Genomic DNA, 71,225 nt, shown 5'->3' with positions numbered 1-71,225 from the left:
TGTGGACGTCCAACTGGAACATCAAAGATTTCTCGCCATCTGGTTTGACGTGGAAGTCCAACCGGAACATGTGCGCCTGCAACAACACCGGCTCAGCAATTCTCCTTTCGGTTTCCATGCAGCCTTGATTTCCGTGGCTGGACAGGTGCCAATGGATGCTTCATCTGGCCAGCTTTTCCCTTGCTGGAGACATCCGTACTGTCTCCATTATAGAAAAATCCCCCAAATATCTGCCAGTCAAAAATTCTATCAAACTCGGTAAAAGGTCAAGTTTAACCAAGAATCGGTAAAATCGGTGAATACCTATTTTTTTGTTTTTCTTTTTCTGAGTCACTTTTTATTTTTTTTGCTGACTTTCTATTTTTGACATTTTTGTTTTCCTCAATTCTATTGAAGAAAAATACAATAAAAATCAAGCTTAATTCATCTACCAAATAGATTTACTACATATATAACATCAAAATTCAAAAATTAAAAGGAAAAAAGTAAGAAAGAGAGACAGAGGATGGAAAGGAAATGTTAATTTAAGCTTTGAATAAAAAAAAACTTGAAATGCATTAAAGGAAACGAATGTAAATAATAAGATGATATGATTTTTTATTTTTGTGAAGGAAGAAAACAAGACAAAGATTAAAAATTAAAGAAAGAGGGGGAAAAAGAAAAAGAAGATTCAGAAAAGGAATAATACAGAAGACGAAAAAATGCAAGAAAAGAAAAAGAGAGAAACAGAAAAGAAAAAAAGAGAGAGAGAAACGGAAGGTCAAATACGAGAGCAACTCTCTCAAATGAAGTGAATGTTTAATAAACTTTTCTATTATTTTGTTTGATCCCTAAATGTTTTAGGGTTAAGTGCAGAAAACCCCCATGAACTTTCATAACTGTTGCACAATACACCCCTAATTATGTTTATAGGCACTTTGCACACTAAAAAAACAACCGTTCACACATTTGACGGTCAAACAAAGCGTGTAGGTTGCACTTTTTATCTGTTGAAATTTGTTTACAGAATTGCCTTCTTTCCAAATGAATATAAATGTCTCCACGTACTATCACCTCTCCTCATAATTTTTCCCCTTTTATTTCCTCTTTTTCACAGATGCACAATTCTTCTACACACATGAAACACAGTTCAAATAGTTGCAACTCAAGCAATGCATATGAAGCAACAAACTTCAACTCAAGATGCAGGTGTGTATGAATAGCACCTCTAAGGACTTCATGGACCGTTCACAATCCAAGAAGAAAATTCTTAGGATGTTCTAAATATTCGGTAAGTCCAAATCTCATACAATTTCAGTGAACCAAAGGTAATAACAGTCACCAATTTTGGATTTTTTTTAAAAATAGAATACTAATGCATGCAAGTATTTTAAATGGGGTAGAACCTGAAACATGCAAAAAGGGAATGGAAATCATATATATATATATATATATATATATATATATATATACATATAATAAAGTCTTATTCTCATTCTTATCCTTTTAGTTTATCTCTTTCCCATGTGGCTTATCGATATAGCAAGTAGATGCAACATACTCTATGAGTTAACCCCCTAATAACTTACGCTATTCTATCTCTCTTTTTTCTCTTGACTTTACAATTCTAGATAATTCTTTCATAATTATCTCTTCCATTCTCTCACATTTTTTCCCTTAACCCTAATCATCAAGCCTAAATTTCCAGGGGATTAGTATAAATAATTTTGAATTATGTTTTTAACTCTCTCTCATCTTCAACTCAAAAGTTCGAAATATCAACTCAAATATTAGATTATCTTTATCAGATTATCACTATCGAAAATACTCTACATTTTTACTCATATATATGGTTATCGATCTATTACTTATCACTTTATCAAGCAGTGCAGATGTTTACACTTTTCTACAATGTTTTTGGAATTTTTTTTTTCAATGCAAGGACCGGATTTGGAACTTCGTTTTTTTTCCTTCAATGCAAGGACCGCATTTGGACTTTGTTTATGCTCCTTGTATGTGGTCTGTAATTTCCTACATTTTTTTCATAGCTAGATCATTGAATTTGAATTTTCTAACTCTTCAAAAGTTACAGTTTGATTTTTATTTCTGGCAAGGTTTTTGTAATTAATTTGTTATTTCGATTTATGGATTCACTCTTCAATTTAAGTAGAACAATATTTTTTTTTTGTTAGTGATTTAGAAGTGGCCTTTTAAACTGTGTTTTCACACGATTTTTTAATTGCCTTTGACAATTTATTAATTGTCTTCAACAACGTATTAAATTTTTTTTTTTCTGGGTTTCTGGGGTTAAAAAAATTTTGTATAGTTTTCAATGTTTTTTTTTAGATTTTGATAGAAAGCTTCTAAAAAACAAGAAGGTGTCATTGATTATATAAATGGCAAGGCATCAAGTTCATTGTCATACAGCAGTTCACGTCATACAATATACATCAAACAATTTATATTTTTTATGTTTTTGACTTAATAGCAAAATACATCTTATGTTTTTGTTTTGGTTTCTATTAGCCATGAACAGATTTAGAAGGTTTCTATGTTCCTATGACTTGATTGATTCTGAATTATTATCTTTTATTAATATTTCATTCGGCTTCTTTTCTTTTCACATTAACCTTTAAGCCATTTATATTAAGTACCAAAATTGATGTTTTGGTAACGGGTTGGCCATTCTTTTGTTTACAAAAGATCAGCCAAGATTTGATCTTCCCTATTTTCAAGTTTTTGAATGTCATCATATTGTCGATTTTTTTTTTGTGCATTTCGAATTATTAATCATTGAATTAGATGTTTAAATTTACATTAGAAGACTATTTTTTAATAACAATGTATTTAAGAAAGGTTATAATAGATTATACAATAAGTTTTGTATTTTATGAAAATATTTTTATGAACTACACTAAATAATTTATTATTTTTAGACAATTTTCATTCAACGAATGGGTATAAAACTAGTTGGAGAATATTTTCATGGCTAAATGGAAGAAATGCAGGCAAGGATTAACCATTTATAGCAACAAAATGAGCAGCTACAAAGAGCACATGAAAAAATGAACACTGCAAGAGCTGCCATTATGCTTCAAAATAACCAACTGGTGACCAAATATGAAGAATTCAAAACTATAGTCCAGTCATTGCAAGAAACAGTGGCCAAGTATAAAGTGGCTCTTAAAAAAAGAAGAAGAACTGACTCCAAAGGGAGAACGTTGATATCTCTAATTGTAGTGGTGCTTATTGTAATTGTAATTGCAGTAATGAAAGAAAAGAAAAATGAACGAATGTATTTCCTACCATGTAGGCCTGTCAATCGAGCCTAATGAGCCGGGCTTTCATAAGTTTAAACTCAACTCATTTAATTTGGAACATTTTCGGGTTTCAGGCTATGAGTTTCGGGTTCATAAATGTAAAGCTCATACTCAACTCACATAATATTCGGGTTGTGAGCTTTAATTGCATTTAGTCCAAGCTCACTTATTACTCTTTAATTTTTTTAATACAATTACTATAACTATTAAGTTGTAAAACTAATTTAACATTTATAAGACTATAATATTAAAAATAAATATGAACAAATAATAGTTCTTAAAAAGTATATAAATCAAAAAATTTTCAACAATATTTATATTTAATTAGTTCAAAATGCATGAAAAATAGTAATAAAACATGCGATCATAAGCCAATACATATTTAAAAGTTGAAACTTTTTATAATCTTGTGATTTGAATTCAAACATGCTTGATGATTTGTATTTGTAGACCAAAAAGAAATCCTATTGGGTTTGTTTGGATACACTATTATTTCAAATAATATTTTACTTACATCATAAACATATTTTCCAATCAACCTTTTATATTTCCAACCACATTTTTATCTCACATACATCCATCACAAAAAGTGCTATAGTAATTATTCTAAATAATACTCTATCCAAACAAGCCAACACAAAAATTTACTCAACTAATAAGAAAAGTTAGAGATTCAGTTATGCATTACTAATATTGGCTCTTAAGAAAGCTCATGGAAAAGTCTTTAGATGTATTTTTGTATTTTATAATTTATATAATTTAGTATTTAATAATAATATATTTGGATATATAATTATACGTAATATCAAAATATAAATATTATATATATAGGTAATTAAAGGACCGAACCTATATCGGGTTTGAGCCTAATAAGGCCCAAACTCGGTTCATATTTAATTCTAACCTAATTTTTAGGTTCAAACTCAGACCGATTCACTAAAAGGTCGGGCTCATCGGGCTTTTGTCGGGCCAAACGAGCCGAGCTCAGGCTAGTCCAGCCCTATTGACGGTCCTATTGCTATGAATACCAAGTAATATGAATCTTTTAAATTAGTATAAAATTATGGTTTGTTGTAAAAAGCACCACAGTGTTGGTTTCATGTTAGGGAAAAAAAGAAAGCACTATAGAAAAAATAAGCAGCATAACAATAGAAAGAGCAAAGGTAGTAACTTCATAAACCAATCCATAGTTCATTGATGAAATACTATAAAGCATACTGCATAAACTAACAGGAAGAGTATCTTTCACCTTACTAATACAAAATACCAAAATATCATATTCTAGTGTTCAACCAAACAAAAAAGACCATATCTGTTGTCTAAATTCTTCAAAAGTATGTATCCATTATAAAGAGGAATATATCCTTTACGGGCTATATTATCATCCTAATAGTTAGATGAACCTTTATTAGGTGGTACCTGAGAGTTTTGGTGTACACATGTTCTAGTGCTGGAAGATTAACTGGAGAACAAAATATCACCAAATCTTGTTGAATGCCTTTGGATCTGGTACAAATAAAAACAAGATATTGGTCATGTATATATACTTTATCTTGCCTGTGAATTGTATATGAACTGCAATAACAATATATACTTGAGTAATGGGTATACTACTATCATTAGCATTGGTATTAGTGCTCAATTTTGAGCCTCCAGTCAGGGGATCATTTGTCCACTAGTTACATATAACATTAGTTAGTTAAAATGTAGCTGAAATTAAGCAAAAGTGTACAAAAATACAGCTTAAATACCTACCATTTGAACTGTCCGGGCTTCAAAAATGTTATGAGGTTGCATGGCCACCCTTGCCACTTGCCATTAATGAGAAAGACATTAGTACAAGTTAAAAATGACAAAGTCTAAAAATATACATAATGCCTAAGATAATATTAGATTACCACATCAGTTGGGATGAAGTTTCTGTCATCGGACATGTCAATACCATTCTAATTTCCAAATCCAGAAAGCGGTGGAGGACATCCTGAAAATGCACCTCTCCCTCTTTTCCCTCTTCCCCCACCTCTAGCTGATGATTCCACTCCCCTACCATTACTTTTTCCCTACCATTACCTATTCCCCTTCCATTACCTCTTCCATTACTACTGGTTACATTGACATTAGTACTCTGTGTGTCCACATTAACTGTTCTCAGTCTTCCACCAACATTTTTTTGTGGGGCTGTACCTCTTGCCCTTCTTGTTTGAGTGACACCTTCATCCTACAAAAGTAACCAAATTAGTAAATAAACTAGTAAAGAAATTATTAAACACAATTTAAGGCATCATACACAACCTGTCTTGGTTGTTTGCATGTCTTCTTATTACGACCAGGCGTATTACAGTTGCTACAGTGGGCTATAGTACCCTTTCTGGATACCACATCACCATTCACTAGCTCATCTACACTTTTTCTTTATAGCTTTCTTGGTCTGTTAGGTCTTCTCCTTAGTTTTGGTGGTTGAATGGGAATCCACCTATTTGAACCCATAGGCTGTCTTCTGGAATAGGAACCATCATACTCTTATAAGCTCCACAATAGTACTCTACACTATAGTATGGATGGACAAGGTCTCCTGGTTCTTGATCAAAATCTAAAATTGCTACACATGCATGTACACAAGGAACACCAGTTATATCCCATTCTCTACAAGTATAAATTCTTACATTCAGGTTAATAATTTTGTGTCTTGCATAGCCTGTGATCTCCCATATGCCTTGACCTATTTGAACAGCTTCATATTCCACTGCTCGTGCTTTAATTTCCTCCACCTTGTCATGGATTCTTGGACAAATTTTTCCCTTGACCTTAGATATGAATTCTCTATTTTCTAGGTATCTACACATAATAAACTTTCTAATCAAACATAGATAAAATTGGCTCCTCCCTTGCTTCCTTAATATATTGGTTTAAGGATTTACAAATGTTGTTGCTCAAAAGATCGTACTTTGATCTTGGATTGAACATACACCTTGACCAAAGATTAGCTGGAATTGCACTTAACCAGTCATAAGCTTCCCTACGAGCAACCTGGAGTTCTGTCTTCTTTTGTGTCCAACCATCTGTCTCATATGCCCTCGCAGCAGCCCACATGATATCTCTAAGTGCTTTGTCCTTAAACCTAAGTTTGAAATTGGCATACATATGTTTAACACAGAACCTATGTTCCCACCCTAGAAAACAACATATCAAATGTCTCTACCAGATCCTACAAAACAGCAACACTATCAATCAGATTGGGTTTAATTTTATAGTAGTAATAAACTAATATATGAATGTTGGAAAAAATAAATGGCAAGTTTACCTTTTGTCTGTAAAAAATGAACACCCAATTCATGTTAGCTGTTGATTCAATATGAGTAGCCAGAAGTTCTAGAAACCAATGCTAGTTTTGCTTACATTCAGATTCCACATATGCCATTACTATAGGATACATCTAATTAGTTTCATCCCTCTCAACAACATGTATTAGATGTCTCCCAAATCTTCCTTTGAGATGGCAAGCATCTAAACCTATAACTGGTCTGCAGCCACTGATAAATCCATCCTTTTGTGCCCAAACATAACAAACATTTCCTGAAATATAGGATTGACAGAGGTTGGAACAATTTCTATCATTACATAGGCTGCAGAACTAGGATTTTTCAGCATAATGGTTGCACAATAATTTCTAAGTCTGGAATACTGTTTCTTATGATCCCTCAACATTTTAAAAAGTGCATGTTTCTTGGTCCTATACACCTTCCACCTAAAAACTCTTAATTTGAACTTTTTTTTTAGTTGTCTTTTGAAATCCCTTAAGTCCCCAGTCAGGATCATCAGCCAATTCCTTTTTGCAGTATTCAGCCAACCATCTAGAATTGACACTAACATTCTTATAAGACCAATGATATCTATGAGGGGGCCCTTTATACTCTTGACCTACAATGTTTTAGTTTTCCTATAATAACTTGCATATATCCTCCAACCACATTCTCTTTTACATATTGCAATGATTTTGTTACTATCATTTTTTTGGAACTTCAACTCCAAACCTCTAAGGATGGAATATATCTGAATTGCCTTCTTGAACACGTGTGGTTGTGAAAAAGGAGGCCTACCACAAATTTAGGATCAGCCATGTCTCTTTCCTTATTAAACTCAAGAAATTGTTCTCTATTTTCATCATCAGAGGATTGAATGACAGTTTCTAGTACTTTAGCATCAACAATATTTTCAGGCTCAACGAACTTACTCTCTTTCCTAATCTCATCAAAAGCTCTATACTGATAACTAATTAACTCAGCATATTATTGGTATTGTCCTAAATTAATATTGTTATCCAACCCACTAGTTACCTCATTAGGATCATCATCAATATCATAGCCATCACTTAATGTGTCCCCATCTAAGAAATAATCAAAGTTTGAGTCATATTCAGAAGATTGCTCACTTTTAGGTGCGTATGATTCATCAGATTCTGTTTCTGATTCATTCACATCATAATCTCTGGTTCAAGATTTTAATTAACCCATCAGCCCCTAAACTACCATTGTCATTCCCAACTCCCTAATTAGCATTCATATTGCCATTACCTATAGTTTCATTACCATCTTACTCATCCTCATTATTTTTTTTTCTACATCCCCATTATCATTTAACTCTCCGACATAGATATGAATGTATGGTTTATCCCTAAACATCCCAAACATTTTCATGACTGCTGCTTCACTTTTAGTAAGGCAAATTCATCATTTGGCATTTTATATCAAACTTAGGTATTTATGGGCAGTTGTAGTCCTTTTAGCATCCCCCAAATCTCAAATCTTGACATATAATTTGGGTCAATATCATTGAAATATTTTATATTCCAAACCACATATGTTAGTCCTGGATTATATACAAAATGGCCCCCATAATAGACTTCGAATAAGAACATATTTTGCAATTGCGATGACCACACTGGTATGCGACGAAAAAATAATAATACGTGTGAGGGACCACAAAAGTACCTTTATTGAACTTAGTTAACATACTATAATTCGTAATAATAAGCTTAAAACACACTACCAGACACCGACCCATGTTCAACACAATAGAATCTTGTAAAGAAAGCTACAAACAATCCAATTATAGCATGAAAAGGACAAATAACAAAATTTGGTCGCAATCAATCCAACAGTAAACCAACATAAGGACCACATGCAATGTATTCCATCACAGCTATAGAAATACACATTTAAGAACCCAAACTACAAGTTCGGACATCCAAATTCACACAAAAAGGCTAAAAAGTCTATTAAAGAAAGAAAAAAGTAGGGCTTTTGCATATTACCTGATTTGCTGAGTTTCTATAAAGATTCCACCTTGTTTTAGATTCTTCAAGCCGTTATTTTCCCACTTCTAGTCACCCTCTGTAGTGATTCCTCTTTGCTTCTTCCTCGATTATAAGAAAAAAGCAAAAAATTTTGGCAAACTCAAGAATTTTGACAGTGAAAAGGAGTTCAGACTTTTCTTTTGCCTTGAACAGCCGTCCACGCGATATAATGGCAAACTGGGATGAAGGGTGCTTTAGTCTATTTAGTTATTAGCTGAGGATAAAATTGTCATTTCACTGATAAAGTAAACGGTGTCTAAAGATCCGTTACTTTTCAATGGAGTTTAGGTGCAAAGTGCCTATAAAACATATTTCGGGGTGTATTGTGCAGCAGTTATGAAAGTTCATGGAGGTTTTCTGCATTTAACCCAATATTTTAAATAACTAGAATTGGTCCTATAAGCTTTTCTAGATTTTCAATTGTAGCTGTAATTTCTTTACTTCTTCAAATAGGTGTTACAAATTTAGTTCTAAGCTTATCAATTTGTATTTACAGCTTAAATTTGAGTTAAGTTTAAAGGGCATTGAATTATAGAATGTTTTGAAACAAAAAGTTTGAGAGATAAAGATTTACATTTTTATTCAGGTTAACAATATATTTATGTGTATTATAGCATATAAAATTATAAAATTTTAATTAATATATTTATAATATCATGCTACGTTGTTTGATTCTCTGTTCATATGGTTCGATTCTCTAGCACCAATCAAATCTATTGACCCGAATCATAATCTTGATTGAGTCACTATTCAGTCCGATTTTGAAAATACTGATGACTTATAAACCTGACCCTTAATCTTGGCGGAGTTATTATCTGATCCGAATTTGAAAACACCGGTGGTAATGAAGTCCATGTAACGATTTACAAGTATTTAAGATTAATCTTGTTGGACACTAAGCTGGCGGGAAGCCGTTCAGAAACAGAGCACCAACGGCTTTACAAATGCATCAGGACCTTCTACTTCTTCAGTGCACATCCTCCAACTTTAAATCCAATGATCTAAATAAGCCAAAATAATCTTAAAAATGTGCCCATCCAATTCTCTGCTTCAAAGATAATGGCATGGCAAGAAATGTGTTCTTCAAACAAGTCATTGCAGACCTCTCCCTGCCCAACTCATCACCGTTTGCTAAACTCTTGGACTCCTGCATCAAATCAAAGTCAGCTCGTGATGTGGTCCGTGTACATGCCCGAATCCTCAAATCCCAGTTCAGCCATGAAGTTTTCATTAACAACAGGCTCATTGATGCTTATGGGAAGTGTGGTTCTCTGGACAATGCCCGGAAGATGTTTGATGGAATGCCTCGAAGGAATACCTTCACTTGGAATTCAATGATAAGTGCATTGACGGTGTCTGGATTTGTTTGCGAGGCTGAGAAATATTTCTCTCTAATGCCTGAGCCAGACCAGTGCTCGTGGAACCTGATGGTATCTGGGTTTGCACGTCATGAGTTTTTTATTGATTCGATTGAGTATTTCGTGAAAATGCATAGGGAGGATTTTGTGGTGAATGATTATTCTTATGGTAGTGTGCTTAGCGCTTGTGCAGGGTTGAGGAACTTGAAAATGGGTACTCAAATCCATGCTTCAGTGGCTAAGTCTTTGCACTCAGCTGATGTTTATATTGGGTCTGCGCTTGTTGATATGTACTCCAAGTGTGGGAGGGTGGGTTGTGCTCAGAAGGTATTTGATGGAATGGGAGAACGAAATGTGGTATCTTGGAACAGTCTGATTACTTGTTATGAACAAAATGGGCCTGCAATTGAAGCGCTAAGGGTCTTTGTGAAGATGATGAACTGTGGGATTAAACCAGATGAGATGAGTTTGGCTAGTGTGGTGAGTGCTTGTGCAAGTTCATATGCAATTAAAGAAGGTAAAGAAATTCACGCACGAATTATGAAGTTTGATGGATTTAGAAATGATATTGTTATATGCAATGCGTTGGTTGATATGTATGCAAAATGTGGCAGAATTTCTGCGGCAAGGTGTATATTTGATAGCCTGCAAATGAGAACTGTGGTGTCAGAGACTTCTATGGTTACTGGATATGCTAGGGTAGCAAGTGTTAAGTCTGCAAGAGCACTTTTTAGTAGAATGACTGAAAGGAATGTAGTATCTTGGAACGCACTTATTGCAGGCTATACACAAAATGGGGAGAATGAAGAGGCATTAGGACTCTTTCTTCAATTAAAACGGGAATCTGTTTTGCCGACACATTACACCTTTGGGAATCTTCTAAATGCTTGTGCAAACCTAGCTGATTTAAAGCTGGGGAAGCAAGCTCATGCCCATGTTCTTAAGCATGGATTTCGGTTTCAGTATGGCCCCGAACCTGATGTTTTTGTTGGGAATTCTCTCATTGATATGTATATGAAATGTGGGTCAGTTTTAGATGGTAGTTCAGTTTTCCGAAGTATGGTTGAGAGAGATTATGTTTCATGGAATGCCACCATAGTAGGGTATGCTCAAAATGGGCATGGAATTGAAGCCCTTGATTTTTTCAGGCAAATGTTGAGAGCTGGAGAGAAGCCAGATCATGTAACGATGATTGGAGTCCTTTGTGCTTGTAGCCATGCAGGACTGATTGAAGAGGGGCGCCTATATTTTTATTCTATGGAGGAGTATGGTATAGATCCCTTGAAGGACCACTATACTTGTATGGTTGATTTACTTGGTCGAGCTGGACTTCTTAATGAAGCAAAAAGTTTGATTGAGTCAATGCCTATGCCTCCTGATGGTGTGGTATGGGGTTCTTTGCTTGCTGCTTGTAAAGTTCATGGAGACATTGATTTAGGTAGGTTTGTTGCTGAGAAGCTTCTTGAGCTTGATCCTAATAATTCTGGCCCCTATGTTCTTCTTTCAAACATGTATGCTCAACTTGGGCTGTGGACAGATGTTAAAAGAATCCGAAAACTTATGAGACAGCAAGGTGTTGTTAAGCAGCCTGGTTGTAGCTGGATTGAGATAGAGAGCAATATGCATGTATTTTTGGTGAAAGATAAGAGGCATCCTCAGAAGAGGGAAATATATTTGCTACTGAAGACACTAACTAAATTGATGAGGCTAGCTGGATATGTACCTGATGTAGGTGCTTTTGATGCTGATGAGGAGTACAGACCAGAGTACACCTCCGTAGATGAATTGAGCTCCCCTTTGCTTGCTTCGGCTGCACTATGAAGAAGCTATTACTTGTGCCCTAATCTTGGGTATTGCCCCTTATGACTTCCTTTTTCAGATGAGATGATGCAACAAATATATGAGGGCAGAAGGTGTTGCAAGCAGCCAGCTTCCTTCTTCTTATTCATGATCAAACAAATATAATAAGGACATAAAGTGTTCCAAGCAGCCTTCCTCTTGATGAAAAATATGCAATATACCTACAGTTAGTGCATTCTTTTAATGGTTTATTGTTTAAATATACCTGCTATCACTGTTAGGAGACATATATGTGACCTACTAGTTTTTCCACTTTGCATATAAATTCTTCTTAGTGAATTTTCTGGTGATACGAGATTTCATACTATTCTTTGGTTAATCCACAAGCAGTTATTGCCTTGGGATTGGGGAGGGGGGGAGGTTGGGGGAGGGGAGAGGAGAACCAGCAGGCAAACGAGACCTTATACCAGAATGACTACAGTGAGATTGTATGAGGAAGTGTTTAAACCAAGAATATGATTGGTGTCATCTGCCCTTCACCCACTGTTCTTTGGCTTTATCAATAATAACAGTGTGTAAAGGTCATCTGTTACAGTTGCTGCTAAGAATATCTAGGACATAATTAGAATTCAGGTTGTCATGGTCCTTTACACATCTAAAGAATTAGGAGTATTATTCTTGTCCAGTTAGCAAGCGAACCAGCTGCTTCCACAACTTCGTTTTTGCAACAAGATGAGCTGTAGAGTGATATGCTGTTACCTCACTCATTTCAGACAGATTGTACTGCAAGATACTCTTTGATGTTGGAGGATTTGGTTCTCTAACTTCAAGACAATTCCATGAAACCTTTGATAGGTAACTAAAAGACTCAGTGCTTCACAGCATTTACCAGCTAATCTCTTATTATTTAGCTTCTATGCTCTTATTTGCTTCCCCATTGTGTACTTTCTCACTCTCTAGAAAGATTGTTCTGTACTTTTAAAGCTAAAGTTTGACTTCAAAAAGAAATTGTACTTTCGGTCTTGTTCTTTTGGAAATACTGCATCTTGTCTTCTTATGAATTCAATATATTAGGTTTTGATTATGCATGAACCACCAAAAAAAAATTTTTTTTTGCTCGTTACTTGGTACAACTCAGTTGTAGAAAGATCCCATAAAATTTGACGGTGGAGTATAATATGCTTTGTTTAATATTCAGGAAACAAATTGCAAGTTCTTAATGTTTTTGGAATTTCACATTCAAATCATTCATTTTTTTTGCTTGTTGATTAAGTATTGGAAGCCCAGGTCCCTTTCTATGAATTTTAACTCTTTGTCTTGAAGACCGATTATCAAGAAAGAATATGATAAAACTTGTTAGGAGGCCTGAAAAAGATCTTATTCTGAATATTACCTTGATTTCTACTCTTTGATCAAGATGCACAATTGACTTCCTCAAGGGCCTGATGGTTGAGAAGTTATGTGAAATTTGCATGTAGTATGCTCACCTAGAATAAGACCTTGTATTCAGTAGGAGTTAGCAGAGAAAGCTTTTACATCCAGTTGGGATATTGACAATATGTTTTCTTATCATTGAGATGAATATTCAAGCTTTATATGATGAGTAATATCCTGGAAGACTGGCCTTCATGACATTGTTTTTTCGATCTCCTCAAATTCTTGCTTGCTCAGGTATTATTTATTATTTTGGTTACTATGCTGATTAAATAGTAAGCAATTCTTCACTTTTTCAGCTCTTAAGGATGGCTACTTAACCTCTATATGTGTGTATCTTTGTTGTTATGTATCACTTCATTTTCACTTCCACAGGCCAGCTCCCTCATTTAGGTCATTGATGTCAGAATATTTAATGTGTTCAATCAGGCATTAATTTTACGTGGAGTTATAGTTCCAGCCATGTCTCTACAGTTATATTTAAGCCAAAGTATGTCTAAAAATACACAAGTTGGTTCTGATATTAAAATTCTGTGGCACCTTTAAAATATTTCTTGTTAAGTAGCAAATCACTTAGTGAGATGCTTTCCTGTTCAAGTTGCTGGTGAATCACAGTACCCATCTAGAATGTAATTTACCTTTGTTGTGGTACAACTTCATGCTTTTTGCCATGCATATGTAGCTTTCCCGTGCCATGCTCATAATGTATGTGGAAGTAGATGAAGGCCCATGGTTGTATTGCTTCTAGTAGTAGTTTAGGTACCACATTTGCTGCATGTAGTCACCTAAGCATAAGCACTTACATGGATGGTTAGAGGACACCAAAGGAGTGTTGCTGTAAACACTGTGCTCTGCAGCATTAGGTTTTTCACTTGCTGCATCAGTTTCTATTTTTACCTGGCATCTTTTTGACATATAAGCATGTTTTTAGCACAGACATTAACTTTAGCATGACATGTCAACAAAATGGGCAATAAATAGTTTACCCAATTTATGCTTCTGGAGAGTAGAGCTCTGGATTCTCTTTTGTTGGATAATATCATCGTTCCAAAGGATTAGAATTAATAGTCTGATACCCAAGTCGGAAGGGAGAGCTTAGTGTTTCAATTGGATGCATATTCACAATATATCCACTGTTTCAGTTATTTACCTTCTCTGCATGACCAGAACTCAGTTTTGTTTCTTACATATGCTTTAAGCGTTCTTATACACATTTATAGTTTCTTTGAATCTTAGGTGGGGATGCACAATCTGATTTTTGGTGCTGTAGACATCAGCATCATTCTTCTAATGTGGATTTGATTGAATGGAGAAACAGACACATATTGACAACTGGTGCCTCTTCTCAGTTATTTCATCTGGTTGATGTGCTAATTCTGCTAAGGTACATATACTTGTGAGATTTCCAGAGTGGTAACATATATCAATTTGAATTTTAAACACAGCGAGTAGACAGAATTGAAATCATATTCCTCAGATATGATGCATTTTGGTTATTCGTTTTTGTGAGAATCGTTCTTCCCCTTTGCTAGCCACCATTTGTTAATGTGTAGAGCTAGCTCTCCCATATGCCTAGCTCCTCTTTCAAGCAATTTCTGCTGCAAAAAGTCCAATGTCATCCACAATCCCAGAACTTTATAAGATTGAGGCCTAGTAGTTCAAGCCAATAATTTCGTATTATTGTATAGATGTAGCTGCACATCCAGAAAGTCTTCTACATGCGCAAGATAAAGTAAAGTTAATGCCGCTGAATCTGATACCCAATTTTTTTTTTTTTTTGGGTTTGGGGGGGGGGGGGGGGGGGGGTTGGAGTTTTGGCTTCTTACAATGGGAGATATGACTGCAGAATCACCACTAACCTTCCTCCAGAACAAGTGGAGCCTCAATGAACTTGATCTTTCCTGTTACAGCAAGCCTAACAATGTGTCAAGCCCTCCTAGGATACTTGATTGTGTCAAGGCTTGCCTGCGGAGATTTCTTAGATAATGGCAATTATGATTCTATGCTAAACCCGGAAATATGATCTCAATATTTGGAAAACCTAGGTCCATAGGGGTTACCAATCCCAAATGTCTTAAAGGCTGGAGGCTAAATTTCTATGTTTGGCTTTATAGTGGAATTGGAACCAGAAGGAAATACAATACTTTGATAGAATTTACAAATTTTAGGATCAAGCTATGCAGAATATCGATTTTTATTCTAACTCATTTCAATAATCATAGAGAACCATATATTACCTGAGGGAATTTCATATCTCAGTTCCTTTTTTATGGAACCAAAAACAAGTCTTATAGATATATTTATATCATGTCAAATTTCAAGGTAAAAGGCAATGAAGGTGGTAAATTGTGCATAATAACATGTAACTTTTTCAAATTTATAACTTTCAGATCTGCATATCATTGCATCCAAATAAAGTATGAACAAACTTTCACCATCTTAAAACATAAACTAGCTGATGTGACCGTACAAGTCAATCCTTGCTATTTAGGAGAGTAAAGTGTAAATCTTTATGGATTATTTCCCACCACATATTTAATCTAGTAAATCACCTCCATTATTATCCATTCTCAATGTTTTCTTGTACCAAACCACCTGTCCCTTAGACCCCTATACTTCCAATTCAACCCGAGCTTCATATTTCTTCCCGTAGGCCCCCTACCACATTGTTTTCTTCTTCTTTTTTGTTTGACCATCTTGTGGCTCACTTTTGCTTGAGTCCCATCTAGTTGACAAAAGTATTGAGCTCGTAATTCAATACCTGTCATATTCTTACTTGATGAATTGCTAAAATATGTGTTAGTTAGTATTCATATTGGTAATAATCTGCATGTTTGGCCATGTATATTTGACTCTATGTACATGATCTGAGCTCCCTCCTGTATTTAAAATGTGAAGCCATGCATGTGTCGTTTTGTTGTTGCACTAAAGATGAGAGATGGTCAGTTATCAACTTGGGGCAGATATGTCGTGTTTTGATACAATCGTGCCTTCTTATTGTTCGGAGTGTATGTGAGAGGTTCCGGATTCGAATTCTTCCACTTACACCAAAAAAAGAAAAATTTGTATTTTCTTGTTGGATTTCTTACAAGATTTGATGTATATTCGTTCACACTTTTCCCATTAGATAAATAATACATAATCTGAATTTGAATTTATAACCCAAATTTTGCATATGTGTAGGTGCATCTAATCGTGATAGTGTATACGTTATCAATGTATATAAGATTTACTCTTTAAAATAATATAATATAAGTATACGCCAAATAATGTAAAAATAGAACACCACACTACACAATCGCCCGTAGCTTATTCCCGTTAATTGTCCATTTGGTGGCATACATAAGTAATCCTGAGCAAGGAATAGTGATCAATTACACCGTAATGCTCCATTTTTCATCAATGCTTTCTTTAGGCATTTGCAGAGTGAAACAAAAAAAAAAAAAAAAAAAAGGCATCCCTACTACAACAAAATACTATGAAATAACAGCTTATTAAGTTAATTCTCATTTGTATAAGGTATAAGATATTGTACAAATAATTTGTACGGAATGCAGAAGATGACAAACAAATGGTGGGATGCCTGTACCAAGAGTCCGTGATGGAAGTTTGTCAGCACTCAAAAATTGAATAATTTATGCGCTCTTGAATTTGAGACCCCTGCACCACAGGTCTTTAACAGCACAAAAATTAACAAGAAAGAAAAAGAGATGCAAGTTCTCATCACATCAAGCTCTTTTTTTTCTTTTTTTTTTTTTGAATTATAAAGCAGTAACAATATATATAATATCTTCATGAAATCCAGAATACCACAATGGATAAAAACAAATTAATGTAACAAGCTTTCAATTACAATAATGCCCATGATTCTCTTTTCTTGATCCTGCATTGTGATTGATGAGAGCCATGCAGCTTTTGAATTTCATTTACAGAATATATCAAACTGTTTATTGCAGATGATTTGGTCCATCTGGCATCCTTGCAGCAGGCAGTATTCACCCCCCAAGTCACCCATTTGTGGCTGAGTTTCTGATGCTTGTATGATATTTGTTGCTGTCACGAGTGGGAATCTTGGGACAACAAGATAAGGGTTAAGACCACCTTTAGCACAGGAACATAATAAAATGTTACTAAAGCAGTTGCTTGGCCTTGTCCAATCCAGAATTTTGTTATAGTGACTGCTGCAACTCTCATTATCTGCAATTTTTGACAATATCAAGCAAACAGTCACATGCATGTACAGGTAGTTGTTTTGTACACATTTTAAGTCAGATGGTCTGTTAATCTGAATTGTGTTTCTCAAGGAAAAATAGATGAGAAATAAAATTAAAAATCAAAATTTGTAGATTTAAAACAAAGTCTAACATGCATGTTCATGTATGAGCAACAAATGAAGTAGAAATAGTGTTGGGATTTGGAAGCACCAGAGCATATTCTAGCATTTTGGTAAAATAAGAACCAAAATCATTCCATCCATCTTCAGAAGCCAATTAGTCCTTGTTCTTCATCTTGCAAGTTACAAGCTAATTATATGAGCCCTAGGGGATCAATTTCACTAAATGATATCAATCCATGCCAGCCAAATAATCTGTACAGCCATTTCTCTGTCATGAGTTCCTGTGATCTTCACATGGGATGCTTGAATATAAAACATGATTAAGTACTGCTGCATCTCATGCACAAGGAAACTTCTAGCATGTGAAAATATATTTTCAATCGGCCAAAAAGTGTTCTTTAACCTAATCAAAGAATTTGAACAAATTTGTAATAACTGTGACAAAATTAAATCCAGAAAACAACAAAACCAGAGGACGATAAACAATGATGAGGCAGTGGAATTCTTATATCTGTGGGTTGGTGGCTCAAGATTTGGCCATGCAACATCAAAGACATCAACCACATATAGAACTTCTACACCTTCAAGAAATAAAATAGCCAATGTAAAACTATTCAAACTATGTGCATGATTGGTCAAATTTTGATCAATATCTACTAGCCATATGAGGTCCTAAGTCCTCAAAAAAGTAAACACAAACACACACAGAGAGTGTAGTTACAGAGAGAATGAGGGAAAACCTGAATTATCTTCAAATGAGAATCCCTTTGAGTCCTCTCTGGGAGCATCTGCACCTAAGAATGACATAGGAAATGAACCTGTAAATTATGATAAAGCAGATCATTATGGTAATATTCCTCCACCTGCTTTCCTCACCATAACCTACTTCCTTGAGCACATCATCACCACTCACTACACAAGCTCCAAACATGACATCCAAGCATCCAGAGCCGGAGAACTCATTGATCAAGAACCCTTCAAATGGATACTTAAACAAGGATATATAATGCATGAAAATCCAATAATTTGGTATCTCATGCTTGGATATGAAGTATCCTGAGAAAAGGAAGAATGATCCCATCACCCCAGAAATCACTGAATTTCCCACAATGAAATTTGGCACCAAGGCACTGAAACAAACCACCACTGAGTTTGCTGTATACAGAATCAGCAAAATCAACAGTAAAAATTGCATGAAAGCCAAGAAACTCCGATGTAATCCGACCAGCCAATATAGAGGAATGCTGAAAAGCAGTGCTAAAATCAGCAAAAATGGCAAGTAAACTAGAGCATTTGCTATAGCATATGAAGAAACTCTGTAGCTTCCACAAGAGGTTTCCTTCATCAGAATCTCCCTTTCTTGCAAGAATATAGGCAGAGCTTCTGTTGTGCTTGACAGGAGAAATGTTAAGATGAATGCAAAGAGACCAACTCTTTCCTCAGCACCAATTAAATTGTACTTGAGATCATAAAAGATTGAGCCTAATATTAGGCCAGAGATCAACATCTGTAGGCTACGACAAGTGAAAAGCTCCTTAGTCCTACAAATGTTTTTCCAAAATCTGTGGCTAAGAATTAGGGTCTCCTTCAATCTAGAATTTGCAAAATGATTAGCAAAATCTATCCCAGAATCCAAATTTTCCCCATCAATCACCTTTGACTGTTGAAATAATTGTTGTAAGGTGAACTTACCACTTCTACTCTGCCCTTCATCTCCTCCTTTCTTTTTCTGAGAAATTTGACGAGACTGCATTTCTTGCTGCAATGCCTGATGCTCCTGAATAACTTCAATGGAGTCAATGGCAAATTCGACAACGTTAACATGAAGAGGAAGCTCTAGTCCCATTACCCTCAGACGCAGAGAAAGCTTATCTACGGTGCCATGGTGCAGGACCGTGCCATTTGCCAAAAGAAGAATGGAATTGAACAACTTCACAATTCTAAAACCTGGCTGATGAATACTAAGAATTATGGTTCTTCCTCGTGTTTCTGCCATTTTCTTAAGCATATCAATGATCTGCAGAGCTGAAGTGCTATCAAGCCCTGAAGTTGGTTCATCGAGAAGTAAAACACTAGGGTCATGAATAACTTCAACTCCAATTGAAACTCTCCGCTTTTCTCCTCCAGATATCCCTCTAACTCTATCATCTCCAACTCGAGCATCAGCAACATGACTTAACCCCAACTCCTCCATCAGTGACTTCACCCTGGATTTCAGCTCTGCTTCAGGAAGCCTTAACCGAAGTTTTGCGGTGAACATCAACGTTTCTTGGACAGTGAGGAGAGGGAACAATGTATCCTTCTGTGTCACATAGCCAGAGATTTTCTTGAACCTGGACTTATCAAATGGCTTTTGGTTCACAAAAATGGACGCATCTTGTGGTGTAAGTTTCCCTGCAAGAATCTCCAACAGTGAGGATTTTCCAGCACCACTAGGACCAACAATGGCTAGAATTTCCCATGGTTTTGCTTCGCAATTTATGTCCTTCAAAACATGGCGAACTTCAGGGGGATTTCCGACCTTTGGCAGCTCATCTAACTCTTCAGCAGCAGTTTGATGCCTCTGCTTTGGCTCTCTGCTGAAGATTTTAAAAGGGTTCTCTACTTTAGGCTTGGCGATTGTGTAGTTGATACCTAATGCTTGAATCTCACAACCTTGTTTCTTCATTGAAGACATCATCATCTCCCCCTTGCTTTCAGTTTTTCTGCCCTCTTTGTTTTTTAACCAAATTAAAGAACAAGTTGGTGAGCTCCTTTTATCACTCTTTGGCTGCTTCTGTTCTCCGTGCTAGCTCATTTTTGGTCATTAGTATTTCCATGGCAACAGTTTTGGTTACAATTTAATATATACAAGACACTTGTGACTTGCTAAGATGTGATCATATGCACCATCTGGTTGGCAGGTGGTTTTCTTTGGTTGATTACTTCCTACATTGTTTGTTTTACTTGGAGAACCAATACTAATTATATTTTCAGAATTGATAATATATTGATATGATTATCATTTATCATGGGTTCAAGAGTTTATTTACCTCTTGATATCTTTTTACCAATTTATAGTTTTGAGTTGAGAGCAAAGATTGGTCTAAGTCACTATATGCTCAACTCATTCTATTATCACAAGGTGTTACGTTCAAAAGAATTTCTATATGTTATCTTGAGTTCTTGTGTGATACTTCATTTACCAAAAGAAAAGAATTTCCTTAATTTTTCATCTATAAATTCGTTTGCAGGCTTGATTTTGTTTGGTAGTTCACGTGCACATCTTCTTGCATGTATTCTTGTGTCATGGAAAATAGCATAGTTCACGTGTTACCATTCTAGTACTACCAGCTAAACATCTGGAACAAGCTACACTGCATTTGCTCTCAAGTAATCAGTAACTTGAAACCGCTTCAACAAATGAATTATATTTCAGAAAGAAAAAAAATTTACCAAGGAAAGAATATTTAGACATCTTTAGTTATCATTTTCCAGCATATATTCATATAAATTCCAAGGTTATAATGGCATATTTACATGTAAATCTAAAAGTGATTATTGGAGAATTGGTTCTTCCATCAAATTAATGGAATTTATTATTAAAATTTATTCTACTTCCCACCCTTATACAGCTAGCAGCACACATCACCGCTCAAATATCATTGTTTATAAAATTATTTTTTTAAATCTTTTTTAAACACGTTTTTTTATCACATTTTTATTTCGATATAATCACATTCAAGAATTGTTATACTGAATAGGGATAATTTCAGAAGCCTACCCTAAGGTTTCTGATAATTTCATTTGGTTCTATTGAGGTTTCAAAAATTACACCTACTTCCCTTGATTTGACACTCTGGTAACCAAACCTTAAAATAGGCTCAAAATTTTAATGAATAGCCTAAAATGTCCTTATCTTATCAAGTTTAATTTGTTCTTCTTAACAATTGTAAAGTAATTTGGCACAATTATATATATAAAAAAAAAGAGTCTCAAGTATTTCATGCCAATATTTGTTATTTGATAATCAATTATAACAATAAATCTTTGGCTATAATAAGTTATTTTTTACAGTGCTTTACTGGGGATATAATTTTTTTTTAAAATAGAGAAGAAAGTGTTATCTTATTTTTTTAAAGTTTATGGAATATTTTTTTTAATAAAAGTTTATGAACTAGTTCAGCGATGGAAGTACCATAGTTTGGTAGTCATTTTGGGCCATCTACTTTTAATTATTGTTGATTTATTCTTGATTTTGATCTAGATAGATATTATGGACAACATTGATAGTTTTTCTATACTCCTAATGAAATATAAGAGAAATGAATAAGGAGCAAAAAGGGAAAAATTATAAAATCCATCCTTTGTATATATGTAGCAACAAGGGAGTTTTATTAAAATATTAATGTTAGTATTGTCATTGTAAATGGGCAAGGAAGGTAGGTATAATTTTTGAAATCTTAAGGGAGCCAAGTAAAATTATTAAAAATCTCAGGGGAGATTTCTGGAATTATCCCTACTAAATAACATAAAAAACTTTCCCAAATGATTTTCATTTCAAAGGACCATGTATGTATCACATCAAAAAGTTAATACTATGCATTGATGTTTCTTCTCTGAAATGTTCCAATGTTCTCTCAAAAATGGGGAAGTGTGATATACTTTGCAGTTTGCACACACATTGAGGATGTTGAATGGCGACAGACATCACCGCTGAAAACATATCACAAATGACAAATACCCTTCATTCATATATGATAGCTCTATGAGATTTGTAGCTTTGTGACCTAAAAAATCTAATGCCAAAAACATTGGAAGAAACTGGACCATCTCTTGTACATATTGCTACGAGTTTGAATTGCTATTTTCTGAAATTTTTGTAATAAAATGTGTTATATCGATTTGATATATGTAAGGTAAAAAGGTGATTAAAAAATGTATTTACACAAAACGTAAAAGTTTTTTGAGGAAAAATGGCTTGGAAAGAAAAATGGAAGAACAAAAAGTAAAAAAAAAAAAATCAGTTTTATCTCTTTGTTAATTGATATTTTTCTTTAATCATTTTTCTTTATCTGGTGAGACGAGATGACTACATACTACACAGCCAGACTTGGACTATGAAGAACTAGACAAATATAGTTATGTCCTAGTGGTCCACCAAGATACAAATACAATATCTTGTGGTTGAGAACTTGAAGTGCAAAATGTGAAAATCAAAAGTTCCAACATGGAGTGAGTTCTATGCTTTTTGTATATTTATTTATTTGGTTAAGAACATGAAGTGAGCTCAAGCAAAGTATCAGGTACCACCTACACAAAGGTTAGCTCATTATCATGTAGATTTTGCAAGACAATTTTTCGTATCAAAACATAAACTGTTAAGTTACATTATTGAATCCTAAGTGTGAATCATAATAAAACAATTAGGAAAAAACTTGAGAATTTGAAAGGTGCAAAATCATGAAAACAGAAGATATTCTAAAATTGGATTTAATGGACTTTAAAAGCCTTTGGTCTCATTATTCTGACACCCTTTGACAAGGCACCATCATTTAGAAACCTTGTGCAGGGTAAAATGTTGCACACATGCCCTTGGTTGGTAGAATAAGATAGATTTTACATTGGTCAAATGAGGTTATCATAGAGAAAATTTAAGATATATTAAGCTAATATTTCGTCAAAAAAAAAAGAATTATAATTCTAACAGAAAATTTTGACAATATATATATATATTGTATAACGGGAAAAAGTGGTTAATATGAAACATATAGAGTTAATATTATAGGCCATTTTGAAAGAAGAACTTGACAATATAAGTGTACTATTTGATATTGTAAGTGTACTTAGACTAAGACACTGATAATATTGATATATATATATATATATATATATTTTTTTTTAGTATAAGTAGGAGGACTCGAATCCGAGACCTCTCACTTACACTCCCTCTCCCCGTACCATCCAACCCAACCCTCCCCTGATAATATTGATATTGACTAACGATTAAACAAAATGAAAATTCTAGCACCATAAGTAGATAATAGATTTACAAAAACAAATAAAGTAGGTTATAGCCCTCAAAATTTCAAAGACCATGTCTGCTAATTTGTTGGATAAAGATGATGACCACATGAAGAGATGAATGTAATTTGTGGATCAGAATTAAAGAGAAGATCTTCTTGTTCTGGCTTGTTTTGTAAGGATTTAACCACAGCCATAAACAAAGTGATCTACTCATTTCTTTTTGTGTTTCTTGTCATTGTCATTGAATTTGGAGAGGGTTTGATTTGTTGGCTTTTGATTTGTAGAATGCTTTCGTCTCTACTTGGCCTATTTCGCCCGTGAACTTTCCTCCCCCTGTTGTCCATTCAAGTAGTACAGGCCCCATGGCTAAAATTCCACAAAAGTAAGGTTGTTATCGCATCAAGTCAAGCCTGAATTATGTACTATTTGAGTTCTGTTTGGGTAAAAATATTTGAATTTGAGTTTGAGTTCGTCAAGTTTTTAATAATTAATTTCGAGCTCGAGTTACCATATTCAAGTAAGTTTGAGTTTGAACTCGATCAAATAGAACTTATATAAGAGTTTCCAATGACAAATAGAAAAGGAAGAAAGAAAAAGCAAACGCAAGGTATCTTAATTACAAAATTCACTTTTACCGTGGCTTGTTGAAGCTTCTCTTGTTTATGAAAATACATAGGCTCCATATGAATTGGTTATTTTTGGGAGGTGTTTTTGAAATAAAAAACTACAAGAAGTCCTATAACAAAATAATATATTGAAAAAAGAAATGAGAGGCAACTTCTAGGATTGACTTTCTGTGTGGCTGGTTGAGCCTAATCAAAGCACATACACATTTTATTTCCAATTTGGATATAAAAGAAAAATAAGGCCTTGTTTGGATTGCTATTTTTAGGAGTTTTTGTTAAAAAAAAAAAAAAAAAATTTACTGTAACAATTTGATGTATGTGAGGTAAAAAGGTGATTGAAAAATGTGTTCATGGAAAATATAAAAATTTTCCATCGAAAAATCACATTCTACAAGTTCTTTGAATTCTGGTTGTAATGTAAATTTAAAATGAAGAAATCAAAATAAGAAACATGTAATTAAGATCAAACAACTTCACCCTATGCCTAATAGAGAAAATAATACTTGGTTATGCGACCAAATTTTAAGCACATAATCAACTTTATTTAGTCGATCCACCTATCTATTTTTCTTAAACTGCTTTTACTAAATAGCCTATACTTCCCTTGCCATCTATATTCTTGTAACACTTTATTTACTAAATCACATGTTTATGTGGAATTGGAAGTTTGGATCCTACTATGAATGCGAAAATGTTTCATTTTGTTTTAAAATATGGCCATGAATTAAAATCTTCTTTGTTTCGTTGACGCTGCTTGGAATTGATTGTGGTGGCTAATTCAAATGCAAGTGCTAATCTACCAAGTGATTCTTTGCTTAATAGAATTCTGATATAACATGTTTGAAGAATGAAAAGAATTAGAGAAGTTAAGTTTTGAAAACTTTGTTGATTATAGAAGAAAGGGGGGGGGGGGGGGAACTAATTCCATCGAATTGGGCTATTAACAGAGTTTAAAAAGAGCCTAATTCATGGGCTCATCAGAGTTCAATGAAGCATAGTGCATGGACACTCAATGGGTACAGTTAGAAAAATTTACAAGTTGGGTGGCTATATGGACACAAGATGTAGTCTGAAAAGACAATATAGGATTATCCATAAATCAAGCCCCAACGAGTCGGGAGAGGGTTGGATCGGATAAAAAGGTGAGATAAACTGTAAGTAGAAAGTTTTGGATTCAAAAGCTTCCGCTTTTTTTTTTTTTTTTAAAAAAAAAGAAGCTGGCTCAAGGAGCCATACTTTATACTAGTCTTTTTTCCCCCGTTTTTTTGTGTTTTTGAATGAGATCAACTTAGGTTTGAAAGATGAATTAAATTATTCGATACTCGATAAGTTCAACTCGTTTGAGTTCGGCTTGCAAATTAATCAAATCAAACTTGAATAGCCTTTTGTATTTGACAAAATTTTAAATTCGACTTGAATTTGGCTTGATTAGCATAAAATTGGAGTTTATATGTAAGAACTTCAAGCTACTTGAGCTCTACTTGAGTTCGCGTCAGTAAAAACTCGTTTTAGTTTGACTCGATAAATAAACAAGCCAAATTTGAACACAATTTCAAACTTGTTAATATAATCAGACAAACTTGATTACTAAGACGTTTGGTTTGATTAGATTCATTTATATCCCTAAACGTACTAGTTTAAGTTTGTACATACATTGTGCTACATAAATCCTGCACATATGCTTTAATATCAGTACTCTTTTTTTCTTTTTTTTTTGCGCTTAATTTGAGTACTTTGTACAGGTAAGATACTAATTAAGCATACATGTGAGTGCCTTGCTATGGAAATTGAATTTCATAAACTATTAAGTATACTTTTAGGGAGGTAATTAACATATGCAGACCCTTGTTACTCTAAAGCATCCTTACACTTCATTTACACTTTCTCATGCCAATATTTCGTACATATGATTCCTAATCTAACCCGGTGAAAAAGTTAAATCATTCTGTTTTGGAAACCAATTATGTATAATATAATGTATAAAAGAAACATTTTGGGTTGTAAACAATTTTTATTTTATATAACAATTGCCACATCATTTTTCTATAATTGAATACCACATCATTAGTACGTAGAAAGTAATACATTAGTGATGAGAAAAAAGTACTCATTATTCGTGTTTTTTTTTTTTTCACCAACAAGGTGCTACTGGATCTAAATTACACCAAAGCAAATTGATGCCAAAAAAAAAAAACAAAAAGATTTCCATAGAACTTATATCATATGGATTTTTTCAATTTGATTGAGTTTTTGTGTTTAAAACACAAGGGATTCAAATTGATTGTTTAACCAAAAATGAAAATACTTGAGAAAAAAAACTCTAAAGCATTCAAGTTTAGTAATTCCATATACATCAATCCTTCATTAGAGCAAAAATATCCTTGCTATGCATTATGCAACATCCATAGGCATGAATTAATCCCATTAATTTCTACTTTCTTTGCAAAATTACGTCATTTGAAGTTATTAATGGTGTCTATTAAAAATGGTGGAAGAATATGGAGTGGTAGAAAGGTTTGAGTGTATAGGCGAAGAAAGAAACATAAAACTTGGATTAGAAATCTTTCTTTACAATTAGTTTCCTCATGTGAATTAGGATACTTAATGAAACCATTATTATAATTTCCTAAATTCAAAATTTTAAAAATTAAAAAGATTCATTTTCTAAATTTAGAAATGAAGCTATTATGACGTAGCATTTCCTATTTAGACATCCACATAGGAGGCGACTCAGTGACGATGAAAGGGAATTGATATTCGCACTCCTCATTTAGCCTTTGGCACTCCAATTCATTCACTAAAAATATAGCTTTCAAGAAGTGCTAGAAGCTAATTGAGGAGTGCAAGTATCACTTTCCATAACGAAAACACCGATTATACGTGCCATTATTTAAAAAGTAGCGGGTCATCAGCGTCGTCGTCTTCTACTCTCATCGGGCTTTGATTGTTAGCATTACATTTTCCATGGAGTTGTTAGTAAAGTATTTTGAAGATTATGTTTAAGTTTGTACTCTAGGGTGTCAAAATTAGATAGGAAAAACTGAAAAGATTATTTTGTGGGGTTAAGGAATAAACTAGTGGAGTAACTTAACTAATAATTAGTACAAGGCCGGATCCATTTTTTGATTAGAATGCGTCATGGGGCCCAAATTAGTTTGAGGTTAAAGGTTTTAAGGTTAATTTTACGGATTTCAGAAAATATTATGGCATATTAGGTTGTTTATAATTTATTGTTGACTACGAAAGTTGCTAATTTTATCTCGAAAAAAGACTTAATGAAATACTAAAATGTAAGGAAATGTTGACTATATAAAAGTGAATTCATCGTAGCCTACTTTCTTAAAGAACTATATATATACAAATATTTTTCATCAATAATATTCTTTTGACATAAAGTATATTGGTTTTAAGTATTATAACTATAATTACATTATTATAAGTCTCTTACTGAGTTAATATATTTAAATAGATTTTTAGATTATTAATGAAAAGTATCAAACCTGAAAAAAAAAAAGAATAAAACAATAGTAAAAAAGAAAGGGGAAGAAAAAATCTGGTGTGGTACGCTACATGGTACATGCCTATATAAGGGTTAGATTTGAAAAAACCTGGTTAGGCATGTGTGGCACCAAATGGAGCTCCAGCCTATCTTCTCTCCTCCTTCATCAGGTGCCCCTTTCTCCCTTCCTATCTCATGTACTTTCAGTAGTTAATCAGTAATATTTACTTGTTCAATTTTCTGGGTTCGTCTCATCTTTGTCTATTTGTACATGATTTGATGTTATTCTGTAGAATCCCCTGAAATAGGAAAGTTTTGATTGCTTCTGCTGATTAGTGGAAAGAAGGCTTAATCCTGATTTTATCTGGTCATTAAGTGGTTCAGATTATGTGCTGTTTACAATTGCTTATTTCATTTTTGTCAATGTACCAAAAGTTGCCATTGACCACATGAATTATGCTTTTAGGTTTCAACTGAAGTTGTTGGAATCTTGTACGGTAGTTATGGATAGTATGATTATGCAGTTTATTCTTTCTATTTTATTTTATTTTTTGAAATTCAGATTACGATATGAATCAGTGTTTTAATCCTGTTTATTTTGGCCTCGGAGAGACGGTTGGAGCTGTGGGATAGGGTGAGGCTGGGAAACAGAATGGAAATAGAAGCGATACAATAAGGCGATCTTTATCCTAGATTAATCAATGATTAGGGATTAATTTGTTTAATATTGTGTTTTTGGTTTGGTCATTACCTTTCAAAACTCGCTGTTGATCCCTTTTGTGCCGAATATAGGATGTTTGAATATATTTCTTTTTTGAGTTAGGTGATTGAAAATGTTTTTCGCGTTTGTTAGTGGAGTTGAAAAAAAGATTGCAAAATTATCTTTTTCCTTCTTTTTCTTCATCACAAGTTTGCAGTCCCCCCACCGACAACACGCCTTCCCTCCAAATTGCAAATCCTGGTTTTATTAGTGTCACCTCCGCACTCTGTGTGTGTTGTATCCTGAAATTTGAGGAGCGTGAAAATTTTTAGACTTCCTAAGATGGGAAAGGAAAAACTGATACATGTGCATCAGTATAATATTATGGCAAGGTTCTACATTTTTGCTAGGCTTGAATGTTGCTGTAGGACTCTAGTTTCACCTAATGAATTGTGGATGCTAATGGCCAGTCTCCCTCTGTAATCAGTCTTAGTTAACTGGCCAACCTTTCAATAAGGCTGGAAAGTACAAACAGGGATTGATTTATGGATATGTTTGCCTGACTAAGCCTATAAAGATGTAGAAGGAGAATAATCTGATCTTGGTCTTTTGGACATGTTGAGTCGTTCTCTAGATGATTCTTTAGCTTCAATTTAGTGAAATGTATCTGCTTCAGCTTGCAGAATTATTAGAATATGTTCTGAACATTGTTATCTTCTTATTCCATAGTTTACTATTTCACCCTGGTTGCATGTCTTGAATTCATACTTTTGCTAAACAATGTATTGTATCCCTTCAGTTGGGAATGCTTGCTTCCGGATGAGGCGCCAGATATGCACGTCAATGAACCATCACATGTGCAAATATGATGCGAGGAACAGAGTTTTCCTGAGGCTGCAAAGTGAAGATTCCTTCAAGATTAGTAGAGGTTCTATTTATTGTTCAAAATTCTCAGAGAACAATCCTACCACACCTTCCATTAGTGAGACAACGGATGCCAAAGTCATTTATTCTGTTGCTCCTGCCATGGGACATAACAAGGTACAGCTACCTGGTCTTCTGCTGTTATGTGGAGATTGTGCTAGTTATTGAAAAGCTACAGACAAGTTTCTTATGGTACATTTTTTGGCTGTTTCCTTTCCTTATTATTGCACGAGTTTGAGTTTCATAAGTGTCAATAAAGAAATATCAATCGATCTGTGTGAAATTAGAGTTGCCACAGGCTAAATCATTATGCTGCCTCTAGAGGCACTGAGTTATTTGCGGTTAATAATTCAGTTGCTATTCCATTTAGTTACGTAGCAATGAATGGCAGCTTGAATTTGCAGCAAAAATTTCAAAGAGTATAGTTTGGAGCAGATTTGAGCTATTTATTTAAGAGTAAAATCAATATAATTTTTCTTTGAAGTTTATTATGTGGAAATGTAAATATTAGTCCTAATTGTTTTGTTCCCTGGTGATGGACAGAATTTTCCAACTTGATTAGTACATCTAAACCAAGAGTTACTATCTAGAGCTCTTTCACTGTACCAGAAGTGCCGTTGATGGGCTTGAAATGAAATATTGGATGAATTATATACTTGGAGCTATAATTCATCTGTTTGAAATCTTTGAATCCGGCTGCTCAGTGACCTTAAAAACAAAAATTGGTAGTGATAGCCAAAAGCAAATGTCTTTATTAGAAATTCTTAAAGTTAAAGGCTTGTGGCCGAAAAGAATGCAATCATCTAATCATCTTTTCACCAGGCATTTTTTTTTGCTGTTTTAAGGATTCTCAACCTCATATAGGATATCCGTCACCAAAAATAAGAGGAAATAATTGAGTGCTCTGATATAATCGCTACCAATAAAGTTTGCAATAGTAGTAGAGATGCGGGGCATACTTTTAGTTGTTATTAGCCGTACCCTAATTCAAAATCTTTGGATTTACTAAGAGGCTAATATGATAGGGTAACTGAATCATTTTTAAGATCTACAAATTTTTTTATCATGTTAGTGCTCTTCACTATTATGATTCTCTCTGTGTTTTTTCATGAAGCCTAAAAAATCACATAAGACATTGGCTTTTTCCTCCAAAAAAAGTAAGGGAAACCATGAAAAAGACAACTCTCTTTGGTTTGTACATCAAACAAAAGAGGGGTAGAAGGCAGAATTATCTTAAGCAAATCCAAAGAATGGTGCACTTGTTTTCTAAGATTTTCTTCAGTTATCATTACATAACCATGTAATTAACACCTTAACTTCATCTTACACAGTCCTGCAGACTTCTGTTCATTATTCATTTTCTATTTATATTTTGATTTCATGTGCTGGATATATTTAAATTTCTTCTTTATCTCTAAAATTTGTTTATTAAGTTCTAAGCAATGCTTACATTTTTTCCGAATCGCCGATTGCATTAATATGTAGTTTTTTAACAAGAATTGACCATATATGCCTTGCAGTCTACCACTTTTTTTCAAAAATGGAATCTCCGTGTTTCAAGGTTCTCTTGCTTCTCTTTTTTGCTTGTGGAATGTAAATGCATATTATCAAAGTGTTAGGATTTGAGATCTAGTTATTCCTTCAACTATTGTGAAATCATTGTCTAGACTCTGCATTTTAATAGCATGATAAATGATGACAGAGATTGGATGATAGTCTCCAGACTTTGCATGTTAACAGCATGATAAATCAGGATGAACTGAGTTTGTCCTTCTCAACATTTTCACATGCTATGCTGTGGATCGAGTGTCTTGCTGATTATCTAGTTCCTTGGAACACCTGAAGCCATTTTCAGCAATGTAATATTTGGGGTATCATGTCCTTGCTGAAACTTTGAGTTGATTTCTTTTTTAGGAATCACATCCTGAATGCAATTCTAGAGTACCTGCCATCATGGATGCGCTTGAGAAGATGGAGTTGACTTCAAAGGTGTGGAAACATGTGCCTTTCTTTTCCTTATAATACTTCTTTTACTTGTAATTAATTTCGTCTCATTTTCTTCTTTTGTTGTATAACGATACACTCGCAATAGACGAGGCAAAAGCAATTCTGTTGAACAAAGCCTAGTTGATAGCTTGTGATTGATACCTTAAGTTGAAGATGTCCCTATGTGGGTGATGTTGGATAGTAGGTGTAGAAACAGACATGCATATTAGTGCCTAGAGATATATATGAGAATCACCTATCTTCAAGTTTTCTCATTCTTGGTCTAAAATCTCCTGGCAAAATAACTGCATTTTAAGGAGGCGTCTATATACTTCTATGTATTTTGCTGTAAGAAAAGCATAATCTCAAGAAATTTTTGTTAAAGAAAAGACACACTAGAAATGTGTTTATTTTCCACCCTGTTTCACCTCTTGGTACTGCATCTCATTTCCTGGATGAAACATAAGATGTGAACTTTTGATGGTACACCTACTGGCTAACCTCTCAATTTCCTGAAACTGAATTGACATGTTGGTATCGATTTACCCTATGGATTTCCACATGAACAATTTTTAGTAGCCACAACCCCTGCCTTGTATTTTTGTCATCACTATCTCTCTCTCTCTCTCTCTCAGAAACATTTAGCAGCCAAAATATTTATTAAACAAAGAACTAACATATTTGACATAAAATAAATGGATTGTGGAACTTTTACTCTCAAATCTCTAATAGAGTTTCAATCAGTGTTTTGGGAGTTGGTGACGTATTAAATATGACCTCTTCTCATGATTGGAGGGAATTTGGGCTGGATGCTCTAACCCTCTGGATGGTGATAGTCATGTTTTTCTTCTCTTAATCATGTTGGTGCAAGCAACTTGCCGAAGATCGAGAGTTTTGATGATTTCCTGCAGGCTGTGATGTTGCTTGTTGTCACCACTGTGTGATTATCCTGGACTGGGATATTTATAAGCAAGTTGTAGGATAGTGTTCCTCAATATTGGGTGATAGTTTCTTATATATAAGGTAATCCTTTCTGTTTTGTGTTGGAAATTGAGCAATCTGTTAGGTGTATAAGTGATTATTGATCAACACCATCTGTCATTTGCTTAATGACGTATGCCATGCTATGTAGGTGTAATAAGTAAATACACACACACACACACACACACACACACATATATATGTATACATATACATACATACATACAAATATATATGTGTGTGTGTGTATGTATGTGTTTGTGTGTGTGTATATATATATATATATATATATATATATATATATAAATTGCTTTCTATAAGCAGCTATCCCTGTACTAAGTGCATTTTAGTGTGCACCAGAAGTTGCATATCACTTTCTCAGTTTGTGCATATGTTTACAGAGAGAGGCAAGGTTGTAAGCTTGAATAGTATAACTTCTTTATAGGTTCAGATATTTTTTGAACTTTTCATGCTATGTCACTTGCATGGTGCATATTTAACACATCAAACTGTCTATGTTACAGTTTCGTGGCTCGGAAGTCATTGAACTTCAAAGCTTAAGACCTGCTTCAGTAGATGACATAGCAAGTGTTCATGCAAAAGCATATGTCTCTGGGCTTGAGAAGGTAGCTATTATTACCAACACTGTTTATATGAATTGTATTTGATTAGGCATATTGCTTTAAGAACTTAGGAATAATTAACTTTAATTTTTGTCCACTAAAAGATATTGTGTCTTTCATATCTCGTGTGTAATTTGTTATGTTAGTGAATTTCTCCCTCTCTCTCTCATGCTTAAATATAAATGTTAATGAGTTCTTTCCTCTCTTTTCTCTCAATTTTTGTCAGGGGTTAAAATACTGCAAACATTGAATAATCCCTATTTTTTAAGCTTGTGGTAGGTCTGATTCTTTGTTCTTTTCTTTTGTTAGGCAACAGGCCATATTTAGCCTATTGTCAATTGTTTAAATACTCTATCTAGTTTACTGTGGAATCTGTTTCTGTTTATTTATTTATTTATTATTTTATTTATTTATTTTTTTGCCCTTGAGTTTATGGTGATAAAGATGCGCATCTGCATTTTAATTTGACATAGGAATTTCCTTGGGTCAAACATGAAACAATTTTGGATGATTTCTTAAGCAATGCTTTATCCTTTGAGAAATAGTTATACTGCTTTGAATTTTTATCCTCATATGTGCCTTAAATTATGTCCAAAGAGAAAGTTTTAATTGATCTCTGATGGTATAAAAAAGATATTACAGTCTGAACTTATAACCTTTAGTTTCTGCTTCTTTCAAGATGGACAGATGCACACAAATTTATGGAAATTTTTTAAGTTGCAGCTCGAGTAAAACTGTCATACATTTCTATTTACCGTACCTTGCTTATCATGTGAGGAAAGAAGTTGTCCAATTCACCTTTACTATGCATCATTCTCATGAAAATATACCACCAGAAAGCTTGATTACCCGAATGGATTTGGATTCATAGATCCTGAACATGTGGAAGGGTTGATATCTATCTGCCGTTACTGTGGACCAAGGTGTCAATATTAATTTTCTTTGTAGTGAAGCAGTAACAAATTATAATTTGCTTGCCACCAAGTAAACGATGACATGATTTAGAAATGCACACTGCTAACCCTACCCAGTTATTAGTCAAAGGTGGACAAGTGATGAACTTTTGCTTCGCGGTAGTATAAGAAAATTTTGCATCTTTCCTTTTTATGTGGGCTGTGTTGCATCTTTCCTTGACCTTTCTGAATGTTAACAATGACATACTCCCTTCTAGAGTAACTTTAAACTAAATGGGTCTTCATCTTTTGCTAATTTCTTTCAAATTGTCTTGATGTGTGAGTGGAAACATGCACTCCATTCAGGGAAGAATTTCTCTGATCTTGTTGAATGCTTTGTTGCTTCTAAGTTTCACCCATGGGGATCAGTTTCCTTACATTCTCATTTTCTGACCATTTTACCATCACGTTTCTAGTGATGACACCATGATGTAAATTCATATGATCTTGTGTTAAATACATTATTGTCCCACCTATCACTACTTAAAGAGTGTTGATGCTAGGTTCATGGCTACTGGTAATTAGTTATCTGCTTAATGTTAGTCTAAGGCTTTAGCCAACAAAGAAGTGGCAAATGATATTGTTTGTCTAACAGATACCAGTTCAGAAGATCCATGTCATTCAAAAGGATTTTCCAGTAATAGTTGCATAAAACTTTTCTATCCAATTAATAAGAATTGTTGGACAAATTTTTATAATGAAATTGATAATCTGATGGGCTGGGCCAACAATTTAAACTAATAATACATAAGCATGGCATTATATCCTATTGAAAGCTCATAGTGAGATGGACTTCACTTAGATTTTGATAGACTTTTGTGCTTTTGATATTTTGTTGAATTCCCTCTCTAACCCAAAAAGAAAAAATAATTGCTATATGATATCATCTATTATTGCTATTTATTTAAAATATTACTATCTACTCATCTCTTCTTACTTTTATGCTTTTAAGGTTATGGATCAGGCTTCAGAAAAGGGTTTAATCTTCATTGATGGCTCAGGACCAACTTATGCCACGCCCACAGTAAGAAATCTGAGTTGCTTGTTTCTACTTTGGAATCATCTTTATAGTGTCTATTGAAAATTTGGGGTGTAAAAGCACAAAGTAATGTACTATTGAAAAGCAAAAAATTATTCACATCAGAAATATATTCTGTTTCCAAGTTAAACCCTACCTTTCTTTTACATTTTCAAAAGCAAACCAACCTGCTGTTGCGGGGGTCTACCATATAGCCAAACCAGTTTGTTAGAAAGCAATAAAGAATATGAGGGTAATGAGACCTATGCTTCTAATATACAGAGCACTCAATTAGAAACAATCTATCCTAATCCAACCTAATTAACACAATAATTCTTTGGCAGACTCACAATTATGAAGGCTTGTCCAATTAAAATACATGGCTTGAATCCTTCCTCTTTTGCATAACTTAAAGGCTGGCAGTCTAGTTCTGATGCCACAATCTTGTTGTTTGTCACCATTTTTTTCACTGCACTAATAAAAAAGCTCATCCCATTGACCCTAAAAGGCGGGTTGAACTAAAACTTCACCATAGTGACAAGGTTTCTTTTTTTTTTTTTTTTTTGCATGCAGAGTGCACATTTTATTATGAACTTATTTTCAAATAGACCTACTGTATGTAATGCCTGACTTCCCTTTGCAGCCAGGCCAATAGCATGTGGCAAGTCCTCTAATGTTTGCATCTTAAATAGTGCAGACCTTCCAGGAATCGTTGTTGGCTGCTGGAGCTGGAATTTCCCTGGTTGATTCAGTGGTGATTTCTCAACCCAAGACGTTAGTCACTTCATGATGATCTCCCCTCCTTCATATTGCTAGCTGCTTGGTAGAAATTGTTAAAGTCTTGCAGACTGATACATGAGGCATTGGCCTGGGATAACTATGCAGCGTGTAGTTTGCTTCTGGGCTTATACAAACTTCAGACCTTCTCCAATAATAGAGTCTTGGAAATCTCTTTTTTATGTTGTTTCCTAATGTTTCAGGTTGCTGCATCAAAAGTTAGCCATAATCCTCCTGTTGGCTTTGCTCTGATAAGACCTCCTGGTCATCATGCTGTTCCAAAAGGGCCAATGGGCTTTTGTGTGTTTGGGAATGTTGCAATTGCTGCTCGTTATGCTCAGCGTGCTCATGGATTAAAACGTGTGTTTATCATTGATTTTGATGTACACCATGGGAATGGCACAAATGATGCTTTCTATGATGACCCGGATATATTTTTTCTTTCAACTCACCAGGTAATCATTGAAACATTACCAATTGCATCTTTGACCATTATATTGAGTTACAGTGGCTTAACTAGGGAAGAAAAGGAGTTGGTTTCAGCAAGAAGCTTCAGCTTCTCTCATTAACATGCGAAAGTGCGAGCCTGAACAACAGGCATACAGAGAGAGAGAATGGAGTACGAGGCTGTGTATATAGGCAAAAAATAACTACAAGTGGATAAGTGATTTCTTAGAAAAGTCTAGAAGATGCAGATGACCATGGTCTTGTGGTTCCTTCTACCTTAATGCTTTTAGCTAATCTCTTATTTATGTGTGTACAGTCAGAATTCACTTAGGCATATTCTCTCGTCTACTCTATTCAATAGAGCCTCTTGAATATGCACATCTTGTCGAGCAAGCCATTTCAGGAAAAAAATCATGCATGCTTCTCAAGTAGCCCTGTTTGTTAAGCTTTTTTGGTTGTCTTTCGTGAATTATGTGGTGCCACTAAAATAAGTTGGAATTGGCTTAAGAAAAAGGTTATAGAAGAGACAGGAGAAGTGAGTAGGTCTCAGAAAGAGCCACAATCGTACTTTGGAATATTTCAGAACGCCATAAATATATAGATTTGGTTAAAGCATGACTTCTTATTCTTGTAGTGTGAATTGATGTAGGATGGAAGCTACCCTGGCACAGGTAAAATAGATCAGGTTGGTCGTGGAGCTGGTGAAGGAGCAACTCTGAATCTACCTTTACCAGGTGGCTCAGGTGATATTGCCATGCGAACTGTGTTTGATGAAGTTATTGCACCTTGTGCTCAGAGGTTCAAGCCAGATATAATCCTTGTTTCAGCAGGGTAATTATCTAGAGCATATGTCCATTCCATATTTGATTTCAGATTCTAAGGTCCTTTAGTTTTTGCCTTCAATATTTTTTTTATTATCTATTTAAGAAAACTCTATAGTAACACCACATTAGAATTATGTAATAAACTATGGATGGCAGATCCTTCTGAGTTATTTCCATTGTTCTATTTTCTTTTTTGACATATTTCTGTGGTTTTCTTTTTTTTTTTTTTTTTTGCCCCCTTATTATCAATTCAAAAATTTACAGGCTTTAATTCATTTTCCCTTCTGCATCTGAGAAGGTGTGATGACTTGTCATTTACTTTGTTTCTAGATTAGTACAAGTAACCAGTATAAAGTAGCATCCAGACTACTTGCACTGACTTCAGTAAAGTAGAAAAACTTTGGGCAGACCTTAATTACAGTTTTTGTATTCTCATAGTAGAGTAATATTACTGGAAGTGGCTTTGGTCTCCTTTCAGGACCTTAAAAATAACAATAATAATAATAATAATTCCCGACTCACTTTTGAGTTGTGACTAAATGATTTCCAGATATGATGGGCATGTCTTGGATCCACTGGCTAGCCTGCAGTACACAACAGGAACATACTACATGCTTGCTTCCAGCATCAAGCAACTTGCCAAAGATTTGTGTGGTGGGCGCTGTGTCTTTTTCTTGGAAGGAGGATATAACCTCTCATCCCTGTCATACTCAGTGGCTGACTCCTTCCGTGCTTTTCTTGGGGAACCAAGCTTGGCTGCTGGTTTTGATGATCCTGCCATCTTATATGATGAACCATCAAAAATGGTAAAACAGGCAATCCAGAAAATCAAGCACATACATTCCCTGTAAAAATGTCTGGAAGCACTAAACTTCTCATCTTTGTGCTGTATTTGGTGCTTAATATTGCTCTGTGAGGGCATCCACTTCTTCCCTCTTATTAGATTCCTAGAAATGAGATAAAGGTTTTACTTGCTTTACTACCAGATATGATCCTTAGATGAAGTATAAAATACCGGTTTTATTGACTAATTCTTTTGAATTTTACAAGATATCAGCACATTGTTCCAAAGATTTCTGGAGATATAAATCTTGTTCTTTTTTGTCAAGTTTAATGGTTTGTGTTCAGTCTATGTGCAGCCTATGTAATTATTGAACGAAAGCAACTAAGCAAGCAAGGATCGCACGCTACCGAATAAAGAAGAGCAAAGCAACTTGTGATTGATATAATTGAGTTGAATGTGCAGGAGTATGATTGCAACAACAATTACTACATGATGTAAAACAATTTGTGTCTGGTTTTCATAAAATTAAGGCTTCATTTGGATAGGACGGAAAAGAAAGTATCTTGAAAGAAAGTCTTATCATTTCATTTCTTCGGGAGTTTTAACAAGGACAGAAGAGAAACGAAATGAATGGATGGGACTTCCTCTAATTGGAGAAAATTTTTCTACACAAAATTGGGAAGAAAAGGATGGAAACTTGTTGGGTGCCAAAAGATATTTTTAATAAGATAATTTTGTCCTTTAAAAGCTGATACAAAAATTCTTTATTCCCGATATATCCTAAAGTTGATTTGTAAAAGCAACATGCAAAGTTTTCTTAGTTCTATACTTTCTATACTTCCAACTAGTTGAGTTCACTTGGCTTTTTTCTATTCGTCACCCACAATTCAATAACAAAAGGTATTTCTTTGACTCAATCTCTTCTTTCTTTCTTTGTTTAATCTTCTCTAGAGAATTGTGGAAAAAGCATTTTTTTTTTTTTGTAGATTGTTATTGTTTATATTCTAAATTTTTTGTTCATTTTCTATCACGAAATTCTTGTCAATGAACTCTTGATTTTTATATTATTGATTTGTGATTATATCTTGCATGGTTATGGTACATGTAAGCTCTAGTGGTGATACATGAATATGAAATTTGAATGCATACAATCTGTTTGTTTATTTGCCTATGTAAGCTTCAAATTGTAAAATGATCCAACAAGAACTTCCATTTCTCATGGATTCTAGTTTCCATGTTGTAGATCAACAATCCAAACAGCTTCACAAAAACTGATGCCTCTAGGAGTTTTATCATCCATGGGATCGGCCCCTGAATTTGATCACCTGATCACAGACGATGAGCCTTTTGTAGATAGAGCTAATAATCATGAAGCGTATCAAAAATGTGTCTTACACCATTTGGGAACTCAACTTATTACTATTTACCATGTGGGAATGTATATGCAATTGTTTTAAAAATTTGTCTTGCCCAAATATTCTATTTATTGGAACAAGAAAGCTAATCTTTGGACTTTGATTTAAAAATTGAAAAGGCAAATACGTAAAGTTATATTCTCATAAAATCCTTTCTTTCCATATCTCTCCAACTCTCAAATAAGAGAAAGATGTTTCTTTTCTTTTCTTTCATTGAACTCCCAAACGAAATTTGCATTTTTTCCCTTCTTTTCCTTTCTTTCCTAAGTTATCTTTTCTTTTCTTTTCTTTTCTCTTCCTTCATAAACTCCCAAACTAAGCCTAAGGTTTTACTAGGATGACGACATTACTACAGCTGCTAAGTTGAAAAGACTTAGTGGGTGTAATACTCGTTAATACTCTTTATTTTTCCTCTCCCATAGTGGGAGTGTAACAATCATGATGTGTATCATAATTATTACAAATAGACTAGTTGTGGGTTTCATTTGACTATTTCAAAAGCTTTGAATTTTATGCGAAATATATTGTGAATTATTAAAATAAATATGTGATTTAATTATGGGTCCATGCTATTATACTCTAATAATCGAGAGATAGTGTAATGAAAAAATGGATAATAAAGTAATGATGAGTCATAAATCGGAGAATAGCTTTCCCAATAACTTTCTCAAATCTGCTAATGAGTAAGGTGATCAGAGCAAAATACTTAAAAGATCCAAATGCTCTCGAAAACAACCCCCCCCCCCCCCCCCCCCACAATCAGCATCATGGTCATGGAAGAGCATTCACAGTGCAGGAAGACTGATTCAGAGAGGTATGTGGAAAAGGATAGGAGATGGAAGCCAGGTGAGCATATGGAAGGATAGGTGGATAATGGGATCAAGAACAGGTACAGTAACAACAAGCTGCTCTCCAAACTGTCAGATTCAGACCCTGAACCAGTTAATAAAAGATGGAAGATGGAATGCAGAAATTATAAATCAAATCCTCAATTCAGAGGATAGTGTGAAGATAATCAGTATGCCACTCAGCTGCTTCAGAAGAAAAGACAGGTTTTTTTGGAACTTCTCCAAATCGGGGCAGTACACAGTGAAGACAGGATACGCAAATGTTATGCAGGAAAAGAGCAATGGAATGAGAAGAGAAAGGATAGGAGAGGAAACAAGCTGGGAAATCAGAAAGCATAGCATTTGGAAACGTCTCTGGAAACTGAACTTGAAACACAAGCCGAAACTCTTCATCTGGAGGAGTTTGCAAAACAGCTTAGCTACCAAGGAGACAATCTACAGCAGAACAGGTGAAGGCGACAGGATATGTAATGGGTGCGGGGAGGAAGTAGAAACTATGAAACACATGTTTTTTCAATGTCTGATAGCTCAAACAGTTTGGAAAGTAGCACCAGTGAGATGGGAAGGACTGAATGATCTTCAAAATAATCTGTGGAGATGGTGGGAAGCAGTTTCACGAACTGAGAAAATGGAAAAAGGAAAGGAAAGAATCAGTCTAACAGCAAACATACTGTGGCAGATATGGAAATCACGGAACAAGGCCCAATTTGAAAATGAGAAAGGAGAAGCAAGGAATATAATTGGGAAGGCACAACAGGAATGGATTGAATATGAGGAGGTGACAGGAAGAGCAAGCAAGGAAATGGAGGGTGAAGTAGGGTCTGATCAGCATAGAAAGGTTAGTGAACCTCCAAAAGAAGGTATCATCAGAATTCACACGGATGCGGCTATAAGTGCAAAGCTGATCAGAACTGGAAAGGGGATAATAGCAAGACACTGGACAGGAGAAATTATGAGAGCAAGAGGTGTAATGGAGATGAAAATGGGAGAGGCACTAATGGAAGAATCCTTAACCATTAGAATGGCACTCCAAATGGCAAGACAAGCAGGCTGGGGAAAGATAGAAGTGATATCAGATTGTAAAACAGCAGTCGACATGATCGCAAACAACAATGTGCAGGAGTGTCATATAGTAACCATCCTGAAAGACATTGAGGACCTAATTAAAGGGTTTGATTTTTGTACAGTCTCTTTTGTACCTAGATCAGCTAATGTAGGAAGTCATAGGCTAGCACAATTTGCAACAAAGCTAGTTAATGACATTGACTGGGAAAACAATTTCCCAACTTGGCTAATAGAAGCAGCCAACAAAGATTGGCGGGTTGAGGCCACCTTTTGTAATGAAACCCTTGTAGTATCAAGTTAATCTAAAATGACATCTAACGTTTGTTGAAAAAAAAAAGTATGCTTTACAAAAGGGGTAAGTTGCCCTCACAATCCTTTTGTACTAGATCTTTTATCCAGCCCGGGAAATTTGTTTCCCAATATACATCATTATCTAGTTTCAAAACGAATTTTACTAGCCTATGACACACCTCATTTCCTTCCCTATAAATAAAGGAGAAATTGCATTGATCAAAAAACTCCCTCAACTTATGTATATCCTCCAGTATCACAGCATAGCTGCAGTTGTTGCATGAGACTGTTGTAATGCAGTCTATCACACTTTTGCAATCCGATTGTATTTCAATGTTCCTCCAGCCTGTTTCTTTTCCTAATTGCATAGCAGTTCTGATTGCCACAGCCTACTCTAGTCCTGGTTCTTCTATCTTTTCCACCATTATGGCCCAAGCTTTCAGAATCTCTCCTTTCCGATTCCTAGCTACAATTCCTTTTCCTGTTCTGATCATTTGTGAGGAAATTGCAGCGTCTGTGTTTATCTTGTACACACCTTCTATTGGAGGCTTCCAGCTTCTACCATGCTGATTGGGGGTTGTTTCAGCAATGCCAGATCTACCTTCTAGTTCCACAGCTTCCTTGAATTCCATCCATTCTTGCTGAGCTTTTCTCACAACTGTGATTTCCTCCATTTTTGCGTTGTTGAAACTGATCTTGTTCCTTGCTTTCCAGACTTGCTAGAGGATGTTGATTGTTAGTTCTATGTGCTCCTGACCATTAACTCTTTGAGTTGCTTCTAAGAGTCCTTCCCACCATCTCCAGAAACTAGATTGTAGGTCTATTAACCCATCCCAGCTGATTGGACTTAGTTTCCAAATCTTCTTTTAATAGTCACATTCGAAAAACAGATGCTCTAGAGTTTCAATTTCATCCCCACAACTTGCGCATATGTTGTTTCCCTTCCCTGTTCTTCTGTGCACCAGGTGATTGATTGGAATACAATTTTGCAGACATTTCCAAATAAAATGTTTCAGTCTGTGTTTAACATTTCCAAACAATTTTGCAGACTGTACTAATTAGTAGAGGGCTAAAATTCGTGAAATAGGTCAATTGCCTGGCCAAAATTCTACAGCTCGAACTAAACAGTCTTTTCCAAGCAAAGAAAATCTGCTCCAGTAAACAATCACATAGCCCAACGTCGATCATCAAAAATTTACCCAACAGAGAAAAAAATGCTGGCCATCAATTAGTCAAAATCCTTACTAATTTTAAGACTAATATCACTTAAATAAAATTCCAAGAAATAATCTACTATAAGTAGTAGTGTATACTAACCATTGCTAAGATAGAGGATATATCTGGCTGTTTTGCAGTAACCAAATGATCACAGCTAAAATTTAGCTGAAACCATAGTTAAAAATGCCATTAAAATCCACATGGAAAATTAAAAAAAAAAAAAAAAAACACACACACACACACATACATACACAAATTACATTCAAACTAATTTTCATTTCCTTTTCCCTGAAGTCAGACTATTTTTCTTGAATAGTAGAAAGGTCAGCTAGCATGAGTATAAAATCTATTATACCCAAGAAACATGCAAGAAAAGGCTCTTTATCCATGCTATGGCCACTAGAAATTGCTTAACTGAATCAGCTACAAATTTGATCACCGAGTCAAGAACTAATTCATCATGAGTTTCCTCTTCCTCCTCCTTTTTGGCTGCTCCAAAACAAATGGAAAAAAATTTCTCAAAAAAAATTTTTCTTAATTAAATTTTTTTTTTCTTTTCTGCTAGGCTGACTAAGTCCGGCAGACATAGTTTCATACCATACCCATGTCAAAGAATATTCTTTTGATTTTTTATTTTTTGAGTAATAATCAAAGGAATTAGCCTGCTCTGTCATGGTGTCATTTTCTTGGAAGGAGGATATGGCCCCAGTTCCCCGTCAAAAAGAGTAGAAGTAAACCATCCAATAGCCAATTAACACGGTCAATGTTCTACTAGCCTTGATAATGTCAAGTTTTACTAAGGAAAGAGAAAGACCATCTTAGTCTTTGCCAAAAGTTTGTTCTCTGACTGGATCACCGGTGAGCTTCAATGTTCTTGAATTCACTTCATAACTCTTCATCTTCCCTCCTCTGTGGCTGCTGCTTTTCGTTTATGCAGCTGCTGGCTGTCTTCATCTTGGTTTTTCCATGCTATGGTACTAGAACTACCCAAGCTTCATGCAATCAACTTGATCGGGACTCATTGTTATCCATCTACAATGGAGTCTCTACTTCATCTCCTTTAAATTGGAGTGTTTCAATTGACTGCTGTTCTTGGGAAGGTGTTAGTTGTGCTTATAATGGTCGGGTGTCCCGCCTATGGCTGACTTCACGAGGCCTTGAAGGAAAAATCTCTATTTCAATCACAAACCTCAGCCATCTTAGACAACTCAGTTTGGCGCACAATCAGCTCAGTGGCCATCTGCCAGAAAGGCTTTTTTTGTCACTAAATAGACTGGAAATGATCGATTTAAGCTACAATAGTCTCTCTGGACAATTACTGGCATCTGGTGATCATTTGCCAACATCCATCAAAACAGTGGATCTTTCCAGTAACAACTTTGAAGGGATTGTTCATTCTCTGTTCCTACAGGCAGCGAGGAACTTGATTAGTTTCAATGTCAGTGATAACAGCTTTTATGGCCAACTACCTTCCGTTATCTGCAACTTCTCCGCTTCAATCATACTTCTTGATTTTTCTTTAAATCATTTCAACGGTTCGATTCCCTTTGGCTTTGGAACCTGCTCCAACTTGAGGGTATTGCGTGCAGGTTTCAATTCAATTATGGGATCTCTTCCTGGTAATTTTTTTGATCTATCAACTTTGCAAGAAATATCCTTTCCAGGCAATAAAATTTCAGGCCCATTGAGTAATGGCATTGTGAATCTTACCAGCCTAAAAGTTCTTGAACTTTATGCCAATGAATTGACTGGCCCAATCCCTCATGAGGTAGGGAAACTTTCCAACTTGGAGTATCTGCTTCTTCACATGAACTACCTGAATGGCACTCTTCCCTTGTCGCTGATGAATTGCACACGACTCACAAAGCTGAATTTAGGGGTCAACTCTCTTTCCGGTGAACTTTCTGGCTTTGATTTCTCAAATTTTCTTCGGCTTAGAACAATTGATCTTGGGACTAATTTGTTCAATGGTAGCTTCCCCTTGAGTATTGCTTCATGTCCATCATTGACTGCAATACGCTTGTCAACTAACCGGCTCACAGGGGAGATCCAACCTGAGATACAATCGTTACAATCATTGTCTTTTTTCTCAATTGCCAATAACAGTCTAACCAACATCACAGGTGCAATCAGAATTCTTAGTGGCTGCAAAAATCTCGGCGTATTGCTACTCTCAACGAACTTCCATCATGAAAGCTTGTCAAATGAAGGAAACTTAGTTGGTTCTGATGGATTCCCAAATCTTATGGTTCTGGCATTAGGACGGTGCCAATTAAATGGGACAATCCCTATTTGGCTGGCTAAACTTGGGAAATTGGAAGTTCTTGATCTCTCAGAAAATGCATTCACTAGTTCAATTCCTAATTGGTTAGGAGTTTTGCCAAATCTGTTTTATTTGGATTTATCTAACAACTTACTTTCAGGTCAATTATCAGCTCAAGTCCTAGGATTGCCACGACTAGTACGTAAGCAGATGGCAGATGAAGTACACTATTCCTACATTGAGTTGTCGCTTTTTGTAAAACCCTATAACCTCTCGTCCCTGCAATACAATAAGCTATCTAGCTTGCCACCAGCTATATATCTTAATGGAAACCACCTCTCTGGGAATATTCCTGTGGAAATTGGCCAATTAAAGTTCATTCATAACCTAGACCTCAGTGATAACCAACTCTCAGGAATCATTCCCGACTCAATATCATATCTGACTAACTTAGAGAGGCTGAACCTTTCTGAAAACCAATTTTCTGGTGAAATACCTTCTGCACTCAAGAATCTTCACTTTTTATCGTCCTTCAGTGTGGCAAACAACAATCTACAGGGCCCAATACCCACTGGAGGTCAGTTTGATACTTTCTCAGACGCAAGTTTTCTCGGCAATCCAGGCTTATGTGGTCAACCTCTTGGGCGCCCTTGCACTGATCTACGAAAGACCGCAGCTGCACTCTCTCCAGCAGATAAGGAGATTCTAGAAACTAAATTCATATTTTGGCTCACATTTGGGATAGGTTTTGGCATCAGTTTCAGTGTCAGTTTTGTAACAGTTGGTTTAAGTTCAAGAATGTTTCCCCCAGGATCCTGTTGTAGGAGAATATTCTATCAACTCTAGCTTCCAAGTTCCAACCAAGTGAATAATGTAGGCTATCTCGGATGCGATGTCAATAAGTTTAAGGAGCACATAATCTTGATTCCCGAAAGCTCCATGGAAATCAGCTTGGCTTGCATGGAAATGGGGCATTTCATTTTTGTGGTTGCTGTCTGCATTACTGCTATTGCTATTTCAACAAAATTTGGTAGTCAGTCTTCTTCATGATCCTTTTCCCCCAAGACTCTAAAGTGTAAATGTGGCATGTTTCTCAAGTCTTCTCTTGATCCAAGTATCCATTAACCTTTCTCTAATAATAGTTAACATAATAATCATCATCCTACGTTATTAATAACAATCCACAATTTCAGCCAAAAAAAAACTATCCTTTTCCTTGTTTTTGTTTTAATCTTAACTAATAGTAACAGGGCTAGACTAATAAGATCAATTTTCAATGACAGAAGCACTCGAATTAGGCTCTTAAAGTTATCGAGTTTAGTATGCTCGGAAGTTTTTATCCAGTCAAAATTAGGAGTCATAAGCCATATCCATTTTTTGTTTCATTTGGTGAAGAATAAAATTTTTCTAGTAGTTAGTTTAAGTGGTAGATTTCATAGGACTTCTACTTGATCATTTTCATGTTACTTATCCCCAATTTAGAATATTTTAACTCTCGGTTTTGATTAACCACTATATTCTGAGCTTAGACAAAATTGACTCGAATAATAACTCGTAATTTCAGGTCGAGTTTATCAGATTTACTCTAAAGTTTGATATTAATCAAGTCAATATCATCTTACTAATTCAAGTTAATTCGGCAACACTTGGCCGAGATTGCATTTTTAAACTTGGAATAAAACCGAGTTGGAGTGTTTTTTTTTTTGGGGGGGGGGGGGGGGGGGGGAAGCTTTCTTGAATATACCCAAAAAAAGTAGTATGTTCCTTTTCTTAATTTTTTTATTTTATTTTGTACTCTAAGAATTTCTTCTTCTTTCTACGTATTCTCTATGTCGGCAACACTAGTTTATGAAGCATTAAAATTGGATTCTTGAGGGCCTCAGTACTAATAGAATGCATATTTTTGGCTAACTTCCTTTATAAAATGGGAATTCGATTAGATTGAAGTTAACACAGATTAATCTATTTAACCCTAAAACAGCTAGGGCATGATGTTGATCACAAGCACACAAACGATCATAAAACAGTAGATGCTCAAGCACATACCTATTATTAAGCACTAAATGGCTTGGAAAATTTATTAACTCGTATCAAAATTAATTCTAACATAAGAAAAAACATTTCATTAATGCAGATTTATTTGAATGAAATTATCTTTTCTATAAAAAAAAAACAACTATATTTACATGTTAACACCAACTGATTTGCTGATGATTGTTTAAGAGATAAAGGGTTTCTATAAGAAACTGTAAACATATATTTTTCTTTTTATTTTTTTGGTACTATATACAATTATTTCTTCAATAATATAAAGTTTGTTAATAACTTTGCAACAGTCACAGTCAAAATTCCACGCCCAGTTTTCTCCACTACCATCTCAGGTCATTCTTTTAATCCAAGATGATTAGGATAGTTGACTGAAAATTTTTGATAATTTATACAAATTAATATTGCTGTAGCATTAACGATTTTGCCTATGGCAGCCTTCTACAAAAGCATGAACACTATGTATTAGAGGAAATTGCAGCTTGTGAGAGTCAGTTGAATTCATTGGTATTTCTAGGATTATGTGATCTTCTCAGAGAGGTCAGAGGAAATTTATACATCACAAACAAATCCATGACAAGTTTGATAGCACAACTCAATGGGCGGTCAATAACGTTAAGATTTAATCCAAAGCAAATCTGATTATGATTTTATACTTGAGGATATGGCAATCTACTGGTTTGGAACCCTATCAAAATAGCACCAACAGATTAAGGGACGGTAGAATTTCCCCAAAATAACATAACTTGGAGTTATCTTAAATGGCATTCACTTTTCTCCTCTCCGTTGATTATTTTGCAAACATATCTAGTAGAATCCACCTAAACATCTTCCAATTTAAGTTTTTTGTGGCATGAAACTTGCAAAGTTTTTATCAGAGAAGCCATCGAATTATTTATTTCTTCAGTCTAGTAGAGTTGTTGGCAAATGAATCATAATACAAAAAAAAAAAAAAAAAAAATCAGGTTGTAGACTTTGATTTGAAAGATTCGTGGCGAATAGCTATCAGCATTTTCTGAGGAAAGGAAATCAAGATTGGGAGTTGAGAAAGGGATGAGTTGAATTGTATCGAAAGAGAGAGGGAGGAAATGTAAGCGGCAGATTCGAGTTTGAGACGTCTCACTTATACTAAAAAAAAAACTTGAAAAAAAAAAAGTCAAGATTGGGAGCTGTAATGAATCTAATGTTGTTGGAAATAGCGGACCTGTGTGTGGACATTGAAAATTTTAAATTTTAATTGAATAAGAAAATAAATTAAATTGTCTTTGACTAATTGGTCTAAATGGTTGTTTAAGTCAAGCCCAGTTACTTGCATAATTGGGTAGACAGACTGCGTTAAATTTTGGTCCATGTCAACTGTCTAATCCAATAATTTGGGTTTATGAATGGATTTTTTAAGTCACAGGTACCTGATTTGGGTAGAAAAACCGGTAACCAGGGTGCCGCTTTTTCCAAACTAGACATATAGGTTTGTTTGGATAGGGTATTATTTGAAATATTATTTGAAATAATTACTGTAGCACTTTTTGTGATGTGATGTATGTGAGATAAAAAGGTGGTTGAGAATATAAAAAGATGAGTTGGAAAATGTGTTTATGATCCAAGCGAAATATTATTTTTAGATAACAATGCTATCCAAACACTCAATGTCAAGTCACCGAAGGCTTTTAAGTCCTTGAGATTATAGAAAAGGTCGTGCACTATGTTAGTGAGTAATATATTAAAACTTATAATCCATGAGATTTTTCATAAGCGACTTATGCTCCCCGAGACAAGTCTTGACTTGTAGTGAGATTATAATGGAATTCATTCAAAATTTTTTCTTTAAAAAAATACAAAACAATTGTAAGAATTTTCGTAAGCGACTTATATTCCAAAAACATGCCATAACCCCTAGTGATGATCGGAGTGAAATTCACCCAAACTTTTTCTTAAAAAGAAAAATACAAAAGGGCTATGTGCACGGTATTAGTAAGCAATTTGTAAGAACTTTCGTAAGTAACTTATACTCCCAAAGGGATGCCCAAATTGCCTTTTATGCTGCATAACTAGAATCTAGATATTTTAGTACTTATTTTAAAATTTTGAGTGTAGTTTTGTTTGCATGAAAATGTAATCCTCAATCATAATTCAAAAGCAGCTTAGGATACGCTTCTTTTTTTTTTTTTTTTTCTTTTTTGTGGGATCTTAAAGATCAATCAGAATATCAAAAAAAAAAGTAGTTGAAACTATAATAAAATAGCTATTTGTGAAGGTCAAAAACTAAAATTAGGTTTTCAAAATCAATTGAAAATTGATAAATGTTTATTTTACATGTTTTTAGTGTATTTTATTACCTAGTTGTTTTGTATGCTTTAGTTATTCTAAGAGCCACTAACTAGATTTCTAGTAAATTTTGCTTTTTGTGGTTTGGTTGCACTAACACATTGGTATTTTGGCTAAAAATTGAGTTATAACTATTGGATTGAAATCATTCTTGAACCTTTTAAAGCTAATATCCTGGGCTATATTTTTTATGAGACATTGAAGTCCAATTCACATGTTTTTATTTAGTAAAAAAGGTGAAATGCAGCCATACATTGCTGCTACCAAAATATGGAAAAGGTTGCTAACTAGTCAAGAGTATTTTGGTCATTTACTAGTCACCAGACCTCTAAATGAGATGATTTTTGATGTATTAGAAAGTTAACTCAAAGGGCTACAATTTTTATAATTTGTACAAGAGCCAGGTCGACTCCATCACCGAGAAATTTGTAGCTCTAATTGGTGTAAAATAGAGCAATTTCTAGAATCCTGTCCAAAGTGTCAAACCCGTTGGGGAAGTGAATTTGTGGACTAAAATGTTGGCTCCAACCGCGTTTTCACTTTGCAGCTGTGCAAGTTGCAACTATTACACAACCACTGGGCCAATAGCTCAGTGGTCACCAGGGAAAGATTTAAGTCTCTCCTTGGGTTGTAGGTGAGGGTTCAAACTTCATTTACAGCGAAAAAAATTTAAGAGTTATGCCATAACACTCCCTTGGTCTAGTTGAATTTGTATACCCACTAGCCCCTACCACAGCCTCCTTAGACTCCTCCTCCCCCTAGATTAGGATAGAGTAGGTTAAACAAATGCATCGTTGCTGACAAAAAAAAAAAGTTGCAACTATTACACACAAACTTTTTGACCAAATTTTCTAAAGATTTCGATTGGTTTTGCCCAAAGAGATCTTGAAGACTTCAAGAAACATACTTTGGGAATCTCTAAGACCTATTTTGCATCGATTTTAACGAAGTTGATGGAACAAATTTATCCATAAATATGGGACTTCAACACACATTTTTATATCTTTAAGCCTAGGAAAATACTGCACAAGAAGTAGTTTTTCACTAGAACTTCATAGTTCATTAGCTTAGTTTTGAGTAGCTTGGAAGGCAGAAGAAAACCACTAAAAATATAGCTCTTAAACTGCAAAACTCCTAGTTGTTACTTAAGATTGGATTAGGCTAGATAGTTTTTGATCCATTCTTGTATTCATCGCTAGACATGGATGAAAATTGAAGGAGCACAGATGGAGATCTTGGGAGCTCATATGACAAAGGTGACATCTCTCCAATCACTCTTGTATTTGATTTCATATTTAGTTATAATGCAGGTTTGGTCTTTTTTTTTTTCACTATGTTGTTCTAAAGTTTCATGCCTAAGTAGGTTTAATCTCTTCTTTGTTGGATGAAATGAACTTGGTTGTCGTGTTTATCCTTTGAGCAGGTATTTCGCATTTTTGTTTGTAAGATCATGATTAACTAGTCATTTATTGTGATTATCTAAATCAAGGTGTTAAATTATCAACGAGAATTGGGGTTTAATATTAGTTTAAAGAAGTACTAGATCTAGAGAGTTCACTCACGAGAGTAAAGGAATATCTTTAGAACTTTTTATCATGTAATTTCACAGGAACTTATGAACTTATAGTTAATTTCATAACCACGAGAGTAGGTATTGATTAGTTATATGTACAGTTGATTTATTACGAGAGTAAATTTCACATAAATTGAAAAATTACGCTATCCTTAGCCAAGGCTATGGATTGCAATAATCTGGTTATTTATCTAGCAAGGTTAGAGAGAAAACCGATCGTAGGAGCTTTTCTTGTATTTGTATCTTTTGTTTGTTTTTGCTTCTAGTTTAGTTTTACTTTCTAGTTATTTATATTTGTCTAAATAATATAGGAATTTGAATAGCGTTGGTAGTTGATCATCTTTCCTTGTACACTGTTTGGAGTTGTAGTAGTGAAAGTAAGAAAATCTAAAGTTACACTAACAGTAGCACATACTTTGTAATAGGATTCAGCAATACAGGAGAGTTATATGCTTTCATTTATTTATTTAGTTAACAATAGATAATAAGATCAAGGTTGAGACCTTATGAATTATAAATTTTTATTCAAATCTCCTGCCCTTTCTTCGTTTCTTAAATCTCATCCTTTCTCTGTTCACGTTTTTTTTTTCTTTTTAAGGAATGAGATCAAGGAAACTATTTAGTACCACATGCATAAAGGTTAGCTAATTATCATGCAGATTGTGTAAATCTAATTTTCAAATAAAAACATAAACTATTAAGTGATAGTCAATTCTGATTGTCAATCATAAATAATACACTTGGAAACCGTACAAATTGTCCCTCTGTAATGTGGTTGGAAGCGTGTTTTTGAACTGTGTCTCAGAACCCGTCTTCTCCGAAGGCGCAACTTTGAAATTGCCACAACACAATGCTCAGGCGCTCTCAGCCTTTCAGGCCGTGCGCTCTTCCCAGCCCCCAGTTTTGCACTCTATAGACATATCACATGGTTATGAAATCCTCATTTTTGGGCAGCTGGAAGCACCGACGCTGGAAAAGTATGTCAGGATTTTATCGCACCGTACCCGATGGCCGTCGTCAGGGACCCCATTGCTCTAGATACAAAGGCATTAAATCCATGAACATGACTATTACATGGCACGTCAAGAATGGGCAACTCGAACAAGCCCGAAGAGTGTTCGACGAAATGCCTGAACGAACAGTAGTCTCATGGAACGCCATGATCTCTGGCTACTCGAAATGGGGCAAGTTCAATGAAGCACTGTCTTTGCTTTCTCTGATGTACTGCTCCAATTCAAAGCTCAACGAGACCACTTGTTCGTCAGCACTAAGCATTTGTGGCCGCGAGCGGTCATTGGGTGAAGAGGGACAGCAAATTCATGGTTTGGTTTTAAAATCTGGTCTTGAGAGTTTTCAGTTTGTGGGGAGTTCTTTGCTCTACTTTTATGCTAGTTGTTGCGATATTAGGAAAGCTAGACAAGTGTTTGATGAATTACATGAGACGAATGAGTTGTTATGGAGCTTGATGCTTGTGGGCTGTGTTCAGAATAATCTACTGGATGATGCGTTGTGTGTTTTCAACAAGATGCCTCGCCGGGGTGTTGTTGAATGGACTACATTGATTTCAGGTTATGTGAAGATTGATGGTGGATGTAAAAAGGCTCTGGAGTTGTTTCAGAGGATGAGAACCGAAGCAGTCCCTAATGAGTTCACTCTGGATTCCATCATAAGGGCTTGTGGAAGATTGGGTGCTTTGCCTGAAGGAAAAGTAGTACACGGGCTTCTGATAAAATTGGGGTTTGAGCTTGAACTTTCAATTAGTGGTGCTCTTGTTGACTTTTACAGTAACAGTGAAGCTATTGGCGATGCCAAGAAGATTTATGATACATTGGAGAATCCATGTATGAACATTTCGAACACTTTAATTGGTGGGCTTCTAAGAATGGGTAAGGTTGAGGAAGCTGAATTGGTTTTTAGTGGATTAGTTGAGAGGAATTCAGTTTCATATAGTCTGATGATCAAGGGATATGCATTGTTTGGTCGAGTAGAGGATTCAAAGAAGTTATTTCTGGAAACGCCAGCAAGAAGTTTAATTTGCTTGAATACAATGATTCATGTGCTGTGCAAGGCTGGTGAAATTCATAAAGCTCTGGAGCTTTTTGAAGAAACTAAAGAAAAAGGAAGCCCTGTTACTTGGAATTCCATGATTTCAGGGTATATTGAAAATGATCAACATGAGAATGCAATAAATTTATATATAGACATGCGTAGGTTGTCAATATCCCCAACCAGATCAACTTTTTCTGCTTTGCTTCGTGCATGTTCATGTCTTGGGGCTCTTCAGAAAGGGCAGCAGATCCATAGTCAATTGACTAAAACTCCATTCGAGTTGAATATTTATGTTGGTACAGCTCTTGTTGACATGTATTCCAAGTGTGGGAGCATTTCTGATGCTCAAGCATCTTTTATTTGCATTTCAAATCCTAATGTAGCAGCTTGGACAGCTTTAATTTGTGGCTACGCACATCATGGTCTTGGATCTGAGGCAACCTTGCTTTTTGAGCAAATGTTGGATCAGGGAATAAACCCAAATGCTGCAACCCTTGTTGCTGTCTTATCTGCATGTACTGCTGCTGGTTTGGTCAATAAGGGGATGGAGATTTTCCGATCAATGGAACAAGCTTATGGTCTAGCCCCATCGTTGGAGCATCTTACTTGTGCGGTGGCTCTTTTATGTCAATCTGGTCTGCTTCTGGAAGCTGAGGAGCTTATGAAGGAGATGCCATTTGAGGCTGATGAAATTCTCTTGATTACAATGTTAAACGCATGTTGGTCTTGGATTGACATTGATGTGGGTGAGAGAGTGGCCCACAAGATGTTTACTTTGGACCCTAAGCCTACATGTGTTTTGATGTCTAACATGTATGCCGCATTGGGGAAGTGGGGGGAGAAGATAAAAGCCCGAAAGATACTGAAAGAGCTAGAAGTGAAGAAGGATCCTGGATGTAGCTGGATTGATATAAATAGCAGAACTAATATATTCAGTGTAGAAGATAGAACCCATCCTTGCTGTAATATGATTTATGCAACTCTGAAGCATCTTAAGGCAAATATAGAATCATGTGCAGAATTTCAATTTTATTCTCCAGAACAAATGAAAGCGGCTTTATTCAGTTTTACACCTTGAGACAGTAGACTCTTTTCAGAATTCAGAGTTATCTGCTAGTAATTTTGCTATTACACCGTCATTGTAAGAGACTTCTTAAACTCTTTACCTCAGTCAAATTACATCCTGAATTAGGTAAATTTTGATCAGTTTTACATCCTGAATTAGGAATTTAACCACTTCTGCTCTTAAAGGATATTTTTGAACGTAGAATTCAGCTGATTAGTGGAGAGAAGACTTAATTCTTGTTTTGTCTAATAACTAATTGGTTCAAAATGTGTCCCCTTTCCAATGGCTTCATTTTTGTCAATGTCCAAAAGTTGCCATGAACCACATGAGTTAGTATTCTTATTGTGTTTCAACTGAAATTTCTGGAATCCTGTGAAATAAAATTGTGTAGTATGATTATTTAGTTTATACTTTCAAATTGACTTCTATGAAAATTTGAGATTATAACATACATCTTGACGGTAGATGATCAAGGGTGTTCACAGAGGCGGAGAAGAATAGGTTGGGTTTTTGGGAAACAGAAGGGAGACAGAAGTTACACGGTACGGCCATCTTTTTGTAACTGTCAGATCTTATGTTAATTAATGATTAATGTGTAATTTGTTTTTTCTTGTGTTTTAGGATTTACCATTACCTCTTATCTTTTTCAAACCTGCAATTGATCCCTTTTGTGCTGAATATGAAAAGGTTGAATTTCTTTGTTTTACATGACTTGGTAGAAGTTTTTTTGGATGCTTCCTAGTGGATTCGAAAGATTGGAATCATTCTTTTTTTTTTTTCCCTTTTTTTTATCACAAGTTGCAGCGCTCCGCCTGTCCCCTGCCTCAGAATTGCGAAATCCTGGCTCCACTGGTGTTATTGTGTTTGATTTTGTTAATCTGTAACTTGATAAACATGAAAATGTTGTGGTCCTCCTAAGATGGGAGGAAGAATAATACATGTGCAATAGAATGATACATGGCAGGCTTCTGCATCTTTGTTAGGTGAAGCTTTAATGCTGCCTCAGGACACTAGTTTCGCCTAATGAATTGTGGATGCTGATGGCTAGTGTTCTCCAATAAGTCTTAGTTAACTGGCCAACTTTTGGTTAAAACTGAGAAGTGAAATGGGCATGATAGCAAGTGACTATATGGTTATGTTTGCGTCACTGAACCAATACCAGATGTAGAAGGATTATAATTTTATCTTGATATTTTGGAAGTGTTATAATTTCCTTTTAAGTGCTCGTTCTCCGACATTTGAGCGAATCTTATCTGCTTCAGCATGCTGAGCAATTAGAATAAGTTCTGAACTTTCAATCTTTCTGTTGCATAATTTACTTGTTCACCCTGGTTACACATCATGGTTTTGTATGATTATCCAGAGAAAGTATTTTGTCTTTCAGAAGGCAGTGTTCATTTTCAGATGAGGCACGCGGTTTGCATGTCCAAGAACGATCACATGTATAGATTTGATGCAAAAAGCATATTTTTCCCTGAAGCTGCAAAATGGATAATCCTTCAAGATTAGTATAGGTTGTGTTTATTGTTCAAATTTCTCAGACTACAATCCTAACACACCTTCCGTTACTCAGATAACAGATGCCAACTCTGAATCTATCATTACCAGTGGGTTCAAGCCAGGCATAATCCTCATTTCAGCAGGGTAATTATGTAGCTAACATATCCATCCATTTCTGACTTCGGATTCTAGGGTCCTTCAGCTTTTGCCTTCCATATTTTGTTATATCTTCTATTTGTGAAAACTCTCTATGAAAACAAATTAGAGTTGCATAGCAAACTGTGGGCAGTAAATCTTTTTGAGTTATTTCTATTCTTCTATCTTGCTTTCTTTCACATATTTCTATAGTATGTTTTCTCTACATTATGAATTCAATGAATTAACAAGCATTCATTTGTTCTCCCTTCTGCATCCAAGGAGGTATGTTGACATATCAAATTTTGGTTCTGTAGTAACATGGAAAACTTTAGCAGGTCTTTGGTACATAGTGGTAACATATCCCAGATGGTATTCCATGTTACTGTAAGCCTTAGTTTCCTTTCATGACCTAAAAAAGAAAAAAATAATTCTAGATTCACTTGTGAGTTGTGACTAAAAGATTTCCAGATTTGATGGGCATATCTTGGATCCATTGGCAAGCCTAAAGTAACAACAGGGACATACTACATCCTTGCTTCAAGTATGAAAAAACTTGCCAAAGATTTATGTGGTGGGAACTGTCTTTTTCTTGGGAGGATATAACTTCAATTCCCTATCATACTCAGTGGGAGATTCTTTTCATGCTTTACTTTGGGAACCAAGCTTGGCTGCTGATTTTGTTGATCCCACCATTTTATGTGATGAACCATCGACAAAGTTAAAACAGGCAATCCAGAAAATGAAGCACATACGGTCCCTGTAAAAATGTCTGGAACTACTAAACTTGTCCTATTGCTCTATTCATTGCTCACTGCTTTTTTGTGAGTCCTGGATTCCTTCATCTAGTTAGAATGGTAGTGATGACCCAAAGAATCTAGTTGTTTTTGCTGTGAGAATGATATTTAGATGAAGTGAAATATGCTATACCGGACCTATTGACTAGTACTTCTGAATATTCCCAATATATGAGTGAGCAAATAGTTGTCAAGATCCCTTGACTCATAAAGCATCTAGTTTTTGAATGTCAAGTTTAATATGCAGTGGTTTAGCCTGTGCAGCCCATATTCTTGGAGAAAACAAGCAAAGATTATACATGACTTTTTGCATAAGGCCAAAATATCTTGTGATTGACATAGTTGAGCAGCATGTGGATGAGAATGATTGCAGCAAGTGTCACCAGCCATTACATTGCACACAGTTTGATTTTAATAGCAAACCAATAGTGTTTGTTTTGCCTCTCTTTTGCAGGGTAATGTGAAACAATTGGCGTCTGGTTTTCACAAAAAATAGTTGTGTAGATGACTGCACTGCTACAAATCTTGAAAGATTAAAATGCTTCACTTAAATGAGAAACATTTACATAAAATATTTGAAATAGGCAGCTTTAAGTTTTGTTATGAGAATTTGATATAGGCTTGTGGTAAACGTCTTGTTTCTCGTTTTCAAAAGATTTCAACACCCTCTCTTTTGTCTGTGGTTAAACTTAAATGCTGCTTATGGGTCCCAAAAAAATTTTTTTTTTTTTTAAAAAAAAAAAAAACTCCATTAGACCCTTAAAAAATACAACTTGTTTTACAGCGTAAACGTGCACCAGATCTGGTTGGGGATTTTCCAAGAAATAATGAAAACGTAATTGAACTACAAGCCTTTTTTTTTTGAAGAGATAATAATATGTACTAATACTACAAGCGTTGACAAGGTCAAGTTTACTAATATTAAAAAGTCTTATGCTTGCCAAAAGATGGATCTCTGTCTGGATCACCAGCGAGCTGCAATGTTCTTGAATTTCCTTCACAAAAAGAACTTCATCATCCCTCTATCTGCTGCTGCTTTTTATTAAGGGCAAATTCCACTCTACCCCTCGTGTGGTTTAGCATTTTTTTTTTTGCATAACCCCCTTTATGGTTTCAAAAGCTATATATAACCCCCTCATGGTTTGGATTAAAGTGTCAAAGTGATGGAAATGATCATTCGTAACAGAGTCATCTAAAATATCAAAAATACCCTTATGTAAAGTTAAAAATTATTTATTAACCAAGGGGGTTATTTGTATATTTTGAAAACCATAAGGGGGTTGTATGATAAAGTATTAAACTATAAGGGGTTATATGGTAAAATATAAAAATCATACCGGGTTAGTGTGTTATGTATTTATAAGGGTAATTTAGACATTTTTTAGAAGTTCCGTTACAAATGACTATTTCCATCACTTTGACACTTTAATTCAAATCATGAAGGGGTTATGTATAGATTTTGAAACCATAGGGGGTTATGTAGAAAAACGCTAAACCACGGGGTAAAATGTAATTTGCCCTTTTATTAATGCAGCTGCTGACTGAATAAATACTATTTAGCTGTCTTGTTAAGCATAAACTGAACACATCATTAATGCAGCCCAATATAGTACTGTTGTTAGCTATCTTATTAATTAGCTTAATAAAAAGCAGAAGCTGCTGACTTGAAAAGCATTGTATTTTTATTAATGAGCTTAATATAATCAACTTTGTGTTAAGCTCTGCCCTTCATCTACAAATACAATGCTTTAAGCTTTAAACTTGTACATTATTGTTGCTGTGCACTCCAACATATTTGTTCGTTTTACTTGGCAAATTCCTTGGACGTTGAAGTCATGAGCATTTTTTTTTTTTTAAAAAAAGCCTAGTTAACAATTTTTTTGTAACAAAAAATGAAGGCTTATAACATATCATAACACTTAATGCTAAAAGAAAAAAGGAACAAAATTATAACATCTGAATAAAATGAAAAAATTCACAGGAAAAGGCGGAAAGAAGAATTCAAAGAAAAAAAAAAAGAGAGGAGAGTCAGAAAATATTATTAACCAAGATCAAATTCCTGACCAACTGCGGCGCTAGAAGTTACAACTTCATAACACTCAGAGCTGTAGGCTAAATCATGCAAAGAGAGAAAACTGCTTTCAGACTGCGAAAGATTAAAAAGTGGAAAACAATGCAACCTTGTGTTGAATAACAATATCAATTAGTTTAATAAAGGAACTTCCCAAGGTTGATTTCTGAAGAGCCAGGCTGCAGTTAAGGAGAACAATACCACTTGCTATTAATAGCTAAGAACAAGTATTCCTCCAAGAAATGTGGAAGGGGAACAGAGAGGAGAGATAAAGCCAGACCATCCCATTGTCCAGTTATAAGGGGGCAAAGAAGAAAAAAAAGGCTAAATCCCAGGCAGTCTAAGCAAGTTTTTTAATAAATAGGGCAAATTATAATTTACTCCCCTGGGGTTTAGTGTTTTGTTACGTAACCCCTCCTATGATTTCAAAAGTTATACATAATCCTCTCATAGTTTGAATTAAAGTGTCAAAATGACGGAATTTGCAATTCATAACGGAGTCAACTAAAACATCAAAAATACTTGTATGTAAAGTTAAAAATTATTTATTAATCACAGGAGTTATGTATATATATATAAATATTGAAAACCGTTAGAGAATTATATGGTAAAGTATAAGGGGGTTATATGGTAAAATATAGAATTATATATACGGGATTGAAGTGTCATGCATATTATGTTTATATATTTTGGTCACTTAAACCATTTTAATTTTTAAACAAGGGTAATTTTGACATTTTTATAGGCTCCGTTAAGGATGATCATTTCCGTCATTTTGACACTTTAATCCAAATTATGAGGGAAGTTTGTATTTAGGTTTTAAAATTAGAGGGAGGTTACGTGAAAATCAGCTATACCAAAGGGGGGTAGAGTGTAATTTGCCCTAATAAATAAGATTGGATCTTTGTTCTTAATTATATTCATTAATTTTAAAAAGCTTGCTCGTGAAATTTTTTGGACACTAATGCTCTTAACCTTTCTTGCCAACATTAGGATGAGAATCGTGTTATGAAGCACCTACTTCTTCCTTTGAAAAGATTTGGAGCCAATTACGCGTTGATTGTTAAACCAACTTGTATTTGTCAGGAATGGGACCAGAAGGCAATAACCACAGGGGGGCAAGAGGAAACAAGGGAATAGTTTTAGGTTTGTCTACAAATCAGTCAATTGCCAGCCAAGAAAAACAATGTATGTGGTTGAACAGAAATGCACATCAATAATCCTTTATGGAAGACCAGAAATATGTCACTAAGCTAATATTCCAGTTTAAGGAGGCAGTAACAACAGTACTATCAACAAACTTTCTAATAATAATTTCTTAATTTCCTGTACCATACAAATTCTTACCTTGGTAAGAAGGTCCAAGTCTTTGCCTTTCCTATGAATAGTATAGCAGCTTTCCACATAGGTGTACTCCAAGTCTTGAGCCGTCATTCTAGATATATTTCCTATTGTAATATAGTTGCTACAGGATATATTTCCTATCAGCATATAATTGATAATTTTACATGCACAAATTGTATAATTTAAATTAAATTCAATTTATGTACAAAATGATTCATAACATATGTTTGAGAGATATTTTACCATATGCGTATCTCTTTTTTTCCCATATTTATTAATAGAAATGCCTGCCATGTAAAGGGCTAAAACACAACACTTGAACCTGAGCCTCTGCCTAGTATAAATTAAACCATCTAGACAGAGATATCAAGACATGGCAAGAGAATATATATATATATATATATGGCATCAAATCCTCGATCTCGCTACACGCAATCCATTTGAGTTCCATTTTTAACTGAGACTTCCACATTGCTGAGAATAATAGAAGGATTCTTTCTATTTTATAATTGCTACAGCTAAAAAATTGTGTGGCTCATAATGACGATAAGGCAGCCTTTCGTCTGCCTTCCTTTTAACTATCTAAATTGTTTCTCATTCTAACTAGAGAATAAAAAATTGGGAGCATTTTTACTCTTATGAAAAATCTCCTAGCAGCCGAGGAATAGAAAAAATGCCTCAAGTATATGCCATGAATGGAGGAAATGGACCTCAAAGCTATAACCAAAACTCATCCTTTCAGGTTGCTAGTTTAAACTGCAGTTACCTCATTATAAATGTCTAAGGTATGTAAGTATAAAGATTTTTTTTTTTTTTTTTTGGTGGCAGAGAGGAGCAGTAGAGGTTGCAAAAGAACTTATCAATGAAGAGATTGACAAAGAACTTGATGTCAAGCATCTTTCTTCAACCTCTGTGCATCCATTTCGCATAGCAGATTTTGGCTGCTCTACAGGACCAAATACATTTGTGGCCATGAAAGTCATAAGAGAAGCCCTGGAGGAAAAACTCAGAAAAGAGGGACTAGCATCTGAAGTCCCTGAGTTTCAAGTCTTTTTTAATGACCATATATCTAATGATTTCAACACACTTTTTGCTTCACTTCCACAAGAGAGACACTACCTTGCAGCTGGAGTGCCTGGTGATTTTCACAAGGTTTTGCTCCCAAAGGCATCCCTTCATTCTGCTCACTCATCTTGAGCGCTTCACTGGCTTTCAGATGTGCCAAAAGAGGTCACAGACAACAAGTCCCCTGCATGGAACAAAGGAAAGATTCACTACGGAGGGGCCAAAAAGGAAGTTCTTGAGGTTTATGCATCTCAATTTGCCAAGGACTTGGAGTCATTTCTGAATGCAAGGGCACACGAGCTCGTCGATGGAGGGCTGATGGCCCTTGTTATTCCTGCTGTCCTTGATGCCATCCGTGAATCTCAGACAACTATCGTCACAGAGAAAGAATTAGAAGTTCTAGGATATTGCCTCATGGACTTGGCTAAAAAGGTTAGATCTCATTAGTTTCAGATCTTCTTCAACTAAGAACTCTATGCGAATACATCTCAATGCAGGGATGCAACATAGAATTTTGATTTTCTTTGTCACTTGAATAATATTAAATTTGAATTATGATCTAATATATCCTAGATAGTTTTAGATAGTTAAATTATTCATTTTTGAATTCAAATGACATTTGGAATTCTTTTTTAACACTTCTATGAACCTGCGGGACAGGGGTTTTGTTGGATTGGATCTTTGCAGGGAGGGGCAGCCACCCCCTCAAGAATTTTAAAATTTTCATTTTCCCTCTTATGAATTTTAAAAGGTTTATTTGTATTATAATTAGTCTTAAGAAATTACCCTTCTCCCCAAGCATGAGAATTGAGAATCTGGTATTCTGTGGAAATATTTTTGACATTTTTTATTTGCCCCACAAAAAAATTGCAAAACTTTTACTTGCAAATAGGGTTATGAATGAAGCTAATTGAGCCAAGCACTCAAGTTGTCAAACTTGTCTATCTATTCTAAAGAGTTTAAAATTGTATTTAAATTTAATTCATTTATTTATTACGCTGAATTTAGATTAGCTTTTATCAAGTCAAACTCAATTAAATTTTTCGCATATAAATTTCATATACTATGTTAAGTCAGCCAAGCTCGATTTCAAATTTGAAATTTTATTGGATACAAAATATTGTTTGTGTTTGGTTTGATTAATTGGTGAACTAAGCGCAAATTAGCTTTTACTATTTCAACATCAATTCAAGTATAATATATAGTTTCGTTCGTTTTTCATTCCTATTTGCAAATATAAGACATTATTTTGATATTAAGTCCTTACCCTCTAAACTTATGTACTTATTTCGCTGAAATAAAAAGGTACAAAGTATTGGATGGAAGTGAGCTTCATATGTCAAATTTACTACTTGTAACAAACATGGACAGAATAGAAATCATACCAGATAATTAATGCTGGCCCAAAAGCGTCACAACAAGGCACCAATCTCTTTTTCCAACATTTCTTCTGATTAATAAAAATATCCAGGATGAAACAAAATAGACACAGGAAATCAACCAAATCAGGCATAATATACCAATGGCAGAGAATGAATGGAATACCTCCATGAGTAGGAATTAACTATGTTCCATAATTTCTGAAACATGTCTTCAGCTTAAAAATAGCAGTTGCAAATCCATGAGTAGGAATTTTTAATTTTACAATTTCTTTATTTTGCATCCTTATACTATATAAGATTGAGTTTTGATTAAAAAATATGTTAGATTTCAATCGCATAGGTGGGTCTTTCTGGAAATGTGAAATGTTGTGTATTAGTTTAAAAGTTTTAGGTACAAGTTAAGGAAACATGTATTTGGGTATGCTTACTGAAAGACCCCATTTTAATACATTTAAAGTTATCATTGATGAACCATATGAGTATTGATGGAATGTGTAATTAGTGTGCAACCATTTTTGTATTATGTACAACCCATATATGCTTGTGTGTTGGTGTCATTACCGGAATATCCCTTAACTATCAATAATTCCACTTTTCAGCCGCAAATAATCGTTTGAGATATTGGTTTGTCTAAAACATTTGAATAGCAATCGGATTTAGGAAATGAGCAAACGATTTCTCTATCAATGGTAGGAACCCATTTCTCTATCATTTATAATCTGCATTTATGAGTCAGAAACGTTAGTCATTTTATCCCCTTACAGTTTCAGGAGTTAAGTTTTCTCTTTTTGTCTTTGTCTACAACGATTTGCCTCTTCCGTCCGAGCTCAACTCTGAAATTACCTATTATTTCGTCATTAATTATACCCAATTCAATTGCCGAATCGTTGGTATCTTAATGTTTAAACAGTTGATTATCAGTTTCTTTCTGTTCGCGTTCTAGGATTGAGATAATTCTATCTGGTTTCATACTAATCAAATCAGAATGCTCTTCAATCCCTGCTACTCCTGGTGGTTCAACGTGAGATTAGATTTCACCGCCCCCCCAATTTTTCAATTCCTCCCTTAATTTTGTCGGTGTGTTTTTAGTACCTACAATTAATAACTTTTATCGCGTTGCCTAACTGCAAGATAGCATTTTTCGTGTTGCCTAACCTTAATTGGTGTGGATTGGTTATAATCTTATAGGTTTGGAACAACAGTAAGAAAGAGTTCTCAGTAGGGATTCTGGAATAAGATTAGTTTTCTGTGTTGCTCTGCCTTTTTGCATTATCAACGACCTTCAATTTGACACAGTTTTATTGTAACGCTGTGTAAATTGATTGATTATATCGTTTATCATTTCATACTCAATTTTATTCCTTCTCACAATGTACTATTATTTGTTCAATAAAAAAATTTCCTTCCCCACAGGCACCAAACACCCGCGCGATGCGCGGGCACTCCCCCTAGTATACTACATAAGAATGAGTTTTGGTCAAAGTTTATCTTCGAATTTCGACTATAGGTTTTGGCTAACAAAAAAAAAAGTACTTTAAATACTAAGATGCACCTATTGCAGGGATTGGTCGATGAATTGAAATTGGATATGTTCAACTTGCCACTATATTACCCATCTCCTAATGAGATGGAGACCCTGATGAAGACAAATGAACATCTAAATGTTCAGAGAATGGAGATATTAAGTGTGTTTGGATTGCATTTTCCGTCATTTTTCATGAAAAAATTACTGTAGCGATTTGATATATATGTGAGGGAAAAAGGGGATAGGGAAATGTAATTACGGAAAACGACAATATTTTCCGACGAAAACAAGCAATCCAAACACACCTTAAGCATTCCAGGAAAGCACGTGGTTTTCTCCAACCCTAGTGGAATTGCTTTGTACCTCAGAGCTGCATTAGAGGGACTTCTAGAGAAACAATTTGGAAGTGATATCATGGATGAATTGTTTGAACTGTTTACGCAGAAACTTGCAGAGTCTTCCTCTCTCTTTAACCCTGAGAATCAAGATCTGGTTGTTATTTTTGTCCTCCTAAAGCGAAAATTGAGAACATGAAGCAAATTTAGTGGACCTTATGGATTGTGCTGGTGTTATTAGTTGCCAAAGGGCAACCCAAGAAATGGTTTTGAAACAGCTGCTCCTGACTGTGGAGCATTAGCTTGCATAATCCAGCATATCTAGAAGCTATCCATTGTAATGGATGAATAAAAAAGAACTTATAATGGATGATTAACGAAGAATAAAATCTCACGTATCTTATTGTCCAACTATAAGCTTGGTTGACGACATCATGTTAGAATATATATTTTGTGTGGCCTAAATAACCACATATGATATTTCTAATTATTTGATTAAATATTTTCTCACTAATTTAAGCGACAAATTTGTATGTGAAAAATTCAATCGAGCTCAATTTGATAAAAGCTCATGTGAACTCAAAACAGTGAATAAAGAAGCCAAATTAAACACAATTTTAGATTTTTTAGAATTGACTGTCACGCCCCATTTTTCGCGATGAAAAGCATGTTTACAAAAGATGTGATTTTTATTTTAAAATAAGTGAAAAAGACCTAAAATAGGACTTTAAAGAATGCGACAGTTTGGACCCAAAATTTAGTCTAAGAGGGTTTTCAAGAAAAATAGGAGTCACCACTTGGTTTGAGTTTGGGTGTACCAAGTCACCAAAAAAAATATTTTTTGATAAAAAAAAATAAATAAAACCCTTTTCAACAACTCCAAATTTTTGAAAACAAGAGAAAAATGAACTCGACAGTCACAATTGAAGAAACGGAAGCCAAAGGTATGATCAGCTCAAATCTAAGGCACCCTTTCAACCTAATCTAAGCTTGTTGCATGATTTAGCTAGAATTTCTCTAATCTAACCCTTAAATTTATCACATTTTGATGTTTCCTACATGGATGCAAATCTAAATTTATAGAAAGTATCGAAATGGACAAAATGTCCATTCAATGGTTTAATTGATATCGATCACATTAATTGCGAAGGCAAAAAATAATCCCTTGAAAGGATCACAAGTATGCAAAACTGAAATTCAAAAGAAAAGAAAATTAAATTATATATATAAATATAAGTGATCAAGGATTAGGGAGTTCAATATAATGGATACGGGAAGCAAAAACTCGTGACATAGTTTTCCTGTGTAGGGATTAACGGGTATTTAAACTAAAAGGTTATAATTGCCCATTTTCCATGTTCAAAAGATAATTTTTTTTAATCTAAACAAGCAAATGAACTAGCTTATTTTACAATTTCTTAAATGAGATGTAATCCTAAATGATATGATTAATACATATATAGGGTAGGGGATAATATAATAGGCAATATCATGCAAATGAGAAAATATCCTAAAACAAAAAATGCATGAAAATGTAATGAATGTCACACAAAAAATAAATCTAATGCGTGAACGATTTAAGGGTCTAGCGTTGGACTAACCCATTTCTAAAAGACCTTACTAGCATTGGACTAGCAAGTAGGCGGAGAGAGAAGCTACAACTAGCGTTGGACTAGTGTGGTGAAGTCATGCATTAATAATACATAATAAATCGAATAAGGCATAAATTAAAACAAATAAACATATAAGAGCACGTAGCACATAACACATAAAACATAATATCTAGATGTAAAAATCTTAAGAAAAGCGGATAAAGCACATAACACATAAACCACATAAACACGTAAACACGCAAAACCTATCTATTACAGCGGGGAATCTGACTACAATCTAAACTGGGAAAATATAAGAAAATAAACCTATCTATTCTATCTATTACAATAGTCTATCTAATTACAATTTTTTTTACAAAATATTACCTATCTATTACATTTTGAGGTATTTAAACACCTCCCAAATAATTATAAAATTAACTAAACAAACATAATAAAATTTAAATAAACATTTGAATTAAATAAATAACAAAGCATGTAAAAACGTATAAACATATAGGAGCACGTAGGAGCACATAAAAGGACATAATTGACATTGAAATAATAATAGGTCCAAGTCTTTATATATCGCATTTATACTTCTACTGCATGATTTTTTTATAGTGTGCTAGCAATAGTGTTATTAATTTTAAGTGTTGTTAAATTGTTTGATATAGAGATATATAAACAAAAGTGTACATTATTACTTTAGATTTTGTTGAAGGGTAGTATGGTTAATTTCATTCAAGTGTGGGGGCAAACTTACAATTTTATATGCAGATACGGACAACTTAGTGAGGGCAATTCTCTAATACTTGAATTTTGTTGAAGAGTAGTGGGGCGATTTCATTTGAATGTGGGGGCAAAACTCTAATTTTATATATAAATTAATATGGAGATTTAGGAGGGGTCAATGGGGGCAATTGCCCCACTTTTTCTCCATCACCGCAGACATTGATTAACAAATCTAGCAATTACAACATGCACAGAAAAGAGTTGCAACGATTTATCTTGCTAGAAGACAACTTAAGAGTTTCTTATAGTTTTCAAATCTGTTCAAAATTTTTTAGATCTATTGTATCTGTTAAATTGTAGATCCGATCTATTATTTCTAACACATATTAATGTCTTATTAGTGCATGTGATGTGGATCTAGGATGGAAGGGTGTGGATTTAATCCCCTTCTTTTTATCATTTAATTACTGATTTTTTCCTAGCAAGAATTTTATCCTTCTTGATTTTTCAATCATTTCAATAGTTTGATTCTCTACAGTTTTCGAACGTGCTCCAACTTCACAAACGATTTATTAAGTACTTCGGATAGGGACAGTCATCAGAAGGACTATCCCTGAACGATTGTGTTGTATGCAGGCTTCAACATGAACATGCTCCTCCTTTCCTCTTAAAAAAAAAAATTCCTCCTCTTTGCTCTCTTATTTAGTAGTCATCAATCAACATAGAATATACTTTTCTTGGTAAATGAATTTTAGATTTTAGCATACTTAATATGCTTTGTAGTACACATATGCATTTTTTTTGTTATGACATGTGCAACATTGGTTGGGGTTTGTTATTTATGTTAAGTTTAATATTTCCATCCGCTGTAAACAATAAAATGAGTTGTACAGATCATAATTTTTAGTTGCTTTGTAAAACCGGACGAAATTTAAACCAATACCGGTGATCATTATAGACTACTTGATGATTCGTACCTCCAAAGGAAGGTTTGCTAATAAACTGACGACACAGAGGGCAATTTTTTTGTTTCTCCTAGGGGTTTCTAATGAGAAGTTTTTTCTTTTCTTCTTTTGTTGTTAGATCCGAATTTATTTTAAATTTAGTTGTTAGATTTAGAATTTTTTAGATCTTGAGTCTCTCTCAGATCATATCATTATTGGAACTTAAAGCCACTGATTAGTAGATTTGGCGACTGCAATGCAGGGAGCTGCAAATTTATCTTGTTAGAATATAATTTGAAAATTTATTATAACTTTTAGATCTATTCAAAAATATTTAAATATATTGTATTTATTAAATTGTAGATTTGATCTTTATTTCTAATACATATTTAACCTACCATTAGGACAGGGATGTAAATCAAATCGTACTGGATGATTTTCGATAATTCGTTGACAAATTCTATTTTTTTATCAAAAAAGGACAATAATATGTGGAAATATCAGTAAATTTATATATCTGAAAGCCAGAGCATAGTCAAGAAAAGAATTACGCTAGCACAATCAAAATTGAAAAAATATTAAAGAGAAGGAAAAAAATGACAACAAAATGTTTTGCACTTGTTCCTCTCTAGAAAAGTTGATTTTCTTTGACATCTCTCTGAAAAACTCTCCAATCAAAACTTCCTTCAACTCTCCCATGGGAGAGAGATCAAATTTTTCTAATCTTTATCAGATTTTTCTTATCTTTCCCATGAGAGAAGCCCTCTCTATAATTTTTTTCATTTGTGCGAATAGAATCTCTCCTAAGGTTTACTAATGAGAGTTTCTTCTCTCCTAGGATTGTTGAGGGAGAGTTTTTCCTAGACTTTCTAGTGAGTTTTCTTCTCTCCTAGAAATTCGTAGTGAGAGTTTTATGTAATTTTTTTTTCATTTTTCTTTTATTAGATTTGAGTTTTTTCAAGTTTTGATTATTAGATCTGGAATTTCTTAAATATATTTGATAGATCTTACCATAATATTTGGACTTGAAACAGTTAATTAGCAGATCGGAAGCTTGGAAGCATGCACAGATGTTTGTAAAGCCACAATTATTTTATCCCATTTTTTTAAAAATTTGGAGCTTTATAGTGTAATTTTTATCTATTCTTCAAATTTGTTCTTTGAAATCTGTGTATTTGATTATGTAACTTCTGTTATTAATACAGATTTTATTGAAATTATGATGTTGTTTTATCAAAAAGAGAAGGTAAAAAAATCCATGTTATGTCCAATGACTAATTCTAAATATACTTATCATTTGCAGTTGTGTTCTTTATTTCTTTACATCATGGCACAAAAAAAAAGCCAACAGGAAAGAAAAAGCATGGGTAAAAGTAAAAATTTTGAAAGGAAAGCCAAGCTCGAGTCAAATTCGAAAATTTATCAAATACAAAATGCCGCTCAAGTTCGATTTGATTACTTAGTTAACTAAACTCGAATAAAGTTAAGGTCGATTTGAGTTTCAAGTAGTTTAATTCGTCTTTCAACCCTAGTCATTGGACAATAAATATAGAATTATGGCCTGCTGGGTATATGCTGTATGCATGTGATATCTTCAATAAAAAAAAGGAAGAAAAAACAAAAAAAAAAAAACAATGCAGCGATTGAAAACTAAAATATCAATTAGAAAAATAATTTGACCCGATTTTCGTGCGGTTGTTGGGGGATAGATACAAATCTGCTATGGTTTCTTGTTTGTTTTGCATATGGCAATCCTGTTATATACTAGCATGGTTCTGGCCGTGCTACGCTGCGCGGCTTACCCACTGATATGACTAACTAATATATGACCAACTCAATCACAGTTGGGCAATCGAGACCATATATGTATATGACCAACTGAAAAATGAAGAGGTAAATAATGAATATGCAAATCACAACCACAGATTACATAAACTCAATCATTCCTGTCTTAGCAGAATACACACTTCAGTTCAAGCCACAGTTACATATTAGGAGGCTTAAATAAGCTTCATTGCCTATTGAAGTACAGCATTGATAGTTAAACTATTAATAGGTATATTAGGATCCATTACTTTTTAAGTCAAAAGAATAATGGATCATAATATAATTCAAAAGATATTGTCTAAGCAATTGAGGCAAGCATGATGGCAATGAACAAAAGATTTAACAAAAGTACAGAAATAGGCCATATCAGTCTTCCTTTGCTTTAGCTTTCTTGGCTGGACTGTCTTTGATATTTCCAGGTGGACTATACGGTTTTGCAGGTTCTTTGGCAAATTGTTCAGGAGCCTTTGTTGGATGTTTACCATGTGTGTCTGCTGGTAAATCTTCTGGAAACTCAAGGCTTCTTTTTGCTCCACTGGTTGTAGATGTCTGGCCTTCTTTGTAAGAACTGGCTCCAGTAATTTCTTCAAGTACCAACTTTGTGGTTGGTGTGAACATTTGATCCTTTGATGATGTTTCTGCATGCCTTGTTGATGAACTACCAAGTGCAGAAGAAACTTGAGTGTCTTCTGGAAGTGCTAGTGGAAGAGGACGGTGCGATAGTTCAGCTGCAGTGTAAGCCTTAATGACAGTATTCTTTCTCTGCAGTTGACCTTGGAAGGGAGTCTCAAGGATTTCAGAAAACAGACCACTGTGTACTTTTTCAAGGCATCATTAAGTTCAATATTTATTTCAAATCCCTGCACCAGAAAAATTTTTTAGTTAGGTTCAATGAATTCTTTTCTATGTATATTTGTATTTATGGCTGAATATAAGACAGAAAATTCATACTTACATCTTCTTGTGCTTGCTTAAGCTGCAGTGGAGTGAACTCAATCATTTTTTCAGCATCTTCTCCAGATATAATGCAATGTATTGAGCTCGAAGCATCAGTTATAATAATTGGAATGCGAGCCCTTTAATTGAGTGAAGGAATTAAGATTAATATATGGTAACAAATCCAAAGAATGTTTAATTTAGAAGCATAAGTTAATGATCTAACCTGAGTTCAACTTCACTTTGCTGTTTGCATGAAGGACAATGGATGATCCAGTCAATGTCAGCATTCACAATTTTGTGACAATTCACACAAGCAGTAGTCCAATATTTGATGAATCCATATGCAAGTTTGACAGTTCCTTGCACCCAAGCTGTCTTTTGCTGAGGCAAGCAACCATGAATGGTATTTGAATGTGAATTAGAGACAAAATAGTTATATTTAAGCAAAATTTTAAAATAACAAATGGCACTTACAATTGGAAATGATGCCTGAAAAGTGCTGATTGCTTTGATATCTTCTTCATTTGGAGGAGGAAGTAAACAGTTTGCATTATTGTATGTTTTAGCATCAAGTGAATTCTTGATTTCTTCCTTGTTCAAACTAAACCTGAATGATTATGTTTAGAGTACAAATTAAAAATTTACCAGTAAAATACGTTGATAATTTATGGAAAAAAATAAAAAGAAAACTATACTTACCATTGCCTGAAAGAGAGATCATCTGGGAGTGGAGGATTTATCAGAATTCCAGATGAATACCTTGTAGTGAATGACAAAGCTGTAAAAATGATGAAATGTTTTAGTAGTAGAACACATCAAGTACTTAGAAAACAAACAGTAAAGAAATCATAATGCATAATGAAAAGTTTACTATTGAAAGTGGTTACTTTAACACGGAGAGCTATGATTAGAGGGGCAGTGCTAATCGTGTCTGCTATTTTGCTCCCTTCATCATATTCAAATTCATTCCAGAGAGTCATAAGCATGAGTTTCTTCCTATCGAGTATAACAAAAAGCTGTAACTGCTATCATTAATCTAAAATAACTTAATAAAAAGGTAGTATTCAGGTTTGATTTACTCTTCATTGACTACTATAATGTCTCTAGAAGAAGAATCCGGATCTGTCTGTTTTACTGGTAATGCCTG

The 71,225-nt window shown here is 34.6% G+C and overlaps 7 protein-coding genes and 1 pseudogene across 16 annotated transcripts in view; 6 read left to right on the top strand and 2 right to left on the bottom strand.

Annotated features, from left to right (window-relative positions):
- LOC140010803 (uncharacterized) overlaps nt 1-8,931 on the bottom strand; it is a 9,199-nt gene extending 268 nt beyond the window's left edge. Inside the window, exons 1-7 of one of the 7 annotated variants that reach the window (XR_011817956.1) lie at nt 8,611-8,921; nt 6,601-6,872; nt 5,592-6,504; nt 5,198-5,517; nt 5,055-5,110; nt 4,719-4,805; nt 1-230 (exon numbers count right to left, since the gene is read on the bottom strand). The exon at nt 1-230 is cut by the window's left edge and continues 268 nt beyond it. Coding sequence is in view for 2 of the 7 variants with exons in the window: in XM_072058359.1 (XP_071914460.1) it covers nt 4,777-4,805; nt 5,055-5,071; nt 5,198-5,517; nt 5,963-6,142 (546 nt within the window). In the remaining 5 variants the exon portion in view is untranslated. Of the gene's footprint in view, nt 231-4,718; nt 4,806-5,054; nt 5,518-5,591; nt 6,505-6,600; nt 6,873-8,610 lie in introns of all 7 variants that reach the window. The other 6 variants (XR_011817954.1, XM_072058359.1, XR_011817953.1 and 3 more) reach the window with 6 other exon arrangements.
- A 397-nt stretch (nt 8,932-9,328) lies between these two features.
- On the top strand, nt 9,329-17,484 carry LOC113698838 (pentatricopeptide repeat-containing protein At2g13600). 3 transcript variants are annotated; one of them, XM_027218785.2, is made up of 3 exons: nt 9,329-12,665; nt 14,481-14,628; nt 17,201-17,484. In XM_027218785.2, exon 1 carries the CDS (start codon nt 9,717-9,719, stop codon nt 11,829-11,831), a length of 2,115 nt encoding a protein of 704 aa, XP_027074586.1. In that variant the 5' UTR covers nt 9,329-9,716; the 3' UTR covers nt 11,832-12,665; nt 14,481-14,628; nt 17,201-17,484. The 3 variants fall into 3 exon arrangements, with proteins under 3 accessions (XP_027074586.1, XP_027074585.1, XP_027074583.1); XM_027218784.2 differs by having other exon boundaries at nt 14,465-14,628; XM_027218782.2 differs by having other exon boundaries at nt 9,329-14,628.
- On the bottom strand, nt 16,962-20,497 carry LOC113698839 (ABC transporter G family member 5-like). Its single transcript, XM_027218786.2, has 2 exons — nt 18,321-20,497; nt 16,962-17,441 (listed from the first exon to the last, which is right to left on the bottom strand). The coding sequence occupies exon 1, from the start codon at nt 20,261-20,263 to the stop codon at nt 18,332-18,334; it is 1,932 nt and encodes a 643-aa protein (XP_027074587.1). The 5' UTR covers nt 20,264-20,497; the 3' UTR covers nt 16,962-17,441; nt 18,321-18,331.
- A 7,253-nt stretch (nt 20,498-27,750) lies between these two features.
- Nucleotides 27,751-37,975, top strand: LOC113698040 (histone deacetylase 14, chloroplastic-like). Its single transcript, XM_027217707.2, has 9 exons — nt 27,751-27,881; nt 29,211-29,452; nt 31,250-31,324; nt 32,827-32,928; nt 34,831-34,902; nt 35,594-35,650; nt 35,877-36,128; nt 36,770-36,951; nt 37,495-37,975. Exons 1-9 carry the CDS (start codon nt 27,845-27,847, stop codon nt 37,793-37,795), a joined length of 1,320 nt encoding a protein of 439 aa, XP_027073508.2. The 5' UTR covers nt 27,751-27,844; the 3' UTR covers nt 37,796-37,975.
- Nucleotides 37,976-38,097: 122 nt separating this feature from the next.
- LOC140010771 (uncharacterized) lies at nt 38,098-41,438 on the top strand. Of its 2 annotated transcripts, none has more exons than XM_072058197.1 (2): nt 38,098-38,628; nt 39,935-41,438. In XM_072058197.1, exon 2 carries the CDS (start codon nt 39,960-39,962, stop codon nt 41,355-41,357), a length of 1,398 nt encoding a protein of 465 aa, XP_071914298.1. In that variant the 5' UTR covers nt 38,098-38,628; nt 39,935-39,959; the 3' UTR covers nt 41,358-41,438. The 2 variants fall into 2 exon arrangements, with proteins under 2 accessions (XP_071914298.1, XP_071914297.1); XM_072058196.1 differs by having other exon boundaries at nt 38,972-41,438.
- Nucleotides 41,439-43,356: 1,918 nt separating this feature from the next.
- On the top strand, nt 43,357-45,875 carry LOC113698733 (tyrosine-sulfated glycopeptide receptor 1-like). Its single transcript, XM_072056682.1, has one exon. The coding sequence runs from the start codon at nt 43,434-43,436 to the stop codon at nt 45,672-45,674; it is 2,241 nt and encodes a 746-aa protein (XP_071912783.1). The 5' UTR covers nt 43,357-43,433; the 3' UTR covers nt 45,675-45,875.
- Nucleotides 45,876-51,524: 5,649 nt separating this feature from the next.
- Nucleotides 51,525-54,358, top strand: LOC113698504 (putative pentatricopeptide repeat-containing protein At3g25970). The gene has a single exon (XM_027218348.2). It carries the CDS (start codon nt 51,698-51,700, stop codon nt 53,897-53,899), a length of 2,202 nt encoding a protein of 733 aa, XP_027074149.1. The 5' UTR covers nt 51,525-51,697; the 3' UTR covers nt 53,900-54,358.
- A 5,967-nt stretch (nt 54,359-60,325) lies between these two features.
- On the top strand, nt 60,326-64,339 carry LOC113697754 (loganic acid O-methyltransferase-like; annotated as a pseudogene).
- The last annotated feature ends 6,886 nt before the right edge of the window (nt 64,340-71,225 follow it).

This window comes from Coffea arabica, chromosome 7c (assembly GCF_036785885.1).
Source record: "Coffea arabica cultivar ET-39 chromosome 7c, Coffea Arabica ET-39 HiFi, whole genome shotgun sequence".
Lineage (NCBI taxonomy): Eukaryota > Viridiplantae > Streptophyta > Magnoliopsida > Gentianales > Rubiaceae > Coffea > Coffea arabica.
This window is presented reverse-complemented; position numbering and strand designations above follow the sequence as displayed.

Bases quoted from the DNA above. Each gene is read 5' to 3' on its own strand.
- LOC113698733 (XM_072056682.1), top strand. From the start codon at position 43,434: ATGTTCTTGAATTCACTTCATAACTCTTCATCTTCCCTCCTCTGTGGC.
- LOC113698839 (XM_027218786.2), bottom strand. From the start codon at position 20,263: ATGATGATGTCTTCAATGAAGAAACAAGGTTGTGAGATTCAAGCATTA.
- LOC113698838 (XM_027218785.2), top strand. From the start codon at position 9,717: ATGGCAAGAAATGTGTTCTTCAAACAAGTCATTGCAGACCTCTCCCTG.
- LOC113698504 (XM_027218348.2), top strand. From the start codon at position 51,698: ATGGTTATGAAATCCTCATTTTTGGGCAGCTGGAAGCACCGACGCTGG.
- LOC140010771 (XM_072058197.1), top strand. From the start codon at position 39,960: ATGTGGAAAAGGATAGGAGATGGAAGCCAGGTGAGCATATGGAAGGAT.
- LOC113698040 (XM_027217707.2), top strand. From the start codon at position 27,845: ATGGAGCTCCAGCCTATCTTCTCTCCTCCTTCATCAG. The intron at 31,325-32,826 runs GTGTGGAAACAT...TCTATGTTACAG, and splicing joins AGATGGAGTTGACTTCAAAG to TTTCGTGGCTCGGAAGTCAT. The intron at 36,129-36,769 runs GTAATCATTGAA...GAATTGATGTAG, and splicing joins TTTTTCTTTCAACTCACCAG to GATGGAAGCTACCCTGGCAC.